Genomic DNA, 72,089 nt, shown 5'->3' with positions numbered 1-72,089 from the left:
TCCTTTTCCTTGTTTGGATGTGGATATAGGGTAGTATCACATATTCGAAGGCCTATCAGATCTAAGTTATATATGATTTGTGTACACTATGTAATTGTAGCCGGACTCGATATGGATCACCCAGTAAAATGTTTTAATAATCTCTTAAGATTCTTTAGACATTCCCATTCTCGCACAAACCCCTTTAGGAAACCTTATCCACTTCAGTAGTCGGCAGAAGAGTCGATGAAGACCCAGAAGAGGTTCATTGAGAAAGACTTCCAATTAGGAAATAAATGAACAGGGACGAGACTATTGAAATCACCATGTGCCTATGTCCTTTAGGGACATCGGTGGGAAATTCGCCTGAACTTCCGAGATTCCAGTCATCCATTATGAAGTGATGACACCCAGAGTCAGAATCGGAAGTAAGGCGGAACAGAAATTCAATATGTCTACGAGAGCAGAGAACCCTATATAGATACCCGGAGGAAACCAACGCTTGTTCCAGTTAGGGATAAGAGGTGGACAGAGGGAGCCAATGCATGGAATCCGAGAAGTGTTTCTACCTCTTTAACGTCAAGTTAATAACCCATAAAATAATACAATTTAGTGAGCTAGTGATTACACTGCTCACACTATGTGCTAGGCAAATCGTCTTTCCCGTCACGATTAATATAAATAGATCGGATCACAAAACCTCGATTGAGAGTGTTTTGCCATAAGTTTTCATGAGCCTTTTCTTCCGTGATCTTCGTTCCGAACTTTCCTCAAGTCTTTTCAAAGCCGGAGAGTGAACCTCTCCAATATAAAGATAACTTAGTAGGAACGACACCCATTGTATGGCTTTCCGATACACTTACTCCTACTCTGTTACCCAGACTGCATCATAGGGATGTAGGTCGACACTCAGATAACCGTAATTCGAGGCACGGGAAAAATTTATGCCTATCATAGTAAAGAAGGATACGTCTAGGGTTAACCATCGTCTCTCATCAGCTTGTGTTCCTTTTCGTGTAGGAAAACCATGCCTCCAAAGAAACGTAACCAACCCGCTGGTAAGACACCGATTCTTCAAATCGATGAAGCTCCGTTTCAAGCTGCAGTTTCCGCAGCCGTAGCAGCTGTCATGGCTCACCTGAATGCTAACAACGCCAATGTTAGCAGGAGCCCTATCGGGAATCCCGATTGTAACAATGGACAGCAACAACCAACACCCATGTGCACAGCCACCCAAGAACTCAAACCTAATCCACTGAAAAGAAAGTCTGAGAACGAGCAGGGAAGTACCTCGACTCAAGGACCTTCCAAAGGGCAACGAGCTGAAGTGGTCAATGCCTCTGCCAACCCTTCTGCCTCGACACCTGGAAGACCATACCTAGGAAACCTCCCCCGCTGCAGCAGATGTAACTACCATCATCATGGTACCTTTCGAGAACTCTTTTGTGTTAGGTGCAACATGAAGGGGCATACTGCTTGCAACTGCAGGACCCCGGTTGAGTTCATTACATCAACCACCAATGTAGGGACCAGTCCAGTATGCCACCTATATGGTGAGATTGGGCACTTCAAGAGGGACTACCCAACTGAAGGGAATGATAAGAACGCAGGAGGAGTTTAACCCTAGTGCCTAGGGGAACATCAAGAACCCGGTAGAATTTTGGTACGTTTCTCAAACCTTAAGTAGCTAATCGAAAACTTAAAATAACCCGTTCAAATTGTAATTACTCCCTCGTTAAGGCGAAAGTCGCAGCACTGTTGTAACACTTAAAAACACATCAGGTAAAGCTATGATGGCTTAGTATATACGTTAAGGCCATTTATAATTAAGATTGATAGACCTCGAGTGAGTGATGCTGCCTTATTTCCTGTTCCTCGTTTGGTTGTGGATTTAGGGCGGAGTCGCTCAGTCAACCGTCCTTTTAATCTTAATTATACATGACTACTGTATACTAGGCGATTATAGAGAGGCCTCGTGAGAAATCCATTCATGAAAAGTACATTATTCCGAAACATCAGGACCCTTAGAGTTCAGCGTCAACCATGTCGGTCCAAGTATCCACGATAGCGATACCATGGACGAAACCCGAGACGCTAAGAACTTGTGTGCCCTGTTCAGCACATGGTCCTATCTATCCTCATTCCATATCGTGTCGATGATTGTAAATTTCGACACTACCGTCAGTCATGGCTTCACTTGGTTCAACCATGCGAAAATTTCTGGTGCTGTGTAAAAGAACTTTCCCCGTATCTTGAGCATCGAATGAAAATTCTTTCAAACCTAATAAGGAAAACCTAATGCGAACCGTCAGTCGTCTCTCTCATCCAACCTTCATAATTACCCAGGAGAGGGGTACCGCGCGCTCTTAACCAACCCCGTTAGACTTTAAAACCAGAAACGAAAGGCACTGCAGATATTCCGGAAGACAATAACCGCCTGAGGCCTACTCAGTAGATCCCCTCCAGAATGACCATTTGCACCGCACAACCAGGTTCGTGAATCAAGAGAAAGAACTCATGGGATCAACTTACTACTGCTGAGTATGTGCATTAGAGTGGTATATAATTTAGATCAATGAAATTTAAGATGTGTGCTTCCTCCCTACTCCCTGTTCCTTGTTTGGTTGGGGGTTTGGGGTGGGGCCACACATCTGAACATCCCGTCAATCTCAATTATATACGACTTGCATGCACCAAGTATTAGTTTTTGAGCCGAGTATGAGGTCTACCACGAACCTTATAATAAGACCCTTCATCCTATCCCATAGAAAAAGAGTTGGAGTCAAGAGAACCGATGTGGGTTGAGCTACTAAAATGACCACAAATTCGAAATTTGTTGTCATCCCGGTTAAGCCAACATAGTAGCTAACACCCTCAGTTAGGAAAAGTAACTCAAGTCGTAAGAGTCAAAAACATTGACTACCACCATCCATTCACGCCTAATCCCACAAATTAAGCATCTCAGTAGTGGGCTGTGAAACCTGGAAAGCTGTGACTGGTAAAACCCTAAGATGAATGGATGAGGAAATTAGAGGTTCTGAGTGCCAGAATCTTATGCTATCTAGATTTAATCTAAATAGAGAAAACTCAATAACACCGGAAGAGTAGTTGCAAGGGATACTCGCACTACTCAGGCACTTCGTCCATCCAAATACCGACGGGTAGTGCCTAGGACACACTACCTTCTCATGCGAGAAAAGTCACCATCGCCCCATAGACGATAGACTGCATTCTCCAAAGTTAATACTAAAATGCTAAGAACCACATGACTACCTCCGCAACCAAGAATACTTGAATAAAGTAGATGGTAAGTTGTGTTAAGCTTTATAACCCAGATCATAAAGAGATTATAGACTCGACACCAGTCTAAATGTTAGTCGATGGGTTATACAAGAACATGCGCTTCCTACAAACGGGAGGGAGCAGACGCGATGGAGAATGGTACAAGTCTTAGAGATTTGTTAGACTACTAGGTGTTCCAAAGAATACTATCCCGAAAGAGATAGTAGATCCACCTCCCTAGATAGTCAATCACTTCAGAAAATCTTTAAGGGCGAAGCTAGCCCCGACCAGAGACTGCTATCCATGAAACAACGATGCAAGTAAGAGAATGATTCTTTCCGAATAGGGATCATACTGTGAAAACACCTATTAGACGATGCAAAAGTTGAAATTTTCTAAACATCGTCTGGTAAAACCCCGTATCTCGCTGACTTTGAGAGTTTCTGTTAGAAACACCTCGAGAGTCAGAAGTGCAGGTCCATTTTGCACAGGGTCGAGATAGATGCCACGTAACCAATAGATGCCAGTATATAGCCAATACCTCCAATGATCAAGAAAACCTCCGAAAGCCAATCAGTAGGAAATACGAATCCGAAGACGGCCTGAGCCTTCTAAGAACCAACCCGGAAGACTGCACTCCCGTAAGAGAGAACTTGTGGAACTTCAGAATGGCGATCACGCCAAGTGATGATCTAACCATGTAAGTACATTATGTTCCAAGTACTGAAACATTCTATCTTCCCAAGAACCTAGGACCATCAGAGATTCTTGATAAGAATTGGTCCAACCTCCGTCAGACCTCGACTACTTTAGGGATTCCATAATTTCCATCCGAATCTATCCCACGTCTCAACTTGAAAAAGTGCTTGTCCGACGTGACTCTTGTAATCCCACTCGTCGAGATCGAAATCATTGAGAGCCCCAACTTCGTGTAGGAACCTGTAGAGATCATGGACCGAGAGGTCAAGCGAACGAAACAAATCCGCATCCCAATCGTGAAGGTTCGCTGGAACGCCAAGCGAGTACCGGAGTTCACTGGGGAGTGCGAAGAGCAATTAAAAACTTAAACATCCCCATCTCTTTTGCTTAGTTATTTTGTAATAACTTAGTTGCTTGAACTCTAATTTCGGGACGAAATTCCCTCTAACGGGGGGATGATGTAACAACCCGAAATTTTCATTTATATAAACTCCGCAGTCGAGCACGTCAAATAATGGTCAAATTCATCTCAGTACATTTTTGGCCGGTTTTAAGTCCGTTTGGGTATTTTTATTTTTAATTCGTAAAGCGAACAAATAAAAGGAAGTATACTTTAGAGGTTGTCGTGCATCACGTAAATCTCAAAACTCCAAGAGTTTGGAGTTTACGGCCCCAAACATGGAGTTTACGGCCGTAAACTCTAAAGAGTATAAATATGACACTTAGTCATTTTTGACTCATTTTTCACTTCCTAGTTCAAGAACACCCAAGTTTTTCTCTCAAGTATCATATCAATTTCCGTCAAATCCGCCAAAAATGTAAGTGTTTTCTTCCTAGATTCGTTCATATAACACTTTATCTAGTGTTTATACTCGATTTCACCCATGGAAATCTCCTCTTTTCTTAGATCTTCAAGTGTTCTTCAAAACACCAAGAACACCAAGAACACACACTAGTGTTCTTGGGCTCTAAACACGCATTCGAGCTTCCTATAAGTAAGTACACTCTTCCTAACTAGATGTTTGCTTAGAATACATGTTAAACCCTTGAAGAACATCAAAATCCCCAAGATTATATGTGTTTACGGTTCAAGGAAATCTCCCAGATCCGTAAACACCTTCAAATGGTGTTTAAGTGCCCCTAACACCTTCCATGACTTGTATAAAGGACTAGAACCTTGCATGCATAAGCTGGAAACACCAAAACACGAAATGGATGGGAAAACATGAGTTTACGGCCGTAAACTCATGTGTTTACGACCGTAAACATAGGTGTTTACGACCGTAAACTCCCAAGGAGTGGTCCAAGGACCGTAAACTCCAAAAGTGTGCCATTTAGAACCCTAACTACTTCCTAAGCCTTTGATTCGAACTTAGGACATTTCTTTGTGAAGTATAAGACCCTAAAACACTCAAATACACCATTTCCATGAGTTTACGGCCGTAAACTCATGGGGGAAATGGTCCCAGAACCGTAAACCCATATGGTGCTACCATATGGGGAGTAAACTCCAATGTGAGGTCATACTCTCTTTAGACGCAACCTTTAGTACTCTTAGCACTTGTACCAAAGTGTTTTCATGTATTAGGATGACTTTACTTGCTTAATTAGTTATTAAATGACTAATTAGATACATAAATGTATCATTGCATGCTCAATAGGATTCGCGTGTGTGTTCAAGTCCTCACTTGACACTTAGCATCATGTACCATCCGTTCATCCGAATCACCCACTTCAGGTGAGTTCATACCCCTTAATCAACCTTTTTAAATGATTTTAAATGCTTTTATGGGGGGGATACAAGTTGAACTATAAAGTTATTATATCGACCACATGTGATTAATAACTGTATAGCAAAAATATTTCTGCATGTTAAACTGTTTTATCCAGCTATAGGTTTCCAAATGTTGTTTTTAAATCTCTTTTAAAGTACCAAAATCTCTTTTAAGTTACCAAGCTTTTATCAAAGTCTTTTAAACTTATATTCTTGATAGATTCATGTCTATATAGATATAGTTATATAAGTAGGGTTTGAAGGACTTAGGACTGATAACCCGCTTTATTTCCTGTTCCTCGTTTGGTTGTGGACTTAGAGCATCCGGTTATTTGTCCGAGTGTCGTTGAAGTCCTAGTTATATATTATGTATATCTGGTTAGATGTTAATACTCTTATTCCAGTTCAACACCTTTGGGTAGCAAAGGCATCTAGATAACCCCTCGAGTAAACTATAATAGGTATAGTTTAGAAACCAACCATAACTTTCATGAAGGAGAACTTAGTTATATCTATATTCTAAACACTTGTACTTTTAGTAAAAAGAAAGGTATATAGAAATCAAAACACAAGATACATCCTCATGACACAGATTTCACCGTTGTCGAGCGGTAACCAGAGTTTCCTGGAGGGAGAGCGGGCATTGTGTGTATAGATCTATACGGGACAGACCATCCCACATCCTGACTGCTAGCTACAGTCCAGGCCGACCAAGCCAAGGGGTGACAAATGTCACATTCATTCCGACGCCAGCAGGTCGTCATCTATACGGGACAGACCATCCCACATCCTGAGGAAGGTTGGTGTGCCACTTTTCTAGACACTTGGACATCCGATTTTGGAGCATTCTCTCTGGAGTTTTGAAGACTTTTGAAGGCCACGAACACCTCAAGAACATCATCTTTTCATCTCTTGATTCTTGTAAAGTGTTTAGTAAAATCTTTTCTAACTTTGTTTCCTTGAGTTTAGCCATGCTTGGCTAAACTAAAATTGGTTGACTTTTTGTTGAATCCTTTGAACTTTTGTTGAATGTTGAAGAATCCATGAACTTGTTCTTAAATCTTTATGGGAATGTTTTGTGTTTTAACATATTATCACTACTTGTATGTTTTTGTAACGCCCCGATTTTCAGGTATTGGTTCATATAAGAATTTTCTTGATTCCAAGGTCTACTCGACGAGTTGGTTGCCCCACTCGTCGAGTAGCAGCGGGTTGGTCCGCCTGTTTTAGTGACCTACTTGCCGAGTCCAAGAAGGGACTCGACGAGTAGGAGCTGGCAGATGAATCCCTAAATCCCGGGGTATTGCACCCTATTTAAAGGATCATTGGCCTTCCCCCAGCCTCCCCTTTACAGTTCCTTGGCACCCTTAAACCCAAAATCGTGTGTGTGTGCTTCTTTGGTGTGATAGAGCTTGGAAGAGAGATCTTGGTGAGGAACACTTGAGGGAAACAAGTAAAATCGAAGCTAGGAACTCGTGGGAAGCAAAGATATACATCATTTGACACTCTCTGGAAGGTATTAAGCTGTCTCTTTGACTCATCTCATCTTTAACCTCTTTTTGAGTGGGTTTTAGGAAAGGCTTTTGTGTTTGAGCCAAGATCTGAAGTTGCAGCTTCAGATCTGGACTCCCTTTGGTCTCTAGATCCATAAAGGTAGCATCTTTGGCAAGTATGAGCCTTCCCTCAAGTGTTGGACTTCATTTCAAGCTTAGTTTTGCCATTTTAGGGCCTTAAAGCTTTTCATGCACGTAAAGTTTGCAACTTTACGTGATAAGCAGGCCTTGGAAGGTTGGATCTGCAATCTGGAGCCTTTGCATGGCTTAAAAGCATCTGTATGGATGAAGGACTGAAGGGACTCGGCGAGTCGTATGAACGACTCGGCGAGTCCGATGGAGGTTGTCGTAGACTCGGCGAGTTAGTAGAGTGACTCGGCGGGTCCGATGAAGATTTCCTTGGACTCGGCGAGTCAGTCGCTGACTCGGCGAGTCGGCTAGGGTCTTTCCCAACCTTTGGACACGCATGAACTCGACGAGTTATAGGAAAACTCGACGAGTCAACCAAGGATTTCATGACTTCTCGAGTTCAGGAAGGACTCGACGAGTCGGAGAACTACACTCGACGAGTCGGGTCAACATGGAATGTTGACCTTGACTTTGACCAAGGGTTGACCAAGTTGACCTCTAGGGGTATTTTGGTAATTTGGAAATTTATGGAAAAAGGGTTTTATGGTAACTATAGGTGGTGGAGTTCGTGTTGGTGATTCGAGAGTTTGAGCCTATCATTTTCAGTGCGACATTGTGAGGTGAGTTATCCTCACTATACTCAAGGGTCTAAGGCACCAAGGCCGGCCCTTTGAATTGTTATTGGTTATGTTATGCTAGTATGATCTGTTAGATCGGTATCCTAGAGGGTAGGATGATATTATGTGACATGTGGCATGACCTGTTAGTTCGGTATCCTAGAGGGTAGGATAATATTATGTGGTATGTGGTATGATCCGTTAGATCAGTGGTTGTCTATAGACTATTATGTGATTATCTGTTATATGTGCACATGTTTGTTTGGCGGTTGAGGCTTATCTGCTTTGTGCGAAAGCCAATAGACCTGGGCATTTCAACCTGTTGGTTGTGGGCCGTGAGTATTCCATCCCGAGGATGACTGGACTCATAGTATGTGGCCATTCCAACCTATTGGTAGTGGGTCTGGGGTATTCCATCCCGAGGATGATTGGACCCATAGTATATTGGCATTCCAACCTGTTGGTTGTGGGCCTGGGGTATTCCAACCCGATGGTTGACTGGACCCATAGTATGTTGTTATGATTATATGTGTATTGTTGTGGGTATGGGTATTTTGGGGGAACTCACTAAGCTTTCAGGCTTACAGTTTCAGTTTATTGTTTCAGGTACATCAGGGGATCGCGGCAAGGCGAAGGCGTGATCGTACCGCTCCTCATGTTTTTATTTATGTTTCTGGGATGAACTCTGATATTAGACTATTTTGAAAACAAGTTTTGTAATGGTTAATAAATCTGAAATGTTTTTAAAAAGTTTAAATTTGGCATTATTTTTATGGGTGTTACAGTTTTTATTCATGAGTTTAAATGTGTTTGTGGTGATTAGTTGGCTAATTTCTTGATTAAGTAAAGGATCCTCAAATTAGCAAGCAACAATTGATTTTGGTGTTGTTTTTGCTTCACACAATCATAAAATAAACATTTCCTCCAACATGGTAGTGAAAGCATTTGACTCCTCTTAGATTTGGTGACTTTTTGGTTCTTAATGCTAGTTGACTTTCACTAATTACATGCTTAATGGAAATTGTGACTTTGAAGGGTCCAGTTAATGGTTTGGTCTAGGCTTTCAGTGTAATAGTTCATTATGAGTCTTTAGTGTGTTTTGGGAGTTGTTTAGCAGTTTACGGCCAAGAGTGAGTTTACGGCCGTAAACCTGTTTACAGCCAAGAGTGAGTTTACGGCCGTAAACCTATTTACGGCCATAAACCCAGTTTGCGGCCCAAGTCTAGTATAAATAGAGGAGTTGTAGGTCTTTGTCTAGTTTTTGATGCCATAGAGTTCACGGTCCATTCTGTCGAGTTGTACCAGACGTTTTATGCAATAAACGTGTGCAAGCTACATTTCTTTTATTCTTCTACTTCTATTGTGATTGCTATTGATTGTTTGTTGCTTGATCATTGGTAAAGATCCATTTCAGGACCTTACAGTTGGTATCAGAGCGAAACTGGTGTCAAAGCTTCATTCAATCGAGTTTTCGGCTGTTTAGACTGACATTCTTTACTGTTCGAGATTGGTTTTGGTGTTTTCGTGGTTAAAGGGATTGAATCTACTCCGAAATCGCGTTTTTCGAAGAACTTCTAGGAGTTTACTGCCGACCGTAACTCAGTTTACGGCTGTAAACTCAAGAACATTAACCAACCGTAAACTTTGTTCTTGGACCGTAAACTAAGCTTCAATAACCGTAAACTAAGCTTCAATAACCGTAAACACTTAAACTGTAAACATCCAAACCGTAATCATCCGACCGTAAACTCAGTTTACGGCCGTAAACATATTAACCGTAAACGCAATTTACGGTCGTAAACACATTAACCGTAAACGCAGTTTACGGTCGTAATCACATCAACCGTAAACTCCTTTCTGACATTATTTTGCTTTAATTTCTGATGGAATCTCAAAGTCAAACTCATTTTCACGAACTTGATACTGTCATGGGCACTACTATGCGTATTCCAAGATTAATGTCTGCAGATGGTTTTCCTGAGTGGAAGTACAGGATTGAAAAGTACATTAAAATGAAGGACTTTAAAGTCTGGAGAAGCATCATCAAAGGTCCTGTTAGAATCACTATGACGGTTGGAGGACAAGTGATTGACAAAGCTGTTGAGAATTACACAGATGAAGAGTTTGAGAAAGTTGAAGAGCAGGAAAGGGCTTTAGCCACTCTAACCATGGCATTATCTCCTGATATTGCTCAAGGTTTCTGAGAGTATACTTCAGCTAAAGATTTGTGGGAAGCCCTAATTGAGGTATATGAAGGCAATGAAGATATGAAGGAGAGTCGCCAGGACATGTTGCGACAAAAGTTCAATATGTTCAACTACATTCCCGGAGAGACTCTTGAGGCGCAGATGCAGCGGTTCACAACTCTCACCACTGACATGAATATATCTGGGATTTTCTTGACCAAATAAGAGATTAACAAGAAGCTTCTGAATGCTCTTCCTAGGTCATGGGACATGAATGTTGTTGTGATTAAGAAGACCAAGGATCTGAATCGCCTCACTCTTGCTGAAATCATGGCGATCATCAAAGCTTGTGATATTGATGACAAACAGAGAGAGATTAACCATGTGAACTCGTACTCAACTGCAAATCTTGGAATCTCATCCAACAATGCTCTCTCATCAATCATATCTTCCTCAGGTCAAGTATTTGCTGCTCAACAACCTCAGATTCAGACCTTCGCTGATGCATCATCCATTCATCATTCTCAAAGCCAGCCATTTGTCACTCCACAAGCTGTTCCCCCTCCAAATGTGTCAGTTGTAGCCTCTTCCTCAAACACGAAAGACACTGATGAAAATCTGGCTCTAGCCACTGGGCTTGTTAACTGCTACAATGCTTTTGTAGCTGGAGAGCTTCCACCTCAGCTGCCATTTGCTGACCTGGATCAGATTCATCCAGAAGACGTGGAAGAGATGGACATTACATGGCAGATTGCCATGGCTGTTTTCAGGGCCAAGCAGTTTGCTAAAAAGACAGGGAAGAACAACTAGGGCATGAATGATGACAAGAAGGTGGGGTTCAACAAGGGCATGTTGTGATGTTTCAACTACCACGAGCCGGGTCACTTTGCTCGTGAGTGTCCAAAACCAGATCGTAGGACGAACAACAACAGGACAATGGTTGCAGTGGGAAACAATCGTGCAGGTGTTGCGGTTAATGGTGAAACTGCTATGGTCGCTCAGTCCTTTAACTGGGAGGACCAGATTCAGGCTCTGAATATTTCAGGGCCAGAAAACGCTCACCTAGCTCAAATTGATGATGCTCCCCTGAAGAATGATGTAGCTGATCCTGAAGCAGAAATGATGGAGCTGCAGTTTGCTCTGATGGTGTCTTCTACTTCCGAGCCCAGGAAGAGTGAGGTAAATCTACCTTCTTGTTCTCAGGCATGTAATGAATATGTTAAACTTCTTCATGATGAAATTCAATTATTACGTAGAGAATTAGGTGACCTTAGATATGAGGGCTATCAACTCAGGAAAGGACAAAACCCCCTTAAGGCCCAGTTAGAAACAAAAATAAAGGACTTTAAGAGAATTCAGACAGAATACAGTGAAAAATATGAACTTTATGATTATATTAAAAGACAAAATGATGAGTTAATTACCGATCTTGATACATTAAAGAGACAATTTGAAACTGCAAATTTTGATTTTAGAAAATTTGATGGATCAAGCGAGGTAGTCGCCAACATGATTGATCACTGCATGCAGTTTAAACGAAACCAGCAAAACGGTTTAGGATACGATAGTGTACCTCCTCCTTATAATCATACATATCAGTATCAACCCCTATCCAAAGATGAGATTGCCAACGAACCTTTCATGGTTTATGGCAAGCCATCTGGTTTCGTTTCAGGAGGATTTATTAATGTTGAAAGTACTAACGTTTCTACTTCCCCTGCAGATCAATCCTTAGATCAGGCAAAGCGTGAAGTTGGAGAATCTGTTTCTGTTTCTGATTCTGATATTTTTGTTTCAAATGAAAAAGTTTTTGTTTCTGATATTAAAACTGAGAATGTTTCGTGTGATGCTTCCACATCTGCTACTGTTGAATTTAATTTCTTTGATATGTTTGATGAACTGTTTGGTAATTCTGATGCTTGTGATTCTCATGAAAACCCATCAATTCCACAAGTCACACCATCTGACGCACCCTCACTTATCTCACAACCTCTTTCTCATGCATGTTCTTCTGAGAAGAGTAAGAGTGTCTGTCAAGAAAATAAATCTGAGAAATGCAGTACAAGTTCAAATAATAAACAGATTTGTTTTAATTGTGGTGTTGGTGGTCATATAGCTAGAAATAGTCAAAATAGGATCTTTGTGAACTATATGTTGCCAAGAGGAGAGAACGAATCTAGAGGAAGGTCTTTAATTAGAAAGTCCTCAAGAACTCGTTCTCGAAATGATGATTGGAAAGATGATCGAAGCAGAAAAAGGGCTGTTTTTCAAAAGGATAAAAAGGTTTTTAAGAACAAAATCCCAAATAGTTTGCCAAAACCGAACAAGGCTCCGCCAAGATCGGTTTCGTCAAAGAGTACTTCTGGATCTTCTATCTCTTCTGATAAAACATCTAGATGCTCAGTGCAAACTGATAAGAAATGCATTTCACCAGTGACTGTTAGAAAACCAAACTACCAATGGATGCCCAAATCAACTTCCAATCAATCATCAGCATCCTCTGAAATGATTAGATATGAGGATCCTAAATTGAAAACTTTAAAAGATAAATCAGAGAAAGCAAAAAGGAAATCCAGGACAGTGATGACCTAGGTTCCTAAATCTAAATAATCTCGCTCATTTTGCAGGGACAGTTGCGGAGGAATGTCGTCAGACCTTGGTACGTCGACAGCGGCTGCTCCCGGCATATGACAGGAGACATCTCCCAATTGAGTGACATTCAATCTTTTAATGGGGGGTATGTTTCCTTCGCGGGCGGAGATGGTGGCAAGATCACTCAGAGAGGAACTGTTACAAATGGAGTGCTAAGCTTTGAAAATGTCAACTTTGCTCCCGAGTTAAAGCATAGCTTGTTGAGTGTTTCCCAAATTTGCGACAAAGGCTATTCTACCCATTTTACCGATAAAGAATGCATGATTCTCAAGCCAGGCATTGTCATCCCAGAAGAGTGGATTCTCGTCAAATCTAAGCGGGATGGGAATGCTTACATTATTGACATGAACAGTAACATACCTGAACAAGTCACTTGCCTATTTTCAAAAGTCTCCGAACAAAACGCAATGTTGTGGCACCGACGACTCGGTCATGCTAACGCGAAAAACCTAAATCGCCTTGCCAAGAATGAGATGGTCTGAGGCTTACCTGTCAGAGACTTCATTACATTTGAGAAGTGTGTGTCCTGTGCCCAAGGAAAACATCATAGAAAACCACACCTGCCAAAGCAAGTCAACTCAATCAGTCAGGTGCTCCAATTATTGCATATAGACTTATTTGGTCCGGTCAACGTCCTGAGCATCAACAGAATTTCGTACTGTCTAGTTGTGATCGATGATTTCTCTCGTTTTACGTGGGTCTTCTTCTTATCCAACAAAGCTGGGGTTGTTGATCTGATAAAGAAGTTCATTGTGATGATTGAGAATCAAACCAACAACCAGGTGAATGCGCTTTGTACTGACAATGGAACTGAGTTCAATAATGCGGTTCTTGACCATTTTTGCGCAGAAAAGGGGATCGTGCGTCAATACAGCTCTGCTCACACGCCTCAACAAAATGGTGTTGTTGAAAGGAGAAATAGAACCTTAAAAGACAATGCAAGGACGATGCTTTGTGATTCTAAATTACCTGTTTACTTTTGGGCCGAGGCGATTAACACGGCTTGCTACGTGCAGAATCGCGTTTTAATCAACAAAGCTCAGATGAAGACACCGTACGAGATTCTATACGGTCACAAGCCTTCAGTCAGTCATTTCCGTGTATTTGGCTGCCTTTGCACCCTTCTTCACCTGGAATCCAACCCTAAATTCAATGCCAAAGCCGATGATTGTTATTTCATAGGATATGTTGCACGCACCGCGTATAGGGTTTACAACAAGAAGACCAAGCAGATTGTCGAATCCTATGATGTGTGCTGGTTGGAGGAGAATGAAACGGACGCTCGAGTGGGTCCCGACTGGTTATTTGACTACACATCGCTTTTCAAATCCCTCAATGTGTCTTCAAATGGTTCATGTGGGTCCTCCTCTGATTCGAAGATTGTTTCTGAAGACGAAGATGAAGAAGTTGTTTACAGACCTCCAACAGTACCGCTTGAGGGGGAGTCCTCTGCTCCATCTGAGGGGGAGTCCTCTGCTCCACCTGAGGGGGAGTCATCTGTTCGACTTGATAGTCCAGAGTCTAAAGTTCAAAAGGAAACTCCTGATGCTGACGCTACACCTCTTACCCCTATTGAAAAAGAGTTCATGTCTAGATATGCTTCCGCTGTCACTCCAACTTTTATGGAACTACTCTTTCCTGAGGCAATTGCTCATGAGTTTGTAGCAGATTCATCCGATTCATCAGATTCATCTCATATGGATCAATCAGCAAATGATGGAGGTTTCAACATTCACACTCTTCCCGTTTCATTCAATGATATCGACCAAGAGATACCCTCGAGAATTCAACGCGATCATCCTATCGAAAACGTCATTGGTCAGCTGGGTGATGGAGTTAAAACCAGAAGTCAGAGTGGAGATGTCAATGCATGTCTCTATTCTTGCTTTATATCTCAAATAGAGCCCAAGAACGTTGAAATGGCTTTGAATGAGCTCAGCTGGGTATATGCTATGCATGAAGAGCTAAATCAATTCGAAAATCTCGGGGTTTGGAAATTGGTTGAGTTACCAAAGGGCAAAAGGTCTCTTGACACGCGTTGGGTCTATCGTAACAAGCAGGACGATTCTGGTGTAATAGTGCGCAATAAAGCAAGGTTGGTGGTTCGCGGGTTTCGACAAGTTGAGGGTCTTGATTATACTGAGGTTTATGCACCAGTTGCTCGATTGGAGGCTATTCGTATCTTTCTCGCATATGCTTCCTACATGAACTTCACGGTCTACCAAATGGATGTCAAGACAGCCTTCTTGTATGGCAAAGTGAAGGAAGAAATATACGTTGATCAACCTCCTGGGTTCGTTAACTCAAAGTTTCCTAATCATGTCTACAAGTTGGACAAGGCGTTGTATGGGTTGCATCAAGCTCCTCGAGCATGGTATGCGACACTAACAAAACACTTGCTCGAGCATGGATACTCTCGCGGCACCATTGATCAAACCTTATTCATCAAGCACGTTGGTAATGATCAGATTCTAGTACAGATCTACGTTGACGACATTATCTTCAGGTCTACCAGTCCACAACTATGCAGAGAGTTTGAAGGCGTGATGAAAAAGCGGTTTGAGATGAGTTCACTGGGCGAAATGACCATGTTTCTGGGGCTTCAGGTCAAACAAAATTCAACCGGAATCCTGCTACATCAAGCTAAGTATGTGGAGGATATTCTTGAGAAGTTCATGTTTCAAGACACAAAACCTGCTTCAACACCAATGGCCGAAAGACCTCTTCTGAATCCAGATACTGATGGCGAGTCCGTAGATCAGACACACTACAGATCGATGATCGGATCGTTGATGTATCTCACTGCAAGTCGTCCAGACATCATGTTCGCAGTGTGTCAATGCGCACGATATCAGGCTAATCCTAAACTTTCACATCTTATTGCTGTCAAAAGGATTTTTCGGTATATCAAAGGCAGCCCAAAATTGGGTCTTTGGTATCCAAAGAATTCTGAATTTGATCTATATGCTTTTGCTTACAGTAATTATGGAGGCTGTGAGCTTGACAGGAAATCCACATCAGGAGGGTGCCAATTTCTTGGTGATAGGCTGGTGTCATGGCAGTGCAAGAAACAACATACAGCCTCTACCTCAACAGTAGAAGCGGAATACGTTGCTGCATCTGCTTGTTGTTCTCAAGTTATCTGGATCCAACATCAGCTGTTGGATTACAGTTTGAACTATCTAGAAACCCCAATCTTCTGTGATAATGAGGCAGCCATTCAAATTGCTAAAAATCATGTCCAACATTCCAAAACCAAGCACATTGACATCAAAATTCAATTTATCCGAGATTGTTATGAGCGCTCGCTCATCCGGCTGGAACAGGTTCCCACTACTAATAATGTGGTGGATCTGTTCACCAAACCTTTTAACAAAGCTCGATTCGATGTGCTTGTGGGATTTTTAAAAATGGTTCGTTTTGAGGATTAAAAATGATTATTTTTAAATTTGCGCATTTTAGTGATTTTATTCTCACCCATGCACAAATTTAGAAGGAGAAATAAACAAAAAAAAAACCCAAAAATATTTTATTTCTGTTTTATTTTTTTTTCAAAAAATATGAAAAACCCAAAAATATTGTGCTTCTGTTTTATTTTTTTTAGAAAACATTAAAAAATCCAAAAGCATTATAAAACAAATAAAAATTTTCAAAAATATGTTACTGTCAGTCTTGCTTGTGGATGATGTACAAGGAAGTGATATTATCAAGTGATAACAGGCAATCTGAGTCTGCGTAAAGTACCAAAAATTAATTGTTTATGCTCTGGGTTTGATGCGCTGGTAGACACAAAAGAAACTAGATGGACTTGACTAGGGAGATTTGAACTTAAGGAATTCATAGACTTGACAAATATTGACCTAGTTAGATCCGTTTAGCCTGACAATACGACACTCGAATAGGTTGAGCAGGGAGATAAACACGGGAATCTACTGGTTACACTAAAGAACTCGTATATGGAACTGTGGATTAACTTTTCCTCGATGTGCGGATTATGTCCTTAATCCCGGTATTGATAGGGTGACTGGTAAATTTCGATAAGTTAGGTATGTAGAAGGTTATATTCTTTCCTTCTACATGTTAGTCATATGTTGCCTCCTCTGCGTGATCGAAAGATCCGACCTGGAATGTAGCATATGCAACTCTATCTCTCTACATCTTCTATCTATGCAATTCTTTATGTCTGTTAGTCATATATTGTCTCCTCTGCGTGACTTACAATCCGACCTGGTACACAGTATATGCATCATTCTCTTCTCAATCCCTCTAAAACTTCAATTAGTCATATGTTTCACCCTCTGCGTGATTGGAAAAGATCCGACCTGGGTGTATAGCATATGCATTCTAAATCTATCTTCTCTCTTAATAATTGTCTACTCACCCGATGTAAGGAGTATTCTGGAAGTCCTTGATTACTGGAGCACATCAGGAAGCGGGACACATGTTCTGGTACAACTAAAACTGAACATTTACAGATTGTCTGTGGATCTCGCTGCTCAACTTAGGTGGACAACAATATCCCTGGTCGTCGTTAGCTAAATGGTCCCTAGGAAATTTTATTAAGAATTAAGGATCGAAATGTCTTGTCCTATTTGGACTGTCCAAATTCATTATAAAACTTTCGTGTTTAAGTGGACCACAATACCGGCGATCGACCAGACAAAGACATGAAGATAAAGGTACTGACAAGTGGATTAAGGTTGTCTAACAACTTTGATCCCTGTGTCACAAAAATTATACTTCGTGATTGGTGAGATAAATTTTAGTCTGCGTTTATGTTATTTCAATTTTATTTTTATTTTTATTTTATTTTATTTTTAATAATTGTCAAAATTTAAATTTTTAATTCTTAAATTTTAGAAATTAATTTTATTTTTTAGTTTTATTTTAGTTTAATTTTAATTTAATTTTTAATTTTAATTTTTAAAATCCTCAAAATGTTTTATTGCTGATAAATCATCTGGAATTTGGACTGAGCATTATACTGTGTGGGAGACAGGTATTTTTCGAAAGAGGTATAAAAGGGAGGTTACAGCCGGAAACCCTTCATTTCCTTCTTCATCCGGCCGTAAACCTCTCAAACTCTCTCTCCTCTCGAAAACTTTTTGTGTGTTTTTGCGAAATTACTCCGTTCATCTTCAAGGTATGATGAAACCGACCGTGGGAATGCTGTTTGTTAGTCGATTCGACTGATTTTGCGGGATTAATCGAAGTTTTTCTGTTTTCGGCGTTTACGGCCCAAGCTTACGGCCAGGAGTTTACGACCGTAAACTTCATTTACGGCCAGGAGCTTACGGCCATGGGTTTACAGCCGTAAACCCAATTTTGACCGTAAACCTCCTTTGACCAATCTTGACCGTAAACTCTCAATCTTGACCGTAAACACACTTTGACCATTTTTTTTTACCGTAAACTCAAAACTTTGACCGTAAACTCCAAATTTTTGGTCAAAGTTAATTTTTAAAAAGGGTCAAAATTGAATCGATAAATTGAGAAAACTTAAAACTTTAATTGCTTAAATATTTCTGTTTTCTTACTTGGTGTGTTTGAATACAGACAAATGGCGAGTTTGAAGTTTGCTGATATGCACAACCTGGCTATCATCCTGGCAGATCCTCCGGCAGCTCATGGAGAGTTCAGATCAATGATGCACAGATTGCGAGAATGTTGCATCGCTTCTGCTCTAACTGTGAACCCAGTGGTCTACAAAAGAATAATCAGGGAGTTCTGGCAGACAGCTAAAATGACTAGAGACGACGATGGTGCAGTTACTGTCACTGCTACTGTGAAGGGCTGCCAGATTGTAATCACTGAGCAGTTTGTCAGAGAAGCGCTTTTGATTGACGATCAAGCTGACTTTCCCACTGATATCGGGATTGAGGATGTGCAGAAGATTTTAAAGAAAATGGGGTATAAAGGCATCTTTCCCCCTACTGTGAAGAAGCTTCTGCCTCCATACTGGAGATTCCTAGCACATGTCTTTGTGAGCTGTATCTCAGGCAGAAGGTCAGGTGCTGATGAGATATCTCTGAGAAACACTGGAGCATTTGTTTCTCTAGCTACTGGGATCCACTTCAATTTCTCAAAGTTCATACCGGATGAATTTGTCGTCAACATTAATGCAGTCCACCGGGATACCTTCTTGATGTATCCCAGGTTTATCCAGACATTCATCGATATTCAATTCCCAGATATGGTCAAAGAGGGAGAGACCCTTGATATGAAATCGTTAGGTCCCCACACGGTTGGTCTCATTAAGCAGAATCGCAAGGGCAAAGTCGTCTTCCAAGGATTGCATCCTCTAGTGAAATTCGGAAAATTTGCTGAGATAAATGAATCTTCCGAATCTCATGGAACGTCAGACAAAATGTCATCTGAGCCTACTTCTTCTGAGAGAGTCATTTCGGAAGATGATGTTATTACAGTGTTAGATCGTGCTGAAGAAGAAGAAACTCCAGCTCCTAATGCACAAGTAGCTGAGGAACATGAACTGACATCTGTTCAGATTCAAAGTGATTATAATGAGGGGTCTTCAAAAGGCGGAACGGAGACTGATTTGTATGAAGACCTCGATCTCACTGGGTTCGATAAGGATGAAATTCCTTTAAATTTTGGTAGTAATGAAGACTTCATGACCGGTGAAAACCTCAACACGCTACCTGACAATATCGATGAAGTTGCTCATCCAACAACGGAGATAAGGGAAAACAAAGACGTTCACGAAGCCACACCTCCTCTTACCAATCCAACAACGGAAATAGCAACTCCTATGGTGACAGTGTCAGGGACTCCTCCCCTTGATGTTGTTCCACCTACATCTGAGCCATTGGAAAATGATCACACAACCTCGCAGGCCTCTCAACCTCCAATAAAGAGACGAAGACTTGACCCTAGACAGGGAATTCCTGATTCGGGTGTATTTCAAAGCTTTACAACTCCACCAACAACTACTCCCGCCATTGTTTCATCTGAACCCGTCAGTGAAGGTCCTAGCACCTTCTATGAAGCTGGTGGCTCTTCCTTCCCCACAGGTTTCTCTCCTCCCAGGCCAGACCATGATGCTGCTTCTGTGAGGCTAGCCAGGTATTTGGCCGAAGAACAATTCACAACGCCTCCCTCACGTGGCAAAGGAATTTCTATTGGGGATGGCAGCTCAGGAGAAGAGAATCCTTCAATACTTGGACTTCAGAAGGAGATCGATGCACTGAATCAGAAAAATATTGATGTAGATCAGAAAAATATTGAGCTGGATATCAAGGTTGCAGACCTTCAGACTGAAAATGCCAAGCTCAATATTCAAGTTGCCGAACTTCTTGAAGATAAAGCTCTGAAGACGAAGCAGATTACTGATCTTCAGACGCATTTTGGTTTGTTGACCACCAACTACTACGATCTAAAGAAGAAGCTGAAAGAAGATTTTGGCGACAAATTCAAGTCATCTGTCGATGAGCCAAAGATCTATCTTCCCAATCAAGATGCTCCCATAGTTCCACCACCTACAAGAACAACCACCGTTGTTGATCGTTTTGACAAGGAACCGGCGCAGGCTCCGAATGTAGTGGCATTGAAACGTGCTAAATTGGACAAGTCAGCTAAAAAAGGTCAATTTTTATTCAAAAGGAGCTCAGATCAGCATGCTCCCTGGGATCAACCAAAGATCACCTTTACGGATCTGGGAGAAAATCATTTCAGAGACGTTTATGGTGATAGGTCAGGGATCATTTCGTGGGGATTCCATGACACTATGAACATGTGGATCGTGAGAAGAAAGAGTGGCAATACTGAACTGTACAAAGATGCTCACGATTTTCACTCTTTGACTAGGGTTGATCTTACGGAGTTGTCTAATGCTCCTTTCTCAAATCCATCAAATGAACCCAAGGCGACTCAGTTCAAGGCAATTTTTGGAAGATCAAGTGGCTAAGGGCTTTCCCTCAATGAAGACTGCAGAGTCTATCATCAAGATTTACCCGAGTGTCATTGATCCCAAAACAAATCAGCCTCTTCGGTCAGTGATGTGGCCCGCTACTGCTCAAGTAAAGCAGATTCCCATCCTTCAGAATCATCCAGATGGATCTCTCAAATCCATGCAATACTGGGTGTTTGATGAAACTACAGCTTCTGCTGTCATCAAACTTGAACATGGATGTATTCGGTTATATGACAAGAGGGATCTACTTCAGTTTGGGAGGTGGGATATACATCGGCTCTCTGATCATCAGATCAAGGTGGCTGAAGATCTTTTTGAGTCCGTTACTAAGGAGTATACTGCAATGGTTGCTGATATCATTCAAAAGGAAATGTGGAATGAAGCTATGGGAAAATCTGATGTGCTGGTGATTGACAAAGACTGAGTCCAAGCTAGCACCAAACCAAGGGGGAGATTGAAGGGTCCAGTTAATGGTTTGGTCTAGGCTTTCAGTGTAATAGTTCATTATGAGTCTTTAGTGTGTTTTGGAAGTTGTTTATCAGTTTACGGCCAAGAGTGAGTTTACGGCCGTAAACCTGTTTACGGCCAAGAGTGAGTTGACAGTCGTAAACCTGTTTACGGCCGTAAACCCAGTTTACGGCCCAAGTCTAGTATAAATAGAGGAGTTGTAGGTCTTTGTCTAGTTGTTGATGCCATAGAGTTCACGGTCCATTCTGTCGAGTTGTACCGGACGTTTTATGCAATAAACGTGTGCAAGCTTGATTTCTTTTATTCTTCTACTTCTATTGTGATTGCTATTGATTGTTTGTTGCTTGATCATTGGTAAAGATCCGTTTCAGGACCTTACAGACTTTGACTAAGGAAATTGTTATGAGCTTCTTTAACCATTTTAACAACTAAGAAAAGTTTAGGTAATCTCAAACTTATTGGATTACTATAGCCAAATTAAGGATTTAAATCAAGTATTGCACCATTGGATTCTAATGATATGTTCATCAAAAGTCAAAGTGAGGAAACCTTAAGTCAACCATCCTTCCCTTATTGATTATACATCAAACTCTTATTTTTGTTGAAATTGTCTATTTAAATCTTAGTTTAATTCTAGTTTATTTCAAGTATTTCAAAAGACCAGACTCCCCATTTTTAATTTATTGTCATTTTACAAGTATTTTTACAAAGAGATTTTTCATAGAGTTATAAAATTGAACCAATCTCCGTGGATTCGATCCCTTTACCACTATACACTATTTTAGTGTGTAATATTTAGGGTTATTAATTTTGTTGGCCTCGACAACCACCAAATTTTGGATAAAATGTGGCATGTTTTAAATTGCTTAAATGAAAAGTATTTTGCTTAATATGTGGCATGTTTTAAATTACTTGAAAGCTTTACTGGAACAATATGCATTTCATATTGATTTTATTAAATATAACCAAATTAGTTCTTTTTTTCAAAGACCAAATTGATGTTTCTCTACTCCTATCCCTAAACCTGAAATCACTTTCCCTTTTCTTCTTTATTGGTTTGAGAAAGTATAATCTTTTGTTGTTGTTTGTAAATTTTATTTTGACATAACCCGTTTTATGGTAGGATAGTATATGGTCATCAGGTTCACAAGACTCCACACATGTTGATATCAAAGGTAATACAAGTATAAATCCTTAGGCCTATTTTCATGTTGCTTTTTCCTGTAATAGAATATGTCCATTGGTGTGAAATTTGTCTTGGTGATTTGGTTTCCTCTTCCATTTGTATTTTAATATAATACTACTTGGTTCTATAAAATTAAAGTAAGCATCTATTTTTTTCCAATAAGATGGGTGAGACTTTTGTTTCAAGAAGGATAATGTGATTGAAAGTATAGACAGAAAAGCTGATATTATTCATAAGCATTCCATATGTAGAACATATTAAAAAATAAAAATTAATAGCCTGCTTTTTCAACCTCTTTAAGTGCCACGAATGGCTATAATTTCTGAGGTAATTTGTGCTCAACTTCTCTAAATGGAAATAACTCCTTTTTGTGTACTTTTGTTTTGTTTTTGTTTTGTTTTTTTTTTTTTGCAATTATCCTTTATCATTTTGTACTTCACAAAAAGTTTCCCCCTAAAAAAGGCTACATTCCGGAGATATGGTCGGAATTGGAATCTCATTCCATTCTAACCCTGCATTTGGTTGCAAATGGGTACATAACTCAATTCCATAGAATTTCAAGATTGAATTCAGTTCTCACCATTTGTACCTTGGTAAAATTACTTAAATACCCTTTTAATTATAATTCATATGCACATCAAAAGGGTTTTAATACCATTAATTTCAAACAAATAAAATGAAACATTTTAATTATATTGAACAAAAGAAAGTAAAAATGTTTTTCTTTTTTGAATTACGCTAAAAAGGTTATTACTACCTGATATGAATTACTTTGTTGATTACTTAATATACATGCAAAATTTTTGGAAGGGTATATTTATCTTTCAGTTTCTTTTTTTAATTGTTGGATTCATAACAAAGATCGTGTATATTTATCTTGCAGTTACTTTTTTCCTAGTGTAGATATAATAATGTTGATGTTATTTTAAGTGATAGTGTTGGAGGATTGAATTGCAGCCTTGGAGAAGAAGGATACCACATAACTAACTGTAAGACCTCGGGAAAGTGCTTCTTTCTCATATTACTAAGCAGATGGGTTAGTGTAATATAATATCTTATATCATGATCTAACATTTAGCATGATTGAAAGGGCACCTTCTGTTTACCAAAACCCAAGACAGAGTTTTTTTTTTTGCTTATTTTTAGGATAGTTTGTTAATGTTGTACAAAAGTACCTGTTAATTTGCTAATGTTGTGAAAACAATGGATGTTTTAGACTTTTGACCTACGACTTTATATGATTGTGGCCTGCGACTTTAAGTGATTCTATTTTGTTGTTTTGATTGTCAAATGCGAAATTTTTAGTTTGTTTCATGTTTTGAATCTGCAAATACAGGGTTTTGATCAGTCACAAAGTGGGTTAAATTTTAAAATTAATAGTCTTCATTTTATTTTTGTGTTAGATTTCGGTATTTTCCTGTTACATGCTGACTAAGTATAATATTTCTTTACATAGAAGCATTGTACATTTAATAATTTGATTTTTAATTTTAAGGGGTTTCAACGATAATCAGTTGATTGGTTCTCCCATGGGCGGTATGAAGATAATTCTTAATATCTCTCAACACATGAAATAGAAATGGAAATCACTTACTTTGGCCTATTATCAACTATAGTTTGGATTCAAGAAATATAGATTGTATATTGAGAGTTGTTGATGCATGAAAAACACCCCAAAATGTAATTCAAATTCCTAAAAGAAAGATTTTAAAGAAGTGTATTGGTTATAACATTTGTGTTGCTTTGCATTTAGATAAATGAACTGTTACAAGGAGTAGGAGAGCTTAAAGAAGATGTGTCTGTGTTAAGAGATCTCATTAAACATGCTGAAATGGAAAAGAAACTTGATATAAGAAATGTATTTCTCATGATTATTCAAATCATAAGTTTTGTGTGTCAAATGGAAATGCACTTTATTTTTTTGGGTTTCACTAAACTGATATGGTTGTGGGTCAAAGGGCAATGAACTTTTATTTCACCCGTTTTAGTATTCGTATACCGACCCACCAAACAAAACGTTGTGACACGTGCAAAGCACGAGCCTCATCATTAGTTATCATTATGTTGAAATGTATCATAGTTAAAATAGAAAGAAATATAAGATGCTAAAAATAACTAAGTTGTTATTATTGTATATTAATACTAATTTCATAATAAATTAAAAAGTTTATCTTAAATAGTATCATTATGTAATCCATATAATAAAAGAGATATTTTTTATAATGTTGAAACTTAAAATTGTATTAGTTATAGGGTTGTAAAACTCGACCAATTCAACAAAATACTCGGCAAGTTACTGAAATCTCATCCCTCCAATTGAGGGGAGTGTGGCCAACTCGATCAAGAAACTCCGATATTAATCAAACTTGGTCAAACTCGAACCGGTTCAACTCAATATATCCAATATCATATATATTTTGTTTTACTACAAACCCAATTTTAACCAGAAAAAATCTTCTCCAAAACCATTTTCGAAAATCTTAAACTTAATTGGACACTTGTCGACAAAGACAATCTCATTTTTGTAGATGATGAGACATTCTTGTGTTTAGTCTCAACATCGATATGGGATGGAAGACATTTTAATCAAACTTATTTCTTTATTTGTTAGTAATTTCATTTTTGTTAAATACCATATTAGCTAAATAAAATAAATAAACAAACGTTATCCAAAAAAAATAGTGTTCAATAACTCCATTTTTTTAATAATCTCGTTAATTGTCATCCAAAAAAAATTTATTAAAATAACTTTTGTTATTATAAAATTAGAAATCTAGTAAAGCTATGTAATATAAAAAGTTCGTTTACTGTTATCTTCGTGATTCAAAAATTAATCAAAAAATGAATTCATTTATAAGTATAATCGAGTTACTCGGTTCACGGGTTACCCAAACCGAATTAAGCCCGAATAAGCAATTCGATTCGGGTTTCGGGTATCTATATTATGCTTATTTGGTTCACGAGTTATTCAGTTCGGGTTACCCAAATAAGAGCTTATTCGGTTCTAAATACCCGACCCGAATAAGCATTCCTCTTCCCATTTCTCTGATCGACAGAAATAAAAATCGCGATTCACACTTCTGTTCTTGTCGTTCATAACAAAAAAAAAAACTACGCTCGTTCTCGTTGTGTCAAAATTGACCAATCTTCTCATCTATTATCAAACTCGAAATCACTTATGTCGATCATTCCTCTTGTTTTAAACTTTCAAAACTCAACCCTTCCTATTGTATCTAAGGATTCACGAATTCCTACTTTGTCTAGTCATGAAAAATTGGGCTCCAACTCAAGAAACTCAAGTAAGAAATTAATTCTCATTATGTTAATCTACTACGTAAATGTTATTATTTCAATGTGTTATTATGTTATGTTAGTCTTTGGATGTTTTATGTTGATGTATAAAAGAACATTGTTATTATATTATTCGGGTTATAAAATTCTAATACGGTTTATTCGGTTTTTTTCGGTTATATTAGGTCCTTAATCATCTTGTACATGTTATTCGGGTAATAACCGAACCGAACCGATTAATACCCGAACCGAACCGAACCGAACCCGTATTGGTTAATCGGTTCGATTTTTGGTTCATGCATTTACCCTTATTCGGTTTTCGGGTTATTCGGGTTCGGGTCGGTTCGGTCCATTTCCGATCCGAATAACATCCTTAATCGAGTATACATTTTGCATTTAAGAATCAAATGGATTCAATTATAATTTTATATTTAGGTAAATGTTTTTTTATTTAATACTATTTAACTAATTTATATTATTATTATTATAAAGAAATTAAAAAATAATGAAAGTTTCAAATTAATTTGATGAAATGAAAAATATTTCTTTTATAATGTAGTAATATAATAATATAGTGTGATATCGCTGTGATATAATATGATATGATATAATATGATACAGTTTTGAGAGTTTCATATGACTTAATAGATTATTTTATAATTATTTTGATTAATAATCATAGAATAAAATAACTTTTTACATATATAAATTCAAACAGTCGTAATTAGTTTTTATCGACATTGATTAATTAGTGATTGTTAAAAAGACAAAATAACAATTTTACGTTAAATCATTCTAAAAAAACTAACCCAAAAAGTCACCGGTTTTGTAAAAAGTCTTTGATCACCACCATAAAACCGTCACAATATCATATTATATAATAGTATGTTAAAAGCTTAACTATCTATTTTGATATTTTATAGTTCTGTGACATGTTACAAAAAATATTATATTCTTGTCAGATAACAAAATAATATATTTTATGTGGTGGCCAGTCCCAACACTATCAATGAAGTGTCAAATGCCAAAAAATATACAACGTATCTCTCCTGGACTCCAGCTTGCTTTATTAATATTCGCGTCGACTTGAAACATTTATAAATTATAATACGACCAAATATTTAAAAATGCCTTGCTTAATCCTTAAAACGAAGGCTACTTTTTCCGCTATAGTAAAATTATGTAGTACACATTGGTAAATAATAATTGAATTAAAAGTGTTCAAAATTAATAACCGAAAATTTAATTTAATGTCACATGCGCCCATTGTTATTACATGGGAATTGCACTTATCAACTATATTAATTATGTCATGAAGGTAAATTGTATATAATTAATGCTCATGGTTATTTTTTGATTATTCCTGCATTTTATAAACACACGGTTTTATTGATATTTTTAACAAAAAAAATGTAACTTGAACATGTTAATATGAATGCTATATTACTTGGTTAAATTGTGATATATGATAACGACCTGTATATGTTACTTAGAATTTATCTTTTGACATGGTCGGTCTGTTGATTTTGAAGAGTCCTTAAAAATTCGGATTAGCAATGGATATTAAAAAAATAGAACGGATAACAACATATTAGGCTGGACGGAATGGGGCGCGGGGAGGGCCGCGGGAAGCGTCCCGCACGGAGGAACACTGCACCAGCAGTGCGGAAAAGGTGGTGCGGGGAGGTGGGTGGGGGTGAGGTTGTCGCGTTCTCTCTCCGATGAGGATTGGTTGTTTAATGTTTTTTAAATTTTTAAATTTTTTTTCCAACGGCTATATGCCTTTAATATATATATATATATATATATATATATATATATATATATATATATATATATATATATATATATATCCTATTATCCTACTATAAATACCACAACACCCAACATTTTTTTAACTCATACCTTCTTACTCTCTCCAAAAAATATTAATGAAAATGTCATCATCTTCATCATCTGATTCGACGGCTCTAGAGGAGGCTAAGTTTATCGGTTCCGTCATGACGAAAACGGTTGCATACTTTCAAAACCGACAAGGCGAAACATCATGTGCACGATATAAACCAAGAAAGCTGCCGTTGCGTAGAAATCGCGAAGGCAGACACGATCGTCTTATAGAAGACTACTTTGCAAATGACGCCATCTATGTTGTAAAGTTTCGACGTCGGTTTCCGGATGAGGAATGAACTATTCTTACGTATTGTTGGCGATTTGGAAGGCCGCTTTCCATATTTCCAATGGAAAATGGATGCGAGACATATAAAAGGTTTCTCTCAAATTCAAAAATGCACAGCTGCAATTCGTTAATTAGCATACGGTATGGGCGCAGACAGATGAGACGAGTATTTTAGAATGTCAGAGTGTACCGTGTGGGAGTATGTGTACAAGTTCTGCAAAGCGATTTGTTTGGTTTATGGGAAACGATATTTGCGCAAACCAACTATGAACGATATCCACCAATTGTACACGGTGCATGAAGGCAAGCATGGATTCCCTGGAATGTTAGGTAGTATCGGTTGAATGCATTGGAGTTGATCATTATGCCCCAACGCATGGCGTGGTCAGTACATGAGAGGCGACCACAAAGAGCCGACGATCGTTCTAGAGGCTATCGCATCACATGATCTTTGGATATGGCATGCATTCTTTGGTCCAGCTGGTGCAAACAATGACATCAATGTGCTAGACCAGTCGCCGGTATTCAACGATATCTACCTTGGAAAGTCGCATGATGTACCTTTTCAAGCAAATGAGGTAGCATATAAGCATGGATACTATCTTACTGGCGGTATATATCCTCCCTTGTCTGTTTTTGTGAAATCGTTTACATGTCCTAACGACCCGAAAAGGAAAAAGTTTAAAGAGGCGCAAGAGTCAGCTAGGAAGGATGTGGAGCGAACATTTGGTGTACTTAAGAGACGTTGGCAAGTACTAGCAGTCGGGGCAAGGTCATATGAAGTGAAAAGGTTACAACACGTAATGTATGCATGTGTCATATTGCATAATATGATTCTTGAAGACGAAGGAAGAGCAATATGTCGGTACAACGAAAATGAAGTTTTGTCAAATGTCGAAGGAGTAGCCGTTGGTACACAAGAGTGTAGGGCAAATAGAAGAGAAGTATGCAATCGCAACATTCATCACGCCCTTCGTGTTGATTTGGTGGAGCACATTTATAAGGCTCATATTCAGCTGCCGATAGAGTATTGTCACGATGATTTGTTTGACGAATCAGACGAGGATTCTGATATGTTCGTCGAGAGCGAAGATTCCGATGACGAGAGTGACGTTCAGGAGAATGATGAAGACGATGAGGTCGATGACGAGGACGATGATTCCGAGTGACGTATTTTGATTTTTTTTAAATTAGGATATTAATTATGTTTTCTATGTTGTGGTTTGTTTGATTTTTTATTTGTGTTTTTTTTTAATTTTCTACTTATTTAAATATTAGGTTTAATGTAATTTTTATTTTAATTAATGAAATGCTTTTTATTTTTAATTAAATTTTATGTTTATTATTAATTTAAAAATTATAAATCATAAAAAAGAATTAATTTTGTTTAAAAAAATAAAAAAAACAATTAGTGAGGGAAGCTTTCCACCCATTCCTTGGGTTTAGGTGAGGGAAAGAAAAGTGAGGGATATGATGATGTGACCCATAAAAAGTGAGGGGAGTTTCCCACCCACACCTTCCGGTCTTAGTAATAGAGTAACCACATATTATTGATGAATAACAGATAATTAATGAAGAAATCACGATAGATTAATTTTTCAGGCCACTTACAATGTGATGTCTTTACGGCTACACACACAGTATATGCTTAAGGGCATCTTGTCTTTTTGGATAAATTTACCACTAAGCTTATCATCAATTTATTATCAACCATTAGTTTTAAACCCATGAAAACCACGGTTGAAAAAAAATATATTATTCATAATTCGAAATTGTAATGACTAATCAAATATTTACAAAAAATTATTCATTTATGAAGATAAAAGTTTTGTCAATAAATTTATAATTTTGTTTTTAAAATAAATATATCGTTCAATGTAACATTTAAAAAAAAGATAATGTTTAATGTAAAAAGAAAAATATTGTTTTTATTAGATTCTCTTTCATTTTCTTTCACTACAATTTTCTTCATTTAACTAGTAATTGAGTCTGCGCTTTTTCGTGAGTTTTTACGTGTTTTTTTATTGCATATTATAAACGTAGAGGTGGGAAAATATCATCTTACAAAATAGATGGGTTGCAATTCACAGATTATACAAAATTGAGGATGAAAGATGTAGAGATGAAAGTGACATTTTACAAAGTTGAGGATGGAGAGGGTGAAAATTATATTTTAAAAAATAAAGGGTTGGAAAATATTACTTTACGAAATAGAAAAGTTGCAAGTAACATATTATATAAAGTTGAGGGATTAAAGTTTCACTTTACCTATTGATATACTTGTATATTGTCCATTAACAATTGTAGTATTAGCTATAATTGTTTTCTCTGTTGAGATGGTGAAAGTAACATTCTAAAAAAGAGATGGTGAAAAATGCATTTAACAAAGCAGATGAGGGAGAATCGTGTGTATGTGTGTGTGTGTGTGTGTGTATATATATATATATATATATATATATATATATATATATATATATATATATATATAGGGCTAGGCTATTGTATTCTCATTATCTATTGTGTGGATGTAGGGTTGATTGTTGACCAATCATTTTAGTTATTTTAAGAAATTGATTAATAAATATTAATAAATTAAATATAATTGAAAAATATCATTTAATTTCATTGTAAGAGTATTTTAGTCAACTAACATAAATTTAAAATAGGAAATTTGCGGATTTTAGGGAATAATTAGTTCTATTAACTTTAAAATCTGATTTTTTGGATAATAATTGTATTAATTCGGACATTCTAAAAGAATGTGTATGATTATCCTGAAAAAAAAAACATTATATTCTGACAAAATACTATAAACATATATTATCAAGATCAATAATTTTTAATGAATACAATGTAACAACCCCAAAATACGATAAAATTTTTTATTTTCAAAACAAGTACTACAAGTATAAAAATTGTTCCAAAACCATCATAATGTATAAAAACCATATCATCAGAGTACAATATCTTGAATTTTAATAGGTATAAGTTACAAAAAAATTTGTACAAATGAATTATGCATAAATAATTCATTAATACATGTCAAAAGTATGAAAACTTGAATTAAGGAAAGTAATTAAGAAATTCAATTTGGAGCAAAATAAAAAATTTAAAATATTAAATTCATATATATATATATATATATATATATATATACAATACTTAAACTAGACACCAATATTAATTAATATATCAACAATATAAGCAGACAATATAAATATAAGGTATAAACATAAATATTTTATTTAAAAATGCTAATTTTTCATTACATAATAACTAATAATAAAATCTATTAATTATTTTCCCGTAAGAAGCTATTCACCAAAAAATTATTTACACCGTCGTTTTGCGCGGGACACATCTAGTGTGTGTGTGTGTGTGTGTATATATATATATATATATATATATGTATATCTTATACTATATATAAAGCATATTAGTCATATCTTAAATTTTAAGAGGTACAAGATACAAAACTTTTTGTACAAATCAATTATGCATAACAAAACCATTAATATTTGCCAAAACTTTAAAGACTTGAATTAAGGAAGGTTATTAAAAAATTAATTTGGAGCAAAGTAACAATTTTAAAATATTAAATCCATCAATATAAGTTAATTTACATTTCTTAAACTAAATGCCGATAATAATTAATTTACATCAAATATATAAACATACAATATAAATATAAGTTCTAAACATAAATATTTTAATTAAAAATGGTAATTTTTCTTATTATATAATAAATAATAACAAAATCTAATAATTATTTTCCCGTAAGAAAACTATTCGCCCAAAAAACTATTTATCGCCGCTGCTTTGCGCGGGCACACATCTAGTATATATATATATATATATATATATATATATATATATATATATATATATATATATATATATACGTACTACGAGATAAACACAAAAGTTTAGAAATGAAGGAGTGAAAGTGACATTTTACAAAGTTGAAGGTGGATAGGGTGAAGGTGATATTATAAAAAGTAAATGGATGCAAAATATCATTTTACAAAATAAAGGGGTTTCAATGTAACACCTATTTCAGGTAAATGTTCATTTATGTTTTGGGAAATTAAGAGCTAAAAAAGATGGACCTTGTGATGGTCACGACATGGCCATGGCAGTAAAAATGTAATATCCGGTTTCAAGAAGCTTCCAATTTTAGGATTTATGGACATTAATGGATCAAGCTAAGGTCCTGGACTTCAAAGGGTTTGGGTTCTAGGCCTATTCAGGAGTGAATTATATATTGGTTGTGCGAGTCAAGCTTTCGGTGTGTACTTTGGAGCCCAAGGGTATAATGGTAAAAGTGATGCTTCAGGCATTTTCTTATTTAAGGATTCAAATTCGGAAGTTTTTAAGTTGAAGGGTTTAGACGGAATTGTAGTGTTGTTCATTACCTTTCCGAGCATATAAAGAACGCCGAAAACGGAGTTGTGATGAATAAGTTAGGGCTAGTGGAAGTTTGAATGGGAAAGTGTGTTGGGCCAATACGATGAGCATCCAAGGAGTACGTTGGGCGTATGCACGCCAGATGTAACCTTAATGTTTGGGTCTTGGACCCTATTTAAAGACCTTAACTCATTTCAAACCCTTCTTACCTTCAGCATCCATGCTCTCTAACCCTAAATTCGAAACTCTAGCCTCATTTGTGAGATCCTTGAGCTTTTGAGTGTTTTGGAGTGTTCTTGGTGTGCCTTGGAAAAGAAGGAGCTCATTGGATAAGTGTTGGTTGTCTTAGATCTTGTAGATCCAAACCTTGTTCATATTGATCTTGCCTATGGAGGTATAAAGCTTCAAACTTGATGGTTCTTTTTGTAGATCTAGTTTTAGGTTATAATTTCCATGTTTTGGTCCCATGGTTTTGGTTTTTGTGAGTAAAATCTACTCTATATCTTAAGGGTGTCATTTCTTGTTAAATCTGAGGTTCATGTAACATAAAAATCAGATCTTGATGAGTATAACTCCTCCATGCATGATTTTGTGGTCTCTTGGTGAAGTTATGAATCTAAGGCATTGGTTTGGGCACCATTAAGCCATGTAAAGCCATAAAGTTAAGAACTTCATGATTTAATATGTCTCTTAGAGTTAGATCTAGAAATTGGATGATTTGGTCTTTAAGCATTAAAGTTGAGATTGGTCAGCAGGGCAGTACATCGGGCGTATTCGCTTGGGTGCCATTATGGGCCGTTTTTGGGCCTTAGGTAATTTGGGTTTTGGGCCAAGAATTTTTGGGTCGGGTATGGGAAGGGTAAATTGGACATTTACCCTAAGCAAGATAGAATAAGAGTTGGACCTTTGATTTTGGGTTATTGCCCTCATTATTGATTAGGGATGATTTTGAATATGTTCAGTGTGATGAGCCCCCGTAGCAGCAGCGTGTGTGTGTTTCGGTTATCTCGGATTGAGGTGAGTCTCCTCACTGTAGGATGCTAGCTGTCTTTGTGACTCTTGCATTATATTATGGGTTGGGCCCAAGGCAATGCATGTAGAGTTGGGTCCAATTGCATGAGAGGGTTGGGCCCATTATATGTTGGGCTAGGCCTAATTGTATGAGGGGCTGGTCCTATTGATTAGGAAGGGCTAGGCCCATTATTATGGGTTGGGCCCAATGTGCGGGCTAGGCCCAATGATATGTATGGTATGTGGTATTTTGGGGAACTCACTAAGCTTTGTGCTTACGGTTTCATGTTTATGGTTTCAGGTACTTCCAGTTCGAAAGGGAAGGGCCCGACATGACTGCACATCATCCCTATAGTTTATTCTGCATTTGATTAGTCGTGATTTTTACTCTGATGTTTAAATACTATTTTTATCTTGAATGATTTTGGGAATAGAATGTGGTATGAATTAATGTTTAAAAAATGAAAATTTTTTCATGGATTTTTGGGATGTTACAAAAAAAGCGTATCATTCTTTGTGCGCCACGATGTGACAAGCTTATGGTCGCGATGTGGCGGCTACCTTAGTGGTTAACCCTAATTCTGAGGTTTGTCCACATATTTAAGGGAAGTGAGGGCTAGGGTTTACACACCCTTAACATTCATCACCCTCAAGGAAAACCCTAGCCTCCATTGTTGATTTGTGAAACTTTTGGTGGTGTTTTAGTGCTTTGAGGAAGAAGAAGGTGTCCTTGGTGTTTTGTTATTGCAAGCAAGTCTCCCCCTCATCATATTGTGTAAGTTTTGGACTTTTGTAAGACCTCAAGATCCTACCTTTCGCTTTGTATCATGCTAGATCTAGGTTTCTACTCACTTTTCTCCATGGTTGGGCTGAGTTAAGTGCATGGATTCCATAAAGTTAGCAACTTTATAGATCCTTGAGGTCCCTTGGTGGACTTAAGCTCCAGATCTGAAGTTTGATGGAGTGTTTAGACTCTATGCATGAGATCTTGGCTTCATTCTTTGCCTTTTTGACCTAGTTTGAGTTCTAGACTTGCATCAGACGTGCATGTCTAAAAAGCAACGATTTTTATGGTATAACAGATGTAAGAAAGCCTTCTGGAAAGTATGGATGATTGGTTTGATGGATTAAGAGCTTAATTTATTAAGCTGTAAAAGCCCAGTTTTCACGACGTGGCAGCTTGCTCTCCACGACGTGACAACTGGGGATATCATGACTGTTTTGTCCTTATTCTACCACGACGTGACCAAAGTGTGGCCATGATGTGGGGGTCATATGGGGCTGACTTTGACCATTGTTGACTTTAGGTCAATTTGAGGATTTTAGGGTATAAACTGAGAGTGTATTTCTATATTGTTATTTAGGCATCTCATAGTACTGGTCTTCACTGTGTGAGAGCTGTTTTGTTTAGCTGTTATCGGCGAGATAAGTCTTCTCACTCTATTACTTATGCCATAGTTTGTGCATGCTTACAAACTGGGTCTTATTTGCTTATTGATGTTATGTGTTATTGAGGTGCTGATAGCTCCACGGCGTGTTGTAAGCCCATTGGGACTGCTGATAGTCGCCAAGGTTGTTGATAACCCACAAAACGTATTGTTAGCCAATTGGGACTGCTGATAGTCTCCAGGGTTGCTGATAACCCATAACTGTTTATTTATGCTATGTTGTATGTGATATTTTGGGGAACTCACTAAGCATCGTGCTTATAGTTGTGGATTTAAATGTGTTTCAGATATTTCAGATGATCGTGGAAATACGAAGGGTTGACTATACACTCGCCTCGACAACTTTCATGATTCCGCATTTTGTGATACTTTGATTTTGGGATGATTGCATCTCAATAATTATGATTCTTCTTGACTTGGTTTTCTTGGAAACAATGTTTTTATATAACTTAAAAATGAAAATTCTGGTTGTGATTTTTGGAATGTTACATGCAAATGACATATTATAGAAATTAGGTGTTGCAAGTGACACATTATACAAAGTTGATGGATTAACTTGAACTTACCATATTAAACACTTATACATTATGCATAAAGTGATATACTTTTAGTTAGTTTACTCACAAATGAGTATTTGGGTTATATATATATATATATATATATATATATATATATATATATATATATATATATATATATATATTTATTGGGGTTTAATATCTAATATGTGAAATATAAAATAAATATACAAACATAAATAAATAACGAAAAGTAAGCAAAACGAATTCGTTAATAATATTCACAACAGGAATAAAGAGAAATCTCTATAAAGTTTCAATATTTTGGGTTAGTTCACGGTTTAATCCAAACTTTTATTTTTTAAACAGAAAAATACCGATTATTTTATATTTTTTCCAAATTAACGAAATAGTTTTTTTTCAATGAAAATGACAAATTGTTGTATAAAATTAGATAATCGAGACTTTTTCTATTAAACAAAATAAATGCTGAGATTAACCCGTAAACTGACTGAAAATATTGAGACTTTATCGGAGATTTCTCATTTATCAATCACACAGTTAATTAAGAACAATAATTGAAATTGTAAAAAAAATTTAAAAATAAAATAAAATACTTGGGTAGATCTTTTCTTAGGCGACTGCGTATTTTTAAAACCCAAGTTTATCCGAATGATTTTAGCATCATGCTTGAAGAGGGCATTTTCGATTCGAATTGCACATGAGATGCATGTGGACGATCTATGGAATCAAAAAGAGAGACATATAGAAAAAGATTTGAAATAGATCACACAACTAACAACCAAAATCAGATGAAAATGTTAGGGTTTCCAATTAAATTACCTGTGGATCATCATGGCGGTAAAGGAATCACCGACGACAGGCTTACAACAATTTGCTAATCACAAGAAAACCAATAATGATTACATGAATTTGTATTTTACTGAAGGAAGTTTCGATAAAAGAAAGAAGAGTAAGGTGCTGTTTGTTTTTCTGAAGCCAAAACGTCTGCAGTCTGCGGACCACATCTGCAAACCTCTGCAGCAGAAGAGGTGGACCAAACGTCTGCAGTCTGCAATAAGAAGACTGTTTATTTTTAACGTCTGTAGGCTGCTGAAATAAACTGAATTTTACATAAAATGATTTTACAAACTTAAAAAGATTTCTCAACACCAAAATTTTAATAAAATAGTCATATAACATTGGAAATAAAATTCATGCAATAAAATTAGTCATACAATTGTAAAAATTTGGTTTTGCAATAACAATTTCATTTAAAACAATTCAATCTATATTGTGCATCAACTGATTAGCAATTTCATCTCGTAACTGTGTCATATATTCACGGTCTGCTGCAGTACCATTTGTTGGAATCTCATCTTCATCATCATTAAAGGTCACATTGTTATTTCGAAACGAGACATTGGGTTCATCGTATCGTGCGAAATACTCATCACTCAGTCCTTCTCTCCTTATAAAATTATGAAGCGCGAAACATCTCATGGCAATGTTTCTTTGTGTCACAAACGGGAATGGTGCCATCCTCTTCAATATAGGGAAACGTGCTTTCAAAACACCAAAAGCACGCTCAATGACATTCCGAAGTTTTGCATGTCCATGGTTAAATTTTTCTTTATTGGTCAATGCACGTCTTTTACGAAAATCTTCAAGCCAATACCTCACATTACGATAAGGGGCCATAAATCCTCGAGTGTGTGCATATGCGGCATCACAAAGATAATATTTGTCTGTAAAAAATGCAAAACACTAATCAATTTTGAAACTAAGATAAAAAAAAATTATAAAAAAACAAAAAATTACCTGGTGGTGGAAACGGGAATGAAGCTTGTGGATCGGCTACTGCTTCTGATAAAATTCTAGAGTCATGCGCTACCCCTTCCCACCCAGCCACAACAAATGTAAAAATCATATTGAAGTCACAAATTGCCAATACATTTTGGTAGCAATCTCCTTTTCCCCTACTTCTATATAAGTCTTGTTTCTTAGCAGGGACAACAACATGTATCAAAGTGCCATCAAGTGCACCAACCGCTCCTTTGAAAACCCGTCGTAGCCTCCTATTATGTCCTGGAATGTTTGGATTCGGATTAAAAGAAGTTGGTACTATAACATCTTGTGCGAAAAGCATCATTTTTTCCAACACTTCATAAAATTTTTTTTGAATTGTTTGCTTCGAGTGTTGAAATCTCCGCTTGATAATCACGTAACGTTGATTATGGCCGATCATCATAAAAAACATAGCCATCTTTTCCTCAACGTCCTTTAATGAGTAATGTGCTCTAAAATGAGCACATAGTCGTACAAATGAGTCACGAGATATGTGTAACACTTCAACACATTGTAAACGATTACGATGTAATAACTCCAATGTGTATTCATGTCTCGTCATTTCCGAATCATTATCCCGCAATTGTTTCACACCCCTCTTCCAAAAATAACGGATGTACAGGTACATAAGAATTACGAGAAGTAACTTTTGATCGTGATCCATTATGAACCTAAAATCAACAAAGTAGAACTTTAAAAAACATTACATTAATCATATTTCAAGTAGCAAAAAAAAACATTACATAAATCATATTTCAAGTAGCAAAAACACATTAGATAAAACATATTACATGTAGCAAAAACACATTAGATAAAACATATTCCAAGTAGCAAAATAACAAAAAATAGTTTCAACAAAGGCAAAAAGACCTAACAAAATAGTTCAAATAGAGGCAAAAGGACCTAATAAATAGTTTCAACACAATAAAAATCATCGGATAATCTTTCCGTCCTTCAAAACTCCTAAACTTGTACCCGTCATCTCAAGCCATCCTCGTAATATCTCGGGAACATCGGGTAAATGCATCCACATCTCTCTCATGTTCATAGTCCCTCCAAAAATATGATATGCAACAAAGCGTAAAGGATCCGTAGGGCCTAACTGAAGCACCTCTAATTTCTCTAAACATTGAGGAATTGTATACCCTTTAGTCAAACTTTGTAGAGCTTTTTTCATTTCAAATGCTAAATCGTCAGCAGTAACAGAAGTTCCATCAGGTGAAGAAGTAGACGGTGATGTACTAGGAGCTTTAGGAGTTGAGGGTTTAGCCCTTTTGTTGGGGTAACCGGATGGTGAAGCAGCAGAAGGTGAAGCAGCAGAAGGTGGTGGCTCATGAAAAGTCTCACTAGCATGATGGGAAGTGTCATCACCATCATCATCTAATGCAAGAAAAGGGGTGGCGGTAATCTGAAGTGGTGGAAGACGACAAGAGGATGCTCCAGCTACTGAAGATGATTGGGTTGAGTAACTCCTAAAATTACCAGTGGCACTATTTCCATCAAAAAGACGAGCACAAAGATCTGGAAAAGGCAGTGGCATTGTTTTCAACGAAGCAGCCTTCGGATGCCCCTAAACCCAAATATAACAAAAAATAGTGTAAGAATATTTGGCAACTTCAAACGTAAATGTTTAAAAGTGTTTGTTTGAGATTGTACCTTCTTAAAATCATCCCACTCCTCGACTGTTAAGTTAAAAGTGTTTGTTTGGGAATTGTATATATTACTAGTTTTGTTTTTTAAATATACCCATCCTGTGTATTTGGCTTTCAGATTGTCATATGCATTTTTCATTTGTTTTTGACTCAAGTCAACGCCAAATTTTTCCTTAAGAACTCTTCCAAGCCTTATCCATGAATCTTTCTGCAAACTCAATCCTTTTCTACCAACACTCTCTACTTCTTCAATACAAGTATCCACTAAGCATTTTAATTGCTCATTGGTCAATTGATGTTTATCTCCCATTTCTAATAACCAATATAGCATTCACAATAAACAGTCAACAACTAACGATTTTCAACAACAATTTTTAGCACATTCAACAACAATTTGAAACAATAATAAGTATTTTCAGCCTCCTATTTCAACAAAAAAAACATTTAGCCTCTTATTTCAACAATTTGAAACAATTTTTAGCATATTCAGCACAATCTAACAGCAATTTTAGCAACAAAAAAAACAATCAAACAACAATTTCAACAAATAAGAATTTTCATCAAGAAAAAACTTGATTTCAACAACTAACATCATTATTTCACAGCATTATTTCAAGAAAAAACTTGATTTCAACACATTCTAGGCAAATTATATCATCCACAAATCAACAATCATATACATATACACTATCATATACACGTACACAATCAACAATCATACACATATACACAATCAACAATCATATACACATACACAATCAACAAAAGAATATGTTATCTTTTGCTTGGCAGTTCTGTATATTGGCTTCCAATCAAAGAAAATTATAGATCCCAGGTGTGAAAAAACAAGAAGACAACTTGCAGGTAAGATTTAACAAGAATGACAGCTTGCTGGGAATTGTTTACGTGTAGTATTTTCAATTTTAGCAAGAATATATGATAAATTATACACCTCCAAGATTTGAATATGAAGGAATTGATGGGTTTTCAGCATTCTAACACTCCTATGGTGTACATGCAACCCTAGAAACCTTGGATCTATGTTTGACTAAGATACATGCAAATAATTATTTTTCCAAGGTTCTTATCCTAACTAGCATGGCATGAGGTACTTGAATCAAATAAAACTAGTAGAATTACTTACCTTGTAGTAGTAGTTGATTGCTTGGAGTTTGAGAGCCTAGCACCAATTATGTGGATGCCTCAAATGGAAGTCACAAATCACCACAAACTTGGAAACTTGAGAGAATAGTCACAAACTTCTTGAAATCGGCCCTCTTAGTTTACACACACCAACTAGTGCAATTTCAAGAACCAAAGCCTCCTTTATATAGTGTGGTGGATTAGGGTTACATCCATGTAAACCCTAATACCCATGTCTTTTCATTTCCATGAGATCCATGGGTTAAAGCTCCATGGAGTATCCATGGACTTTCCATGCAAGCCTAGCCCATTCCAAATAAGCATTAGCCCACACTATATAACTACAAGAGCCCATATTTAATTAGTCATACTTTTGATCTCTAAATTAATTCTAAATTAATTATAGATCAACACTAATTAAATAATATGATTTTATATTAATATATTAGAACTTATAATATATTAATAAATCATAACTTATACTATTCTCAAAAGATTATCCGTAAATTGTTCGGGTGAAGTGCAACCCAAATGGACTATGCCGGGTCGGGTCAAGTACATACCAAATATAGTTATGGACTTAGACACTATATCCAACAGGAATACCCAACAAAATTAATATTTTCGGGGAAACAAGGATGCGAATCAAACAAGAAGTTGAATTGAAATTGAATCGAAAGAGAGAGGAGGCGATGACATACCTGTTCGCTTGCTGTTCGCTGCAATCGAGAAGTGACGCCTGCGACCGGAGAGGAGGGTGGCGACGGGCGGTACGGCGACAGGCGGTGCTGATCGGAGGTGATGACCGGTCGACGAAGGTTGCTGGAGTGAAGATGGAGTTGTCGAGCTATTTGTGTACGAAGATGGGAGGCGGAAACAAAAAGAAACGCGTTTTTTTTAGGTTAAAGGCACTTCGCAGACTTTAGAAGAGGTTGGCCCATATCTGTGTGGTGAAGACCTCGCGCAGACGTTTTTATGTCTCCGCACTTCAGAAAAACAAACGCACTTCAAACCTATAAGTCTGCGCGTGGTCTGCGCCGCGCAGACAGAAGACCTCACGCAGATCTGCAGAGAAAAAACAAACACCCTCTAAATATATAATCAACATCAAAAAATCTCGGTGATTTGCTGTTTTCTCGGAATGGAGCTTGCTGATTTCTTGGGATATCTACTCTAATAAATGAAAGTTTTTTTGCCATATGTCATACTCTCATTCAATTTGCCAAATATCATTTTGTGGTTATTTTGAATTAATTTTTTTTCCCACATGTCATTTTATGAGTTTTTCTATTTTATTAAATTCCACATAATATTTTAATGTAATAATTGCAATAAATGTAGTAATAAATGGATATCAATTTCATTAATGAACTTACCTTTTAATTTCAAAATTTTCAAAGTAAAGCTCATTAGTTTTTTTTGTTTATTTATTTAAATATTTGTTTAAATTTAAAAGATAAAAATATTTCAATTATAATAATTCATTATTTTTCTTTTATTTTCTTATAAATTCAAAGTTCTTAGATATTTTGACATTTATATATATATATATTTTTTAAATTAACCCATGTAATACATGAGTCTCACTACTAGTATATATGATATCGGAGATTCAAAATGAACTATACATAGTTAAATGGTAAATACGTAATTTAACTTTATGTGGAATATATCAAAAACTTTTCACAAAACGATAATAAGATGAGAATATGACTTATTAAGGTAATTAACTTTTCGGTATGTTCACATCTGGGTAACTATCTTTTTTTTTGTACACATCTAGGTAACAAACTTGTTGGAAGTGTTCACATATGACCATTATGACCTGCTATAGCAGGTTAAATCCTAGATGTGAACGCTTTTAACAAGTTCGTTACCTAGATGTATACAAAAAAATAGTTACCCAAATATGAACAAAACGAAAAGTAAAAGTAAATTACACGAATGGTCCCTGTGGTTTGGGGAAATTTGTGTTTTTATCCCTAACTTATTTTTTTAACTTGGACGGTCCCTACCGTTTATTTTTGTTGCGCGTTTGGTCCCTGTCTTACCTAAAAAGACTATTGTGCCCTTATTAATTTATTTTTAATTAATTTTCTTATTTATGTATTTATTTTTTACATATTTAAAAAAATTAATAGACCCCACATATTTAAAAAAATTACATATTTAAAAAAACTACATATTTAAAAAAATTACATATTTTTTACATATTTAAAAAAATTAGTAGGTCTTCATCATCCGATGAGAGATACAAATATGTGAGGTCTATTAATTTTTTTAAATATGTAAAAAATAAATACATAAATAAGAAAATTAATTAAAAAATAAAATAATAAGGGCACAATAGTCTTTTTAGGAAAGACATGGACCAAACGCGCAACAAAAATAAACAATATGCACCATCCAAGTTAAAAAAATAAGTTAGGGACCAAAAACACAAATTCTCCCAAACCATAGGGACCATTCGTGTAATTTAATTTTACTTTTCGTTTTATTCATATTTGGGTAATTATTTTTTTTGTACGCATCTAGGTAACGAACTTGTTGAAAGCGTTCACATCTAAGATTTAACCTGCTATAGCAGGTCATAATGGTCATATGTGAACACTTCAACAAATTTGTTACCTAGATGTGTACACTTCAACATACCGAAAAGTTAATTACCTTAATAAGTCATATTCCCTAATAAGATATCATCTTGTATTATTGTACTCTTTTATTAAAACAACGAGATATGATATAAGTCTTGCATTATTTAAAAGGTCATGGAACAAAATAGTTTTGTAATTATAATTAGTAATATGGTAAATTAAATCAAAAATAATATTACTTGGTCAAATGGATTAATATTATTGAAAATGATATATATTAAATAAAATAAAAAAATACCAAAAAAAAATCAAAAAGAAAATACAACAAACCCATCATCATCGTCATCATCTCTCATCCTCCTCCTTTCCCTTTACTCTTTGTTTCACACAGTCTGCTTCTTTCTCTCTCTTCAATGGCTTCTCTCTTCAGTAGAGAAAGAATACTCGGCCAATCCAAGAGAGACTCAAACGGCCCAGTCATGAACGGAACAAACAGCTTACGCTACTCCTCCTCAGCCGCCGCCACCACCACCACCACCACTTTAGATCCACTCCCATCGCCATTCGGTGACCTCACGCCAACTTTATCCCCCACTGACCTCCGTGAAACAGCTTACGAGATCTTCGTCGCAGCTTGTCGTACCTCTACAGGAAAACCCCTTACTTACATTCCCAATAACGCGTCAAGTTATACTCCCGATCGATCTTCACAGTCGCCGTCACTGTCGGGCTCGCCGTCGCAGAGATCGATCACTTCTACTGCCGCGTCGAAGATGAAGAAAGCGTTAGGCCTCCGATCTAGTTCGAGCGCCGGTAGTCCTGGTTCGGCTGGCTCCGGTGCTGGGTCCGGCGGAAAGGTTAAGAAAACGGTGATGACGGTAGGAGAGCTAATGAGGATTCAGATGAGGATTTCTGAGGCTGCCGATTCCAGAGTTCGAAGGGCATTGTTGAGAATTTCTGCTGGCCAGGTATGATGTGTTTGTGATTCTCAAATCCTATAAAGAATTCACTGTTTCACTTCTAAATTCTTCGATTTCTTGATGTGATTTGTTCTTCTAAATTGCTTTCCTAATATTCTCCCGATCCAAAATCGAAAATGCTTTTCACTGGCAAGATTGAAAGGATCATTTTTCAAGTGCAAAATTACTGTGGATTCCAATATCTTTGAAAAAAAAAATCTGATAACCACATTGAAAAATTGCATAATTTGCAAATCACCAACAAAAATATGGAATTACCATGTTCGATAATAAGGTCAAAAAGTAACTGTTCTTCCAAACAATTTATGGTAAATTTTAATTCTCTGGTGCTTTAATGGTGTCTAAAATTGACGATTTTTGTTGTAGAAAAACGACAATTTGATAAAATTAATGCTTTCGCTATGTCTTCCATTAATACCAGAGGCGGAGAGATGACATGACAATTGTAAGGCGGTGTAATGTACCAAAACACCGTCGTCTTGTTGTTTTTATAGATGTGATAAAAGTCCAATAATCAGACAAAATATACAAAACTATCACTATACTTTAATGTTTTTTTTTTTTTTTTTTTTTTTTCCAATTACTTAAACAAAGAAGATTTAATAATCATATGCTTCTACCAATCTTAATTTAACTAACATAAGGAGTTGTTTCTTTTTGACCTAATCAGCTTAATCATATAATGTTTTAGCACTTAATCTGCACATAACAACTTAATAGGTTAAGCCAAATAACATGGTTTAATATAAATCAACTTTCAACATCAAAAAGGGATAAATCATAAACTTTATTTACATGTAACAGGTTGGAAAACGAGTGGAGTTAATGGTACTCCCTTTAGAGCTATTACAACAATTCAAATCATCAGATTTCACCGACCAACAAGAGTACGCCACCTGGCAGAAACGAAACCTAAAAATGTTAGAAGCCGGATTACTTTTACACCCTCACATCCCCCTTCCACCCTCAAACACATCTTCTCAAAGACTAAAACAAATCATTCACAATGCATTAGAAAAGACAATAGAAACAGGAAGAAACAATGAGTCAATGCAAGTCTTACGTAGTGCTGTAACAACCTTATCCAACCGGTCAACCGATGGTCAAACCGAATCATGTCATTGGGCAGATGGGTTTCCTTTAAATCTCCGAATCTATGAGATTCTTCTAGAAGCTATCTTTGATCTGAACGATGAGTCATCAATTATAGAAGAGGTTGATGAGGTTATGGAGCTTGTAAAGAAGACATGGGGGATTTTGGGGATTAACCAAATGCTTCATAACATATGTTTCACTTGGATTTTATTTAATCGGTTTGTGGGAAGTGGACAAATGGATAATGATTTGTTGTATGCTGCTGATTGTCAGTTAGTTGAAGTTGCAAAAGATGCAAAGACTACAAAGGATGCGAATTATGCTAAAATATTGAATGAAACACTTAGTGAAATATTGGGGTGGGCTGAAAAAAGATTGCTTGCATATCATGATACGTTTGATAAAGGGAATATTAATTCTATGCAAAGTATTGTTTCTTTAGGGGTTTCAGCTGCTAAAATATTGGTTGAAGATATTTCTAATGAGTACAGGAGAAGAAGGAAGAATGATGACGTGGCAAAAAGTAGGACTGATACTTATATTAGGTCATCACTTAGGACAGCTTTTGCTCAGGTGAGTTCTTTTTTGGGTTTTAATGAGCTTTTTCTTATATTTAACATTAATATTTTAGTTTTGTAAATAATATAGTAATTGGGAAAATTACATAACAACCATTGTCACATTTTCGGTGAATTTTGCGGTTTAACCACTTATACTTATTTTTTTTGGGTTAATTTCATAAAAGACCTTATATTTTGTGTTTTTTCCGGATTAAACCTTAACTTTATTTTTTTCATGAAAATGACCTTGCATTTTTTTCATTCTTTCCGATCTAGCCCTTTTAGACATTTTTCTCCAAAAAAAGTTGTAAGGTTTATTTGGGAACATTTAGAAGGGTGAGGGTTTTTTTTTGGAAAAAAAGACAAAGTTGAGGGCTTTTTCGGAAAAAATGAAAAAATATAAGGTTTTTTTTTTTCATGAAAAAAATAAAGATGAGGTTTAATCCGGAAAAAAACACAAAATATAAGGTCTTTTATGAGATTAACCCTATTTTTTTTTTCAATTAAACCATTAAATTTTCAAACATTGCTTCAAATTAGCCATTTTGACCGCATATAATAAGTCAAAATAGTTAATTTGGAAAATTACTGGTGAAACCTGATGATATAACATGTCAAAATGGTTAATTTGGTAAAAATTATATGGTCTGATATGGAAAAAATAAAGTATTAATGGTTAAACCATAAAAGTTGAAATAAAATTTTCCAAATTTTGGAAAATTACCAGTGAAACCTGATATAACACTTCAAAATGGTTAATTTGTAAAAATGTTTGGAAAATTTTGTGGTTTGATTGGAAAAAATAAAGTATTAGTGGTTAAATTACCCAAAATACAATAGTTTTATGTAATGTACCCTTTATAATATACAGAATAGTATTAAAACTATACCTTATATTTACATATAATACAAAAAATTCATGCAAAAATTCATCCCATTCCTACATGTCAAGTTGTCAACCAAACATGATCATGGAATGGAATGACTCATTCCGTTACCTTAACCATTCCATTCCATTCTTCCATGATTCCATTCAATCCATGATTCCATTCCATCCAACCAAATCTGAATTGAATTTAAATTTGATCTTTAAACACACAGATAATGGAGAAAGCTGATTCAATCAGAAGAGCATCAAGAAACCAACCAAATCCACTTCCAGTTCTTGCAATCCTTGCAAAAGACATTGGTGAATTAGCTACAAAAGAAAAGAAAATGTTCAGCCCAATTTTAAAAAGATGGCACCCTCTTGCAGCTGGTGTAGCTGTAGCCACTCTCCATGTCTGCTATGGAAACGAATTAAAACAATTCATTTCAGGAATTACCGAATTAACCCCAGATGCAGTTCAAATCTTAAGAGCTGCAGACAAATTAGAAAAAGACCTTGTACAAATTGCAGTTGAAGATTCTGTTGATAGTGATGATGGTGGAAAAGCAATCATAAGAGAAATGCCACCTTTTGAAGCTGAAGCTGCAATTGCTAATTTGGTCAAAGGGTGGACTAAATTGAGATTAGACAGGTTGAAAGAATGGATTGATAGAAATCTCCAACAAGAGGTCAGTTTCTTAAATAAATAGCAATGTAATCCGGAGGGCATTTATGGTATTTGACAACAATATATATATAACAGGTGTGGAATCCACGAGCTAATCAAGAAGGATATGCTCCTTCAGCTGTTGAAGTCTTGAGAATTATAGATGAAACTTTGGATGCTTTCTTTAATCTCCCAATTCCAATGCATCCAGCTTTGCTTCCTGATTTAGTTCTTGGCCTTGATCGATGTCTTCAATATTACTCAAACAAAGTCAAATCTGGATGTGGTAATTACTAATTACTAATTACTTAGAGTAAATTACACGAATGGTCCCTATGGTTTGGGGTAATTTGCGCGTTTGGTCCCTAACTTATTTTTTTAACTCGGAAGGTAACTACTGTTTGTTTTTCTTGCACGCTTGGTCCATTTCTTACCTAAAAAGACTATTTTGCCATTGATTTTTTTAATTTATTTAAATAAACACACCCCAACCCCAACCCCACCCCCACCCCCACCCCCACCTTATCTTAACTAAAAAGACTATTTTAATTTATTTAAATAAGGTCATAATAGTCCTTTTAGGTAAGATAGGGACCAAGCGCGTAACAAAAACAAACAGTAGGGACCTTTCGAGTTAAAAAAAATAAGTTAGGGACCAAACGCGCAAATTACCCCAAACCATAGGGACCATTCATGTAATTTACTCATAAATTACTAACTACTAAACATACTTTCAATTAATTTAAATTAGGGTTTGTAATTAAAGTTGTTTACATAACATATTTTTTATTTACAGGATCACGAAATACATATATTCCGGCTCTTCCCGCGTTAACCCGATGCACAACCGAGACAAAATTCCACGGTGTTTTCAAGAAAAAGGAAAAAACCACAACTTTACAAAGAAGAAATTCTCAAGTCTCGACAACAAACGACAATACATTAGGGGTCCCACAACTATGCGTACGTATAAACACGCTCCAAAAAATCCGATCAGAACTCGAAACAATCGAAAAACGAATCATAACACTTTTGCGAAATTCCGAATCTGCCCATGTCTCCGACTTCTCAAACGGATTACAAAAAAAATTCGAACTCACACCCCCCGCATGCCTCGAAGGCATCCAACAACTTTGCGAATCAACCGCTTACAAAATCGTGTTTCACGATCTTCGAAACTCATTATGGGACAATCTTTATGTAGGTGGGCCCACATGTTCCCCAATCGAACCTTTCCTTCAAGAACTTGAACAAAATTTAACAGTTATTGCGGATAATGTGCAACACGAAAGGGTTCGAACGCGGTTAGTTGCGGAAGTAATGAAAGCGAGTTTTGAAGGGTTGTTGTTGGTTTTACTTGGAGGTGGGCCCACGAGGTGTTTTACTATACAAGATTCGAGAGGGATTGAAGATGATTTTAAGGCGATTAAGGATTTGTTTTTTGCAAATGGTGATGGGTTGTCTATGGATGTGATTAATAAGTTTTCGATTGTTGTGAGAGATGTGATTCCGCTTTTTGGGATGGAAACGGATGCGGTTGTGGAGCGGTTTAGGCGGTTGACTTTGGAGGCGTACGGGTCGTCTGCTAAATCTAGGTTACCATTGCCTGCGACTACGGGTCAATGGAGTTCGAATGATCCAAATACGCTTTTGCGTGTTTTGTGTTATCGGAATGATGATTCGGCTTCGAAGTTTCTTAAGAAAACGTATAATTTGCCTAAGAAAATATGAGGATTTGGTGGTGGAAAAATGGTTAGTTTGTGTATAGTTGATCTTCGAGTGAGTTGAAGGTAAGGTGACATGTGGAGATTGATTCATTATTGTTGAGTGTTAATATAAGTTCTTGGGATCTTTTTTTTTTTTTTACTTGTGTTTTTAGGATGGATTTGTTTATTGTTTTGTTTTGATGGGAGGATTTGTTTTCATGGTAGGTGTAGTTGGGCGTAAAACGGTTGGTTTTAAATTCGTGTTAGGTATTTATTTATGATTTTGTATAGTATTATTATACTTGTTATTGGCAGCGGTTTTGGTTGCTATATGGTACGAATTATTGGTATGTTAAACAGTAGTTTGGATTTTATTTATTTATTGTTACTGTTTAGCTTCACAAATGATATAAAACTTAATTTTCATATGTTTTTTTGAGACAGCAATGAGTGTCATTGTTTTCCACAAAAACTATAGTAGCATCATAAACTTAGTGGGGGAGGTGCTGAATGCACAGTTACAACTTTTAACTATGTTTAAAGAAACTCATCATTCACATTAAGTATAGACCACAATTCTTGTTTCAAACATACACATACTAGTCAAATAATAGTTACTACCAAAGATTCATTAGAACTTGAAGAAGCTGGTTGAATCCTGGCAGAAGAAAAACCATAATTGGGTATCTGACTTTTTGGTAATGCATGCCACTTATCAATGTACCCCATTGACTCCATGTCTAAGTTGGGAAGTTGTCGCTTTTTAAGCATTTTCAGAATCTTTTTGGATCTACCAAGAAGCTGAGCTGCAGTTCTGATGTTATCTTCCCTTTTCTCTATTGCATCATCATGACACTTCATGGTTATGACACGTGGCAAGTTGGTAAAGCAAGCACATAGCAGATCTGCGATTATGGCTGATATCCACTCAAAGAGTTCCTCGTCTGTTGGCCAATTTTCTTGCTCATTGCAGTGAAGCAGTATGGTTTGGCTGATCCTATACATAGAACTTGCAGCAATTTGGAAAGTGAGTGATCCAGACTTTCATTTTTCCTTGTCTTGAACTGTATCACAATTTTTGCAGCTTCATCACCCAACCATTGAAGAATCTCCTTTGACATTTTTCCTTTACGAGCCTTCTTTTGAAGATCAATTTGTAGCCACTTGCAGTATACTTCAACGTCTGTCCATACGTGTGTAGCTGCTTTTCGTGCCTTTATCATCTCATCATTTGCATTGAGGCTTTCTTCCACATGTCTCACAAATTGAAGACCTTCCTTCATACTTGAAAGCAACCCCTTGACATGGCAGTTTGCAATATTAGGAAGCCCAAGAGCAATGGCAGTTAATGTTACAGCTACTAGGCTCCAGCAGTTCTGGACTTCTTCTGGATGTAATGGTGGAACTTGATCATTGTCGAACTCTACTACGCCAATGAATCCTGTAGATTTCTCTAGAAGCTTCATAAGATTCCTTGGCTCTTTCTTTTCAGACTCTTGAAGAAGTCGAGTTATAGAACTGAGTACATTTCGTAATATTCTCTTTGAAAGCTTCGCATCGGGTTCGATTTGCAAGATGTAACCAGTATATTCTTCCATATCTGATATCACATTGCTATTAGATGCATTTGCTTCTTCCTTAAAACCTTTTCAAGTATGACTTGCCGAAATGGAAGCAATAAGAGAATAAGATCAGAAAAAATCTGGGAATGAGACATTCTGTTTTACATATAACTACAATCGTTATCTGAAGCGCTATACAAAAGTTCAAAATCAAGTTTCGGATTTTACGGAAAACCTTCTTGAAATGGCGACCTGGGATATGCTTAGGGACAGGGCTGCTTTTCCACATCTGAAGTGTTTGGATCCAATGTTTTTCGACTCGGAATACGTTTATATGATGCTTGCTCCATTTCATGGAGAGGTTGAAATGACCTGTGGTAGTTAAACATCTGAAAATTGGTGCTATACTACCTACTATCACCCCAAATGATTGCAAGGTAATAATCACATTGATTGACCACTTATAATCTGAATCATAATTCTGAAAATTTGATATATCAACAAACTGGTCGACCAAAATTATAACTGAATTGAAAGCAAGGACTAAGCATACATCTCCAAAAGCACAAGAAACTGGTGAACAAGCAATTACAAATTGGGGGTTACCAGTCTCTGCCATCATCCAATACTTTTTAACATAACGTATGAGTTCCTTGCTGGAGAAGTTTATCTCTTGATGATTTGAAGCCAAACTGTGCAACTCCTTGTACCGTTGCTCTAAAGCTCTTCTAGATGCTGACACTGTCAAGGCTACCGAAAATGGCCATGGAATTAAAAGAATCAATAAAAGGATTGTTGTCCAGCTTAACAAACTCGACTGAGCAATAATAACTTGAATCCACATATTTACATTAATGGTAAGTATGAGGATACACAAGGCCATGGTATTCAGCAGAAGTTCCTTGTCATTCATAAGCCCTAAAGAAGGGAGAAAGTTGGCTAACATGGTGACCAAGAAAATAATGCTGACAACTTTTGCTGCATTCTCATGGTCGTCAGACACGTTAGTGCTCAGATCCACTGGTAGCTTTGTTGATATTGCTATCAGCGTGATAGAAGCAGCATTGATAGTGAAAAATCTGCATGGAAACCAGAGTTTCCATTGTCCAAAGCCTCGAAAAACATCAGCTACCATTGCTAGAGTGCAAACCAGAGATGCTAAGCAAATATACAATCCCACCCATGGCATGGCGTCTGAAGGAGATGTCCATGTCATCTTGCTAGACCAGAGAAAATGAAGATTTAACTTGATGTAGTAGAACAAGAGCTAGCTACCTGATGCTTGATATATATATATATATATATATATATATATATATATATATATATATATATATATATATATATATATATACACTTCTATTTTCCATTTTAGCGTGTTTATATAGTATTCCACCCTCTTTCCTTCTCAAGGGCTGTGCAATCATTGATGAAAGCTTGTGGTTGGAATTCCACCCTCTTTCCTTCTCAAGGGCTGTGCAATCATTGATGAAAGCTTGTGGTTGGAAGAGCATAGTAAACGCATAATGTGTGCATAATATTGTTAAAAGACTTGGTTTTTGTAGAAAGTTCAAGTCAACTCATGGGTTTCCACATGGTAAAACAACTTAATCTATTTATATTTTCTTGATGTTGCAAAAATACAAATAATCTAAAAAATATGAAAAATGTAAATTTTATAAAAATAAAAATAATCTAAAAAATGAAAGTTGCTAACGGCTCATTTTCATTAGTGGAACCAAGCATTTTGTTTACAATAAGTTGGTCCTCATCCGGGGTTCCATAAGTTAAGCATATCTCAACAATACTTGAAGCAAACTTTTGCAGACTCATTTTCATTGTTTCTCCTGCAATCTTGTTGAAAATAGCGGATCGCTCATGGGGTTTACCATGTTGTAGTACATGCTAATTATAATAAACCAACAATTTTATAGTAATTAATTAAATCTCAAATCAGAAAATAAAAACATATATTCAAAAGGGGAGTGAGTACCTTAATAACATCATTTCCATATTGGTCTTGTGCTAGAGTACAAACCTTGTTCATGATTTCATCCATTACAACTTATGTATTTTGATCATCACAGTGCTCCAAAACCATCTGTTAATTTCACACATAAGAAGAAGAAATAGATAATGAATTTTCTTTTTAATTTTTCCTTTTACCCGAATGACTCGACATCCATAAGGATGTGAGGAAAGAGAAACAACTTGTCCAAAGAAAGAATTGCTCGACATCTATAATGACTCGACATCAAGGTATGGTTAGGATTCCGTCAGCCAGAAGTGTTAGCTAGAGGATTTAGGACCGGAAGGATTTCTTTCAGTTCAGATTGCATACATAGGTCCTATTGATAGTATTTTCGAACGGTTTGTTTGTCGAGAAGACGGATAAGGTATTGGATTCCTGGACTTGAGCTGAGTAGTGATGGCAGTCCTTCATTGGTTAAGGTTAATGAGAGCAAGCATTCGCTCGTCGTCAGAAAACGAGTCTGCTAAGGATGGGTTCGATTATTGGAAGGCCATCGTATGTTGGGGTTGACTTTCAGCAGGGATCTTGAAGAATTGGCCGGATCGTCTGACCTCCTGGAGAGTAACAAGGAGTGATTTGGAGGAGAAATCTAATTTAAGTGGAGGAGAGTTGTAACACCTTGTTTCGAGTCGTTTCATGATTTGGGGCCGTGACCCGAAGATCAAGTATCATAAGGCTTTGGGCTTTGGGTAAAGAGAGGTTTAGACCCATTTGGAAGTGGGTAATGTGGATTATGTGATCCAAGAATTCGGTTTGTGCTTTGGAGCCCAATGGTATAATGGGGAAAATGGTGTTTCAGACTTATTTTATGAATTAAGGATTTTAGTTCGATGTGTTTTAATTTAATATTAAATAGATAGCGTTGTATAGCTGCTCAATACCTTTCCGTGGATATAAAGATCGTCGAAATCAAAATTGAAATGAAGAAGTTATGACCATTTGAAGTTAGGACGATTTTGGGTCAAGCCGCGTATGCTGGGTCTACTAGGGTATCCCGGAGTACGTTGGGCGTACCAAGAGTACGCTAGGCGTACGCAATCAATGCCCAAACCTTATTTTCGTGGTTTGAGCCTATTTAAGCTCCTTAACTTCCCCAAACTTATTCCATTCTCAGCCTCCACCTCTCCAACACCCTTCCTTGAAACCATAACCCTAGTTTGAGCCTTGTGAGAAAAAATAAGGTGTTTTTAAGTGCTTTGGAGTATTCTTGGTGCATCTTGGAGAAGAAAGAGCTCATTGGAGAAGTGTTGGTTGCATTGGAGCTTGTAGATCTAGACTTTGTTCACCTTGATCTTTTTTCTACAGGTATAAAGGTTGAATCTTGATGATGCATTTGATAAATCTAGCTAGTCTTGGGTGTTATGAGTTTTTGGTCACTTTAGTTCATAAAGTTTATATCTTGAAAGTTTGTGACCTTGTTATGGATAAAGTTGGAAACTTTATCCATCTAAACATCATATTGATTTAGATCTAAAGGTTTGAGACTTGGACTTAATGGATTAAGTTGAAAAAGATGCTCTTTTTGTCCCTTTGAGACTTAAAGACCAGATCTTGGTTGTTTGGACCATTCTAATGGATAAAGTTGGAAACTTTATCCATTATGAAGCTATTAGGAACCATAAAAATGTAATCTTGGTCCTTAGTTTTCGTCCATTCATGTTCTAGGATGTCTTAATGAGTTAAGAAGTTAGGGTTTTTGGTATTGAGCACTTCCTATCCTTGCCAAGTCATAAAGTTGGAAACTTTATGACTTAAGATGTTATTTTGGGACTAGATCTGCCTTTGGTCGAAAAGACTTAATGGAATAAGCTCTTAAAAAGAAGAAGTGAAGTTAGCCAACGTATGTTAAGCATACATTGGCGTACGTCGCATGTACACGATGAGAGGCCCGATTGTGGATCTTGAGTACGCCAAGAGTATAAGCTGAGTACGCTGGACATACTCAACTGAGTCAACTCGGATGACTTTTGACCTTTTGACTTGACCGAGATTTTGACTAAGTTGACCTAAGGGTATTTTGGGTATGTTGAGTTGTTGTCTGAGTTTTGGTCATTATTTATTGTAAAGGTGATCGGTAGAGTTGGTATTTGGAGCAGCGTGTGGTAGCAGTTATTTCGTCTGACTGTTTGGTGAGTCTCCTCACTGTACCCGTGGGTCGAAGAAACCAATGCCGACCCAGTAGGATCTGTTATGCTAGTTGTCTTTGTAACTCTTGCATGGTATGTTGGGCTAGGCCCATTGTATGACGGGTTAGACCCATTGTATGACGGGCTAGGCCCATTGTATGACGGGCTAGGCCCATTTGTATGCTGGGCTGAGCCCATGGATCAGGAAGGGATAGGCCTAATGTAGGTTATGTAGGATGCTAGCTGTCTCTGTGACTCTTGCATGATATGTTGGGCCGGGCCCATTTGTATGAGGGCTAGGCCCATTATGGTGGGTTAGGCCCAATGGTATGTATGGTATGTGGTATTTTGGGGAACTCACTAAGCTTTGTGCTTATAGTTTTATGGTTATGGTTTCAGGTACTTTCGATTCGAAAGGGAAGGACCCGGCTTCATCGCAACGCATCCATCCATGTTTCCGCAACTAGATGATTTTGGGATTGTACTATGATAACTGTTTTTATTCTGAAATACTTTTGAATGATTGGAAAAAGGATAATTGGTGTTTCTGGTTGAATTAAAAATGAAATTTTTTCCTTATAATTTTTGGGACGTTAGAAGTTGGTATCAGAGCATTGGTTTGAGGGATTCGGGCACACTCTCGGGTGTGACTTAACTCAAACTGAGGAATTGGTAATATTTTAAAAAGAAAACAAATTTATAAAAAGACTTTTGTAAAGAAAAAAGGGGTGTGATGCATGTAATCGGCCGAGCTCAAGTAAGTGATTCCCAGAATACCCATACATGTTGATATGTTATATGATATGAATGTTTGCATTCTAGGATAAGGCTAGGGATACTTTTAGGAATTGTCTGATAGATTGGATTGATATGTGATGGCTTATAGCCTAGGAAGCATTGGATGCTATGATAAATTGGGAATATGTATTGGTATCAGTAATTACTAAGTGTATGCTTTAAAAATTGTATACGATTAGGATCATATAGCCCTAAAATGACTAATTTTGCCTTATTTCCTGTTCCTTGTTTGGTTGTGGTCCTAGGCTAGAGTATTTTATTCGACAATTTATTTGATCCTGTATTGTGTATAATTTGCATGCATAAGGCAACCGAAAGTGAGAGTGGAGGTTCCTAGCATGGATAGTAGTAAGTGAGCTTGGAATGCTACGGTTTGCCGCAACCGACTTCTGGGACGAAGTCTAGTTCAAGTGGGGGAGAATTGTAACACCCCGACTCCAAGGTATATAACTTTACAATTTTATGTCTATCTCAGAAGATCTACTCGACGAGTTGGTGCCTAGACTCGTCGAGTAGGGGCGCGTTTGGCCACGTGGTTTAAGTGACCAAATCGACGAGTCGGTGAACCCGACTCGGCGAGTTGGATTTGTAATGAGAAACCGTAATCCCTGGGGTTTTGTACCCTATTTAAGGGTCACTTACCCCCTTAGCCTCCCTTACAACTCCTTGTGAGTCCAGAAACCCTAAATCACTGCTTAAACTTCATTTTGGTGTGATATTAAGCTTGGAAGGAAGATTGTGGAGGGAAGAGATTGAAGTGCAAGAAGTTAGAGCAAAGAGAGGCTGTGGATCCGAGTACTACTTCATCTCAGCATCACCTTGGGGGTAACAAGTTGTTACCTTGGTTCTCCATTAGATAGATCTCTTGTTTCATGGGTTTGGAACCCTTTTTAGGGTATTAGGGTGGTATTCCGGATTTGGGGCAAGATCTGAGGTTGCAACTTCAGATCTGGACCCCTTTAGCCCCTTATTGTCATAAAGTCTCAGCCTTTGTCAAGCTATGGCCCTTCCATTGTCTTAAGCTTCTTCTTTAGCTTGGTTTGACTCTTGAGACTTTGCATGCACATAAAGTTTGCAACTTTACGTGATAACTAGGCCATAGGAGGCTAGATCTACCATTGGAGCTTTGGAATGGATCAAAATCATCTGGAAAAGAAATGGACTTTATGAACTCGACGAGTCAGATAAGGGACTCGACGAGTTAGGAAGGATTTTCCCATTGTTTGGTTTCTGCATGGACTCAGCGAGTCAGCATAGGACTCGACGAGTCAGTTAGGGTTTTCACCGACTTCTTGACACGCGTAGACTCGACGAGTTAGTCGGAAACTCGGTGAGTCAGTGAGGGTTTTATGACCTTCTGAACTCTTAAGGAACTCGACGAGTTGCTAGCTGCACTCGACGAGTTGGGTCAACATGGACTGTTGACTTTGACTTGGACCAATGGTTGACCAGTTTGAACTCTGGGGGTATTTTGGTAATTTATGGAAGTAAGTCATCGGTGGATGTAGGTGTTGGATTTGGAGCAGCATTTGGTTGAGTTGAGTTTATCGATTCGAGCTACTTGAGAGGTGAGTTATCCTCACTATATCAACAGGGTCTAAGGCACCAATGCCAGCTCTTATCGGATTTGTATCTGGGTTTATTGCATGATATGTGTTAGATGCCATTTTATGCATCTTATAGGGTAGTTTTTATCATCATTTTAGCATCATATTTTCTACATTTGCATGTCATTTAGATAAATAATGTTCAGCTCATGTCTTTCGTTGGAATTGCCGTACTGCTCATGTTTTTATGTCAATTTTAGATAGTTCGAGTGGAGCAGTGCTTTGGGAGCAGTTGGATGCGTTTTTGGAGCTTAAAATGGAGCTTGGGACTTATGGAGTATGTTGAGGAATGTTTCGAAGATGCTTTGGTCAAGAAATATTCGATCGAATTGATCACACAAAGAAAGAATCTACAATCTAAAGTTAAAGGATGTTGCCAGCAGCTTTGACCCCCTGTCAGTATTTTGACCATATCTTGAGAACCGTAACTCCGATTGACGCGATTCAAAATGATCTGAAAAGTAGATGAAATTTCGGACGTCTTAGGCACAACCTGCGATCGCATGTTTCCTTCATGCGATCGCATGGGGCCCTTTTGCGATTTCAGGTTAGGTCACAACTTGTCTTCGAGGTTCTTTTGTGCCAAAATTTCATCCGGAAGTGAAAAATGAAAACCTGCGATCGTAGGTTGTGTACATGCGATCGCAGGTTGTGTACATGCGATCGCAGGTTGGCCAAAAAGTTCCAGAATAGCATCCTACTTCATTAAAAAGGCACGAGACGCGTTTACTTCAAAACCTGCGATCGCAGGTTGTGTACATGCGATCGCAGGTATGTCGTTTTTGCTGCTGGACGTATAAATAGACCTTATAACCTTCCAGTAACCTAAGTTGGCGATTCCAGAGGTACCAGACGACGAAAATACGATTTTGGAGGCGTTTCTTCTCCAATTTTAGCGATTTCTGAAGATCTGAAGACTGTGGATCATCTCCTACGTTTAGATTAGTAAGATTTAGTAGTTTAATGTTTCTTTTTATTGTTTTAGATCAGATTTTAGCCATGTATGGCTAAACCCTAGTTTTCAGTTTTGCAAAGACAAGTACTTTTCATGTGATTGATCATTAGATCTGGTTTTTGATTTGTGTTTCTATCTAGATTCTTCAGTTTTGTTCTTAATGAATGTCTGATTTTGATTCTTGTTAGTCTGATCACCTAGATAGGGTTTTATCATTCCAGTTAATCAGTTAATAGAATCCGTAATTGTTCTAATTAATTGGTAATAAGTAACAAGTAATAAATTGGTTCCGTGTTTGGGATTTGACTTTATTATAAACTGTAAAAATCATATCTTTACGCTTCCGAGCTTGTGAGAAGTATTGGGTAGTGCTGGGAATTTTACAAAGAACTTAATGCAACTTTTCTGATCTTAATTAAGAGCTTGTTTGATTAGACAGTAAAAAGTTAGGGTTAATTGAAGAGCTTGTTTTGGTTAACTAAGTAAGGTAAAAGAGAAATTACTAGAGCTTGTTAGTTTTTCTCAGTACCAGCTTAGATAGAACGCATCTCAAATAATCAGATCTGGATCAGTTGCATGATTAGGAAAGTCACAGCAGAGCTGAAACCATTTTTATTATTGATTTTCGTTTACTTTTTTATCACTGCATTTCTAGTTATTAGTTTTAATCAAACCCCCCCCCCCCCCCCTTTTATATTCTGTTTCTTGACTAGATGTGCCTGATGCAAAAAGGCATTGACTTTTAGGCTGTGTCCCTGAGGATTCGACCCTGCTTCCCTGTGCTATATTTTTAGTGCAACCAGCAGTGATAAATTTATTTGTTTAATACGTGCGCGACAGTGTGTTAACAATATGCTTATTGATTTACATCCTGGTAGTTAGGATGGTGATATGCTTAGTGACCTGGTTAGGTCGGTATCCTGGTATATAGGATGATGCTATGCTAGTGACCGGTTAGGTCTGTATCCTAGTTATAGGATGTTGCTATGATTGATGATCTGTTAGATCGGTTTGACTGTTATATATGCTAGCGTATGATATTATGTGCACATGTTTATTGATTGGGGTTTGGGTTGAGGCGGACATGCTTTGTGCTGAAAGGTAACATACCCAGGGCGGTCCGGATAGACTACAGGCCCAGGAGGGTGTGTCAGTCAGACTGAAGGCCCGACGAGCAGTCCGGATAGGCTGTAGGCCCTGCGAGGCGGTCCAGACGTGCCGAAGGCTCGGAGAGCGGTCCAGATAGGCTGAACGCCTGCGAGGCGGTCCAGTCAGGCTGAAGGGTCATTATGCATGCTGTTTTGCTTATATGTTTATATGATATGGTTATATCTGTATGACGTTGATATTTTGGGGGTAACTCACTAAGCCTCCGATCTTACATTTATCTCTTATTGTTTCAGGTACTTCGGATGATCGCAGGAAGGCGAAGGCATGACCGTACACTTCCTCAATTTATGATTATGATTTCTGGGAACTCTGATATGATACTATTTTGAAAACAAATTGTAATAACTTAATGATTTTAAATGTTTTAAATTGGCTTGTATTTTATGGGTATTACAAGTTGGTATCAGAGCCTTGGTTTGAGTGAATTGGAGGAAACACTCGCGTGTCTCCAGTCTCAAACTAAGGACAAGATTTTAAAACGATTTTCTTAAAATGTTTTCAAAATAATAAAGGCGGATGCAACTGTACGATCAGCCAGAGCTCGCGGATAGACCAAAAATACCTTACAGATTATTTGATTATGTGATATGATAGAACAACATGCTAGTACTAGGATAGGGATCTTCAGGAATTGCATGATAGAATTGCCTGATTATATGATGCCTGGTAGCCTAGGGTTTTCCTTATATGAAATTGACATCATTACTGTAGTTGCTTAGTGTATGCATCACGACCGTACATAATTAAGATCTTATAGCCTGAGAATGGTTGGTTTGGCCTTATTTCCTGTTCTTGTCTGATGTAGGGCTTAGGGTAGGATCAGGTATTCGAAAGTCTATAGGGTCCAGCGTTATGTATAGTTAGCATACACGAGTGCTGCAGGGTTGGTGGAAGTTTTATGGATGGGTTGTTTGGACGAGTCCGCTGGTTATGAGATATTTAGCCTTCCTCTAGGAGTGAGGACTGAGCGAATGCCATGCTTATTTATAGTTTTAGGGCGTTGTGATGATACTTGAGACAAATATGGGTAGGTGTGGAAGGTAGTATGGGCTCGCATTACTGAAAAGCACAGGACCAATACGCGTAGCAAGGAAGTCACAATCCCTAGGGTTTTGTTGGAAGTTGGTTCTGTTGGATAAGGTGTCTAAGTCCATAACTATTTCTTGTATGTACTTGACCCGACCCGGCATGGTCCATTTGGGTTGCATGGCACCATGCAATTGGATAAACTAAAATGAGAGAAATAACACTTATGGTTTATTAATATATTAAAAGTTCTAATATATTAATAATATTATTTAATTAGTTTGATCAAGAATTAATTTAGAATTAATTAAGTGATCAAAAGACAACTAATTAAATATATGGGTAGATTATGTAAATCTTCCATATCTTATATAGTGGGCTAAGAGGCTCCATGGATTATCAAGTTGAGTTCCACCCATAGGATGCTCCATGGGAGTTACAAACCCATGGGTCATGGAAATAAAGAGTCATGACACATTAGGGTTTACATGGTGTAACCGTAGATGTGTCAACACTATATAAGAAACCCATTCTCCACCAAAATTGGATATACATAAGAAACAAGAGGGCTAGGCCGATTTTAGAAGTGTGTATTCTCTCTAAAGTCATTCCAAAAGCATTTGGTGTTGTGTGAAGCATTTGAGGCATCACACTTGGGGTGCTAGGCTCACAAGGTTTCAAGGATCATAAGCAACAACAAGGTAAGTTATTCTATCTTTCATGCAAGTTAAAATTTGTTCCCCATGTATGCTAGATAGGAATATAACCTTGGAATTCAACTTTGCATGATAATTAGACAAATATAGATCCAAGGTTATTAGGGTTGCATGTACACTTAGGAAGTGTTAGAATGCTCAAAACCCATCAGTGGTATCAGAGCCTAGATTTGTTTGTTGTTTTTTTTTGTGTGCAAACAGCTTGAAAAAAAAATCGTTAAATTACAAGTTTTTTTTAAGTGTAATTTTTGATTCTTGAAAGTGTTCATATTCATGTTCTTGAACTTATGAAGATTAGATGATCATAGGAATTGTTTGTAACCTTCATGGTACTTTAATTCATGATCATAATGTGTTTTAATGGAGTCCATAACTTGTCCTCAAGTTATGGAAAACCAAAAGTCTCACTTTTATTAAAGCCATTAAAAGAACACAAGAGTTATAAAAATGAAGAGTCTTCATTTTTATTACTCAATTAATTCATAAGTTATAAGAAATGAAAAGTTTTGGAAGTTTACAAAACTTGCCCTCAAGTTTTGGAACATGTAAAGTCTTGATTAAAACTTTAGTTCCAACCCTTAGAATTTTAAAAGTTAAAATTCAACCCTTATACTTTATAATATTATAAGTTACTAATATATATATGTATAACAACAAGTCGTCTTACCGCTAGTACGCCTCATTCACGAAGCCGGTCTATAAGGGGGGTATAAGGTTGTTGCCTATAAAATGGCAACTTAATGGGTGTCCACTCTCACCCACCGCTTCCTTGATCGGTGGAGGGTCGTTAGCCGAACGGGTAAGAAAAGGACTTATAAATTCTCATTAAAAGTATGATGAATATTATAAAGTAACTAAATGCTTTTATTAAATTCCCAATCTTAGTTACTTTAGGAAAATGTGAATAAGGTGCTAATCCATGAAATTACACTTTACACTTTGTTTAAGTCGTTGGTGGAGCTTGTGTGGTTAACCGGCACACTAACTTGGACTTAACAAGGTAGGTAAAGGGTGACTTAAGGTTTACCATAGCATCGGTGGAGCGTGTGTGGTTTACCGGCACATCGATTGAGTGATAAACCTTGAGGGTACCAAGTGATTTGCATGGTTACTTCACACCTCGTTTTGTGATCCTCGATATCGCAGTCACAAAACTTGGAGGGCACACTCGAGATTGAAACATGCCTTTGAAAAGTTCATTGAATCTCAAAAGAATCTAGGAATTTCTAAGAACCAATTAAAAACCTAATATTTATATTTCGTTTTTCATGGTGGAAATTGGTGAATCATCATTCACCTACCTTTCAAATATGTTATAGCTTGGATTACGGCATACCTCTTCTAAGTTATAATATATTGTGATTGGATCCTAGCCTTAATATTACATTTGGGTGTTTTATTAAGGACTCTCTTAATATCTAAACTAATCTTGTTCTCTTCTTTCAGATGTCTTCAAACAATGCTGCTTCTGGCTCTAATCCTAATGGCTCCTTTACCCTTATGAACTTGTGTGGGAAAGTCACTTTTGATGGATCCAACTTCAATGAATGTATCAGAAACATCAGGATGATTACCCGCTACGAGGACAAAGAATATGTCCTTGACAAGGAGCTTAAGGAGATTGATGAGACCACTGCAACTCCCCAGGAGATCGCTGACTTCCGGGCACATGAAAGGGATGCTACAAAAGTGGCATGCATCATGTTGGCCACCATGACAGCGGAACTCCAAAAGTCCTATGAGGACTTCTACCCTTTTGAAATGCACCAAGATCTGATGGAAAGATACCATCAAAGTGCACGACAAGAGAGGTATGAAATCATATGCTCTATCATAACAACCATGATGAAGGACGGGGAATCCGTCACGAGCCATGTGCAGAAAATGCAAAGGTATGTGGATCGGTTGCTGAAGCTTAATGTGAACTTCCCTGAGGAGCTTGCAATAGATATCATTTTGCACTCCTTACCATCGTGCTATGATCAATTCCGCATGACATATCACATAAATAAGGAAGAGGTCACACTCAGCAAACTTCAGGGACTCCTCAAGACCGCAGAAACAGGTCTTAAGGGTAAGTCGGTTGTTAACACTCCTACTCCAAACTCCGCCCCGGTTTTGGCAATCGGGAAAGGTAGAGGGAAGAAGAGGAAGAGCTCTTCGAAGGGTACCAAGGCTAGGACCCTTGATGGCTCTTCTTCAAGTGGAACCAAGAAAGGTTTTGTCACTCCTTCTTCTGACCCTAAAGAGGTTGAATGCTTCTATTTCCATGAAAAGTCACATTGGAAGCGGAACTGCCCAAAGTACCAGCAAGATGTGAAGGATGGGAAAGTTAAACCCAACCATGCAGGTATTTACACTCTCTTATCTAACAACTCACCCCATTCTAACTCTTGGGTCCTTGATACCGGTGGTGGTATTCATATCTGTTCTGATTTGCAGGGACTAAGAAGAAGTGAGCATGTGGAGCATGGAAGAATAAACTTAATCATGGGGAATAGGAAAGCTTTACCTGTCACCAAGATTGGAGTTTATACTTTATCGCTAAGTAGTGGGTTTAGTTTAGATTTGAATAAATGTTGTTATTCACCAGAAATGGCAAGAAATATTATTTCCTTTCATGCATTGTATAAACAAGGTTTCACCTTTTCATTTGATAATGAAGTTGGTTCGATTAATGCTTTCTTTAATAATGTTCTTTATTTTAAAGCATTACCTTGTGATGGTGTGTATGAATCTGTATATGTGGTTGATAACTTAGGAAATAATGTATTGTGTATTGATTCTGTTAATGATAATAACTTGGATAAAGCATCATTATGGCATTGTCATCTTGGACATATAAGCAAGAAACGCATAGGCCAACTCCAAAAGGATGGAGTATTGGAGTCATTTGACCTAAAGTCAGATGATAGTTGCGAATCATGCTTACTTGGAAAAATGACAAAGTCACCCTTCACAGGTTCTTGTGAGAAGGGTGAAGGTTTGTTGGATCTTATACACACGGATGTGTGTGGGCCCTTCAAACATGCCACAAGGGATGCTAATCGTTATTATTTGACTTTTACTGATGATTACAGTAGATATGGATTTGTCTACTTAATCAAGCATAAGTCAGAGACTTTTGAGAGGTTTAAAGAGTTTAAACAGGAAGTCGAGAATCAATTGGGCAGGAACATTAAGATGCTTCGATCCGATCGAGGTGGTGAGTATCTTAGTTCAGAGTTCCTCGACTATCTTAGGGAATGTGGGATTGTCTCACAATTGACACCTCCCAGGACACCGCAGTTGAATGGTGTAGCTGAGAGGCGTAATCGAACCTTGTTGTATATGGTTCGTTCCATGATGAGTCGAGCTTCGCTACCAATCTCATTTTGGGGGTATGCCTTAGAGACTGCCGCCCATATCCTTAATCTAGTTCCCACAAAGAAAGTTGCCAAAACTCCTCATGAGATGTGGACTGGTAAAGTACCCAAACTAGACCACATTAAGATTTGGGGTTGCGAGGCTTTCGTGAGACGCGAGACTCATGATAAGCTCGAACCTCGAAGTGAGAGGTATATTTTCATCGGCTACCCACAGAAATCCTTTGGTTACCTCTTCTACAGACCTAGTGAGAATGTGGTCTTTGTAGCTAGGAGGGCTTTCTTTCGAGAGAGAGAGTTCATAAGCCAAGGAGATAGTGGGAGGCAAGTTGACCTTGAAGAAATTCAAGAGTCAAGTGGTGAAGGAACTTCAAACCCTAGCACTCAACTTGAGGAGGAAACTTCTGTTGAGCCAATTGACAAGTCTGTACCTCTGAGGCGTTCCACAAGGGTTAGGAATGCACCTGAGCATTACTATGGATTCCATATTACTGCGGAAGGTGATACACTTATCAGTGATGAGACACTGATAGGTCTGGATGAACCTAACAGTTACGCGGAAGCCATGGCAGGCCCTGAGTCAGCCTAGTGGAAAGAGGCAATGGACAGCGAGATACAGTCCATGTATGACAATCAAGTTTGGAACTTGGTTGAGAATGTACCAGGTCGTAAGACTGTAGGGTGCAAATGGATCTTCAAGAAGAAGACCGACATGGATGGTAATGTACACACTTATAAGGCACGACTGGTTGCAAAGGGTTTCTCACAAACTCCGGGAGTTGATTATGATGAGACCTTTTCTCTAGTGGCCAAGATTAAGTCTATTAGGGTTCTGTTAGCCATAGCCGCATTTCATGACTATGAAATATGGCAAATGGATGTCAAAACCGCTTTCCTTAATGGAAAGTTGGCTGAGGATGTTTACATGAGTCAGCCAGAGGGTTTTGTCAACACAGAGTACCCTAATAGAGTATGTAAGCTTGAGAAATCCATTTATGGGTTAAAGCAAGCACCTCGCAGATGGAATCTTTGCTTTGATGAGAAAGTCAAGGAATTTGGCTTTTCTAGGAGTGAAGATGAATCTTGTGTATATGTCAAGGCTAGTGGGAGTATAGTTAGATTTTTGGTATTGTATGTGGATGACATACTACTCATAGGAAATGACATCCCAACTCTGCAGGAAGTTAAGTCCTGGCTTGGGAAGTGTTTCTCTATGAAGGACCTAGGAGAAGCTGCCTATATTCTAGGGATAAGGATCTTGAGAGACCGGAGTAAAAGACTAATTGGACTTAGTCAGAGTACTTACTTGGATAAGGTGTTGAAGAGATTCGGCATGCAGGACTCCAAGAAAGGAGAGTTACCCATCCAGAGTAACGCCAGATTGAGTAAGACACAAAGCCCTAGTACTGAGGCTGAGATAGCAGAAATGAGTCGAATACCTTATGCTTCGGCTGTAGGATCGATCATGTATGCTATGACGTGTACTCGACCTGATGTAGCCTTTTCTTTGAGCATGGTTAGCAGGTATCAGGGGAACCCTGGCAAGGCACACTGGACTGCGGTAAAGAATATCCTCAAGTACCTACGGAGGACTAAGGACTGGGTCCTTACCCTCGGTGGGAGTGAAGACTTGAGAGTTGTAGGGTATAGTGATGCTAGCTTTCAGACTGATAGGGATAATTTCCGCTCTCAGTCAAGCTGGGTCTTTACCTTAAATGGAGGAGCAATTTCTTGGAAGAGTTCCAATCAAGAGACAGTGGCTAATTCAACTTGCAAATCAGAGTATATAACAGCTAGCGAGGCAGCAAAGGAGGCTATTAAAGAGCCAATGGAAATTTTCTGTGATAGTGAAAGTGCAGTTGCCTTAGCCAAGGAACCAAGGGATCACGGGAGATCCAGACACATCGACAGAAAATACCATTTCATCAGACATCGAATAGAAGAAGGACTCCTCGTGGCAAAGAGGGTATCATCGGATGAGAATCCAGCAGATCCCCTCACGAAGGGACTGACTCGGGTTAAGCATCTCCAGCATACTCGGAGCATAGGGCTAAAGGATGATATTAGATTTAGTAGTTAGATAACCTTGAAATTTGTAAAGTGTAATTGACATTAGATGATGAATAAAAGGTGTTTTATTTATGAGTAAAGTGTTGCTATCTCTTGTCGATCGTTTACTATATTTCTTTTGCATGTTTTGACTTCCAAAATAATTATGTTTGGTATATCATATTATTCGAACCTCCACAGTCGGTCATATGTTGGAAGTAGGTATGAATCAAGACTGTCATGATTGGTTGCAGAGGTCTAAGTTGTTGGACATGGTTACAACACTCATGAGTGCTCATAAGTTCTGAGCATTGGAATCAACCCACGCTCACTGGAATCACTTCATGGAATTTATCTCGAGTGATCGTGAGACGGTAATATCATATAAGTCTTCAAACCTAGAGATATGATTTGTTACTTATGAGTTGGTTATGCATTGATTGTACGTTAACGCATTGGTAACTCGATGTTATAAAACGTGCTTTTGTGTATAATTCAATGAGTGGTAGAACAAACATATGAGTCGAAGTTTATCTATTCCTTCTTGGATTAGAAGCTGATATCTGGGCGCCTCGATGATTTTGTTTTGACCTATGTACCGGGCCCGGTCAGAACTAAGTTGATGTGCTCAATTAAGTTCTTTGTCAAACAAATCGGAAATCAGGAAACAAACTGCTGGACAATAAGTAAGACATTGTTCCATGTATTTGTCCGGCTGATATCTAGAACAGAGGATTATATGATCACTTATCTTAAATGGCGTATCATCATCTTCTCAGTTCCGAGAGACCTTGAAAGAGCTACGATTGCCGATCGGTTCCAGAAGTATTGCAGTTACAGTTATTAGACTTATCCAAGTGGGAGACTGTTGGATAAGGTGTCTAAGTCCATAACTATTTCTGGTATGTACTTGACCCGACCCGGCATGGTCCATTTGGGTTGCATGGCACCATGCAATTGGATAAACTAAAATGAGAGAAATAACACTTATGGTTTATTAATATATTATAAGTTCTAATATATTAATAATATTATTTAATTAGTTTGATCAAGAATTAATTTAGAATTAATTAAGTGATCAAAAGATAACTAATTAAATATATGGGTAGATTATGTAAATCTTCCATATCTTATATAGTGGGCTAAGAGGCTCCATGGATTATCAAGTTGGGTTCCACCCATAGGATGCTCCATGGATGCTCCATGGATGCTCCATGGGAGTTACAAACCCATGGGTCATGGAAATGAAGAGTCATGACACATTAGGGTTTACATGGTGTAACCCTAGATGTGTCAACACTATATAAGAAACCCATTCTCCACCAAAATTGGATATACATAAGAAACAAGAGGGCTAGGCCGATTTTAGAAGTGTGTATTCTCTCTAAAGTCATTCCAAAAGCATTTGGTGTTGTGTGAAGCATTTGAGCATCACACTTGGGGTGCTAGGCTCACAAGGTTTCAAGGATCATAAGCAACAACAAGGTAAGTTATTCTATCTTTCATGCAAGTTAAAATTTGTTCCCTATGTATGCTAGATAGGAATATAACCTTGGAATTCAACTTTGCATGATAATTAGACAAACATAGATCCAAGGTTATTAGGGTTGCATGTACACTTAGGAAGTGTTAGAATGCTCAAAACCCATCAGGTTCCCGCATTGTTATATTTGATATCTTTTTGGTATATTTTTAGCATGGTGGTTACACGATGATTTTTGACTGGATCCAGGTCAGGATTAGGAGAAGGCGGACAGGAGGCGCCGCCAGCGCCCGAGACTATCGGCCAGATGAGGCCAGACGAGATGGACGACAGGATCCGGAAGATTCTGCATGATGAGGTTGCTGCTATGTTCCGGGCTCAGTTGCCGGATATGTTTGGGTCTATCAAGACCGCTATGGTGGAGTGCTTTGATGATCGATATGCAGCCCTCACTGAGGCGGCTGCCGCAGCAGCCATTGCAGCTGTATCGGCGGCAGGGTTGGGATCCGGTTGAGCTTTTCAGTATCGGGACTTCGAAAACACGAAGCCCCCTACTTTTTATGGGACTCAGGATCCCATCAAGGCTATGAGGTGGTTATCTGATGCGGAGGGGTGCTTCTTCACATGTTCATGTCCTACTGACCAGAAGGTCAGATGTGCCCTGAACCTGCTGAGATCTGGGGCAAAGGACTGGTGGAGGTTGGTGACTGGGTCTTACACTGATGATCAGAGAGCTGTGGTTACTTCGGAGCAGTTCATGTATATGTTCCGCGCTCACTACATTCTACGAGTCCAGCGGGAACGGATGGCTTAGGAGTTTCTAGATCTAAGACATGATGGTGAGACGGTGACGAAGATCACCCGCATGTTCACTGAGAGGGCTATGTTTTGTTCGAAGTTTGCTTCTGAGCAGGCTCAGATGACTTGTTATCTGAGCATGCTCAAGACTGATATTCGGCAGTTTGTGGCGACCCAACGTTGTGATATGCTTCTAGATCTACAGGAGGCCGCTAGGTGGCATGAGTTGGAGATTGAGCTGCAGATGAGGGAGCAGTGGCAGGCCCCGACACAATCACAGCCGGCGCCGAAGGGGTCTAAGACCGCTGAATCAATATCAGGGGGACAGCAGGGCCGCACTTGTGGCAAGTGCGGGAAGGTTCACTCGGGGGTTTGCAGGTTTAGCAGCACGTGCCGCAAATACGGCAGAGAGGGGCATTACGCGAAGGATTGTCGTCAGACAACCCCAGTTCAGGATATGAGGATCTGCTACCACTGTCATCAGGTTGGTTATATGAAGACCAACTATCCATAGCTTGCTCCCAGGCCGACGCAGGCTCCCGCACCGGCTACACTGAGGATTACTGATGGGAGTCAGGGTCGAGCAGTGCCCCCGAAGGCCCAGGGACGCGCCTTCCAGCTTACAGTAGAGGAGGCCAGAGCAGCACCATATGTGGTTGATAGTATGTTTCTATCCCTTATCTTACTAATTATATATGTTTTATGCTTATATGTTTGTACCTGTGATTAAGTACGTATTTAGTGAACTCTTTACCTGCTTTGGTATTATTTGACTCGGGGGCGAGTCGGTCGTTTGTCTCTCAAACTTTCAGTAGCGAGTTCGGGTTTCCAGTGGGAGAGTTAGAGTGTCTGTTGCGAGTCTCCATCGCCAACGAGCACATGATTTCCGCTTCTTCGGTCTATCGGGGTTGCGCATTGGAGATTTTCGGAATATATTTACCGATAGACCTGATCCCGATTCCCATGGGGGATGTATGTGTGATTGTGGGTATGGACTGGCTTAGTCTCTTTGGAGCTATGATCGATTGCGAGGGTCAGCGAGTGGTGGTTCGAACCCCAAGTGGGGGAGAACTGATTGTCTATGGCGAGGGTACCAGATTGGGATCAGGGTTTTGTTCAGCTGCCAGGGCTCTGCAGTACATTCAGCACGGGTGTGCGAGTTATCTAGCGTACGTGGTAGAAACGCAGGCCAGAAATCCGGTTTCAGTTTCAGAGGTTTCGCTGGTCAGGGAGTTTGCGGATGTGTTCCCGGAGGAGTTACCCAGAGTGCCTCCGGAGAGGCAAGTCGAGTTTAGGATCGACTTAGTGCCAGGTGCGGCCCCTATCGCCAAGGCACCATACCGGTTGGCACCACCAGTGATGCAAGAGCTGTCATCATAACTGCAGGAACTAATGGGCAAGCAGTTCATTCGTCTGAGCAGTTCCCCGTGGGGAGCGCCGATACTCTTGGTCAGGAAGAAGGATGGTTCACACCGGATGTGCATCGACTAACGGGAGTTGAACAAGTTAACGGTGAAGAACTGTTATCCGCTCCCGAGGATAGGTGATTTATTTGATCAGTTGTAGGGTGCATTTTGGTTTTCCAATATAGACTTGAGGTCTGGGTATCATCAGGTCAGGGTCAGAGAGGAGGACGTGGAGAAGACCGCGTTCCGAACTCGTTATGGACATTACGATTTCGTGGTGATGCCGTTTGGGCTCACCAACGCACCAACAATGTTTATGGACCTGATGAATCGGGTCTGCAGACCGATGCTTGATCGCTCATTCATAGTATTCATCGACGATATCTTGGTGTATTCCAAGACCTGAGAGAAGCATGAGGAGCATCCGCGGGAGTTATTAGAAGTTCTGAGGCGGGAACGACTTTATGCCAAGTTCTCGAAGTGCGAGTTTTAGTTATGAGAGGTCTAGTTCCTAGGACACCTCGTTAACCGGGAGGGGATTTTGGTCGATCGGGCCAAAATCGAGGTGGTTATGCAGTGGGAGGTTCCGAAATCTCCCTCAGACATCAGGAGCTTTTTGGAAATGGCAGGGTACTACCGGAGATTCATACAGGATTTCTCCAAGATTAGAGTACCCCTCACTCATCTGACGAGGAAGGGGGTGGATTTTCGGTGGGGCCCTGAGCAGCAGAGGGCGTTTGAGAAACTCTGACAGCGGCTATGTGAGGCTCCAGTCTTGAATCTCCTGGAGGGAGTTGAGGATTTTGTGGTGTTCTGTGATGCATCAATCACGGGACTGGGAGCGGTCCTCATGCAGAGAGGACGGGTGATAGCCTATGTATCGCGATAGTTGAAGCCGCATGATACGAGATACCCTACTCATGATCTGGAGCTAGGGGCGGTGGTATTCGTTCTCAAGATTTGGAGACATTACCTCTATGGGGTCTGCTGTACCATCTACACGGACCACAAGAGCCTGAGACACATCATGGATCAGCCGAACCTGAACATGAGACAACGCAGGTGGCTGGACGTAGTCTAGGACTACGACTGTGAGATCCTTTACCACCCAGGTAAAGCGAACGTGGTCGTGGACGCTCTGAGCCGCAAGTCAGCTGGATCATCCACTCCGTTGACATGTATGAGGATTTCAGTGGATTCTCCACTTGTGGGCTTGATCATGGAAGCCCATGCAGAGGGTATACGCCAGGAGAACTGGAAACTTGAGAGGATCAGAGGTGAGAACACTCGATTTGTGGTCTGGGTTCCAATGTCTGGTGGGGTCAGACAGACTATATTGGAGGAGGCTCATAAGTCTCGTTTCTCTATCCACCCGGGGGCCACCAAGATGTACCGGGATTTGCGATTGAGTTACTGGTGGCCGTGCATGAAGCGAGAAATCGCTTAGTATGTTGAGAGGTGCTTGACCTGCAGGATGGTCAAGGCCGAGCACCAAAGGCCGCATGGAAAGCTACAGCCTCTGGAGATTACCATGTGGAAATGGGAACAAATCACGATGGAGTTCATCACCAAGCTGTCGAGAACGACGAAGGGGTTCGACACTATTTGGGTCATCATGGATCGATTGACCAAGAGTGCTCATTTTCTACCCATTCGGGAGAGCTCAATGGCCATGAAGCTGGCTGATGTGTATATACACAAGATTGTCACTCGTCATGGGGTTCCGGTCTATATCGTCTCAGACCGTGATGTTTGGTTTACCTCCCGATTTTGGCAAAAGTTCCACGAGGAACTGGGCACACGACTGCACTTTAGTACAACCTATCATCCGCAGACGGGCGGCCAGAGCGAGCGGACCATACAGACTCTTGAGGACATGTTGAGAGCCTGTGTTATTGACTTCGGTGGGAGCTGGGACTCCTACTTACCCCTTGTAGAGTTCTCCTACAACAACATATTTCACTCCAGCATTGGTGCTCCACCCTATGAGCTGTTGTATGGGCAGAGATGCCGCACCCCAGTCTGTTGGGGTGAGGTGGGTCACAGGGTGATGGGCCGGACCGAGGTAGTCCTGCAGACTACCGATATGATTCAACAGATTAGACAACAACTGCAGACCGCACAAAGTCGGAAGAAGAGCTATGCCGACCGACGCCGATCTGAGTTGGAGTTTCAGGTCGGTGACATGGTACTCCTGAAGGTCTCACCCTGGAAGGGTGTGATCCGCTTCAGGAAGAGGGGGAAATTGGGTCCCCGATACATTGGAACGTTCCAGATCATTTCCAGGGTTGGCAAGGTGGCATATAGACTCGAGCTACCAGAGGAGCTTAGTCAGATCCACATTACTTTCCACGTTTTGTAATTGCGGAAGTGCGTTTTGGACGAGGAGGCGGTGGTGTCATTAGATGATATTCAGGCCGATGAGCGCCTGAACTACGTAGAGAGGCCAGTGGCCATTCTGGAAAGGAAGGTGAAGGTTCTGGGAACAAGGAAGTGCCTTTGGTAAAGGTACAATGGGAGCACCGGAGGGGATCTGAGTGGACTTGGGAGCCAGAGGCTGAGATGTAGGAGCATTAT

The 72,089-nt window shown here is 38.2% G+C and overlaps 4 protein-coding genes across 4 annotated transcripts; 2 read left to right on the top strand and 2 right to left on the bottom strand.

Annotated features, from left to right (window-relative positions):
* Positions 1 to 28,314: 28,314 nt before the first annotated feature.
* Positions 28,315 to 29,091, top strand: LOC145116554 (uncharacterized). Its single transcript, XM_079052895.1, has one exon. It carries the CDS (start codon positions 28,315 to 28,317, stop codon positions 29,089 to 29,091), a length of 777 nt encoding a protein of 258 aa, XP_078909021.1.
* A 7,499-nt stretch (positions 29,092 to 36,590) lies between these two features.
* On the bottom strand, positions 36,591 to 37,716 carry LOC145116547 (uncharacterized). Its single transcript, XM_079052889.1, has 2 exons — positions 37,128 to 37,716; positions 36,591 to 37,054 (listed from the first exon to the last, which is right to left on the bottom strand). The coding sequence occupies exons 1-2, from the start codon at positions 37,714 to 37,716 to the stop codon at positions 36,591 to 36,593; spliced, it is 1,053 nt and encodes a 350-aa protein (XP_078909015.1).
* Positions 37,717 to 42,893: 5,177 nt separating this feature from the next.
* On the top strand, positions 42,894 to 48,801 carry LOC145149932 (elongation factor Ts (DUF810)). Its single transcript, XM_079075244.1, has 5 exons — positions 42,894 to 43,511; positions 44,328 to 45,191; positions 46,280 to 46,735; positions 46,810 to 46,999; positions 47,510 to 48,801. Exons 1-5 carry the CDS (start codon positions 42,957 to 42,959, stop codon positions 48,442 to 48,444), a joined length of 3,000 nt encoding a protein of 999 aa, XP_078931370.1. The 5' UTR covers positions 42,894 to 42,956; the 3' UTR covers positions 48,445 to 48,801.
* A 529-nt stretch (positions 48,802 to 49,330) lies between these two features.
* Positions 49,331 to 51,197, bottom strand: LOC145116540 (uncharacterized). Its single transcript, XM_079052883.1, has 2 exons — positions 50,393 to 51,197; positions 49,331 to 50,064 (listed from the first exon to the last, which is right to left on the bottom strand). The coding sequence occupies exons 1-2, from the start codon at positions 51,195 to 51,197 to the stop codon at positions 49,331 to 49,333; spliced, it is 1,539 nt and encodes a 512-aa protein (XP_078909009.1).
* Positions 51,198 to 72,089: the final 20,892 nt, after the last annotated feature.

This window comes from Lactuca virosa, chromosome 1 (genome assembly GCF_052849685.1).
Source record: "Lactuca virosa cultivar CGN04683 chromosome 1, Lactuca_virosa_CGN04683_v6, whole genome shotgun sequence".
NCBI lineage: Eukaryota > Viridiplantae > Streptophyta > Magnoliopsida > Asterales > Asteraceae > Lactuca > Lactuca virosa.
This window is presented reverse-complemented; position numbering and strand designations above follow the sequence as displayed.

Excerpts from the sequence above, each read along its gene's own strand:
- LOC145116554 (XM_079052895.1), top strand. The coding sequence starts at position 28,315 with ATGAGAGGCGACCACAAAGAGCCGACGATCGTTCTAGAGGCTATCGCA.
- LOC145116547 (XM_079052889.1), bottom strand. The coding sequence starts at position 37,716 with ATGACGAGACATGAATACACATTGGAGTTATTACATCGTAATCGTTTA. Across the intron at positions 37,055-37,127 it reads ATTCCCGTTTCCACCACCAG|ACAAATATTATCTTTGTGAT; the intron begins GTAATTTTTTGT and ends CATTTTTTACAG.
- LOC145149932 (XM_079075244.1), top strand. The coding sequence starts at position 42,957 with ATGGCTTCTCTCTTCAGTAGAGAAAGAATACTCGGCCAATCCAAGAGA. Across the intron at positions 45,192-46,279 it reads TTAGGACAGCTTTTGCTCAG|ATAATGGAGAAAGCTGATTC; the intron begins GTGAGTTCTTTT and ends TTAAACACACAG. Across the intron at positions 46,736-46,809 it reads ATAGAAATCTCCAACAAGAG|GTGTGGAATCCACGAGCTAA; the intron begins GTCAGTTTCTTA and ends TATATATAACAG.
- LOC145116540 (XM_079052883.1), bottom strand. The coding sequence starts at position 51,197 with ATGACATGGACATCTCCTTCAGACGCCATGCCATGGGTGGGATTGTAT. Across the intron at positions 50,065-50,392 it reads ATCATTTGGGGTGATAGTAG|GTTTTAAGGAAGAAGCAAAT; the intron begins GTAGTATAGCAC and ends ATACTTGAAAAG.